Source organism: Arachis ipaensis, chromosome B6, assembly GCF_059453495.1.
Source record: "Arachis ipaensis isolate K30076 ecotype BB chromosome B6, ASM5945349v1, whole genome shotgun sequence".
Classification (NCBI taxonomy): domain Eukaryota; kingdom Viridiplantae; phylum Streptophyta; class Magnoliopsida; order Fabales; family Fabaceae; genus Arachis; species Arachis ipaensis.
Genome location: NC_142441.1, coordinates 41,152,913 through 41,225,001, shown reverse-complemented (window position 1 = coordinate 41,225,001; position 72,089 = coordinate 41,152,913). Strand labels below are relative to the sequence as shown.

General features: G+C 37.5%; 1 protein-coding gene and 4 non-coding genes across 5 annotated transcripts; 1 reads left to right on the top strand and 4 right to left on the bottom strand.

The window, feature by feature from the left end:
* Positions 1–14,389: 14,389 nt before the first annotated feature.
* On the bottom strand, positions 14,390–14,497 carry LOC148555275 (small nucleolar RNA R71). The gene has a single exon (XR_015887291.1). It is a non-coding gene; the product is annotated as a small nucleolar RNA R71 (small nucleolar RNA).
* Positions 14,498–20,283: 5,786 nt separating this feature from the next.
* Positions 20,284–20,387, bottom strand: LOC148555274 (small nucleolar RNA R71). Its single transcript, XR_015886483.1, has one exon. It is a non-coding gene; the product is annotated as a small nucleolar RNA R71 (small nucleolar RNA).
* Positions 20,388–38,087: 17,700 nt separating this feature from the next.
* On the top strand, positions 38,088–38,195 carry LOC148555273 (small nucleolar RNA R71). Its single transcript, XR_015887509.1, has one exon. It is a non-coding gene; the product is annotated as a small nucleolar RNA R71 (small nucleolar RNA).
* A 10,273-nt stretch (positions 38,196–48,468) lies between these two features.
* On the bottom strand, positions 48,469–48,575 carry LOC148555272 (small nucleolar RNA R71). The gene has a single exon (XR_015886452.1). It is a non-coding gene; the product is annotated as a small nucleolar RNA R71 (small nucleolar RNA).
* A 6,582-nt stretch (positions 48,576–55,157) lies between these two features.
* LOC148555271 (uncharacterized) lies at positions 55,158–64,719 on the bottom strand. The gene is made up of 8 exons (XM_088490623.1): positions 64,588–64,719; positions 64,337–64,463; positions 64,195–64,284; positions 63,997–64,096; positions 63,809–63,911; positions 56,093–56,256; positions 55,869–55,983; positions 55,158–55,301 (listed from the first exon to the last, which is right to left on the bottom strand). Exons 1-8 carry the CDS (start codon positions 64,717–64,719, stop codon positions 55,158–55,160), a joined length of 975 nt encoding a protein of 324 aa, XP_088346749.1.
* Between the last annotated feature and the right edge of the window lie 7,370 nt (positions 64,720–72,089).

Here is a 72,089-nt window from a genome sequence, read left to right as displayed (position 1 = left end):
GCAGTATGTTACTTGAAGCTTGAAGGAGACTTTCTAGGCCTAGGAGTCAGTAAGAAGTGAGTATTTACATATCCACACAAAACCCCATGAACTATCAATAATACTCTGCTAGCATGAACATCCTCTTCCATTTCATTCTTTCTTCTCAATAAATCTTTTCTTGCTTGGGGACAAGCAAGCTTTAAGTTTGGTGTTGTGATGACAAGTCATCTTAGCCTATTTTAACTAGTCTTTTTCTTTTGTTTTCATTAGAATTATGCACTTTCTTGAGCTACAAGCAAGCTAATTGAGTAGATTTTCATGTTTCCCTTGATTGAACCAACCATATATGAATTCATGCCATTTCATGAGGTTTTATGCTATATTTGTTGCATATTATGAAAGAATGAATATCTCATGGTTTTGAGCATAGCTTTGATGAGTTTGGTTGATTAATGATAGGTGAAGAAAGCTTGGAGAAAGGTTGAAGCAAGAAGGAATGGCTAGGAGTGAAGAGAGGACAATGGAATAAGTGAAATTGAACCAGGAAGCAAGAAGCTGGACCTAAAGTTAGCATCAAACTTTTGCACAAACTTTTGGTTGAAAAGTTAGCTCCAACGTTAGCCCCCTAACTTGGAGGCTAACGTTGGAACTTGAAAATTCTCCCCTGGGCTCCAAAAGTTTGCGCCAACGTTAGCCCCCTAACTTTGAGGCTAACGTTGGCACATGAATTTATCCCCTGGGCACCAAAAGTTTGTGCCAACGTTAGCCCCCTAACTTGGAGGCTAACATTGGCACATGAATTCCTCCCTGGCCATCCAACGTTTGCGCCAACGTTAGCCCCCTAACTTGGAGGCTAACGTTGGCACATGAAAATTCAATGAGGAAGGAGCAAAAGTTTGCGCCAACGTTAGCCCCCTAACTTGGTGGCTAACGTTGGCGCCACTAGCACACAAGGCAAGGCCAACGTTAGGGTCAAAGTTAGACCCCTAACGTTGGCACCAACGTTCATACCAGCAAATTGTGCTGGCTGCTATGAAAAGTTGGAGCCAAAGTTAGCTCAAACTTTTGTTCCAACTTTTGCTAACCTCAAAACCGGTTCAATTGGTTCACTTTGGTTCTTCTCCAAACTTCAAGAGCAATCAACCAAGGCCTCTTTCAACCCAATTCCACCAAGAGCAAAGGCCCAACTCAAGGCTTGAAGATCATTTGAAGAAAGTGTATAAATAGGATAGAATTCAAGTTCTTCGGGGAGCTTTTCCTTTTGGAATTTTCATAATAGTTTTCGGAGAGCTTTTGTTATTGAGTGAACTTTAATTTCTTTGTTTCCATTGCTTTCAATTTCATTTTACATTTGTCTTGGATCTTGGATTGGAGAATTGAAGAAATTCTGTTTCAATCTCAATCTTGGATCTCTCTGTTTCTTTACTGTTAATTAAATTTCATTTCCGGTTAATTGCTCTTCATCTATTCTCTTTGCAATTTACAATTCCCTGGCAATTGTTCTTGTTGGATCTAGGAAGGCATTGAGATCTAGACTTGGTTTTCTAGTCTCTGGGTCCTGAGATCTGAATTTCCCATTTCACTTCTCTGTTTACTGCTTTCTATGTTCATTTACTTTTCTGCTTCATATCCGGTTCAATCTCAATTCCCTATCCCTCTTCTGTTTAATGCAATTCAACTTTTCCTTGTTTAAATTCTGCAAATCCATTCCCCAATTCCCTTTACAATTCTAGCTATTTACATTTCTTGCACTTTAAGATTCCGTAATTTACATTTCTTGCACTTTAAGTTTCTACCATTTAATTTCTTGTCCTTTACGTTTCAGCAATTTATTTCTTGTTCTCTTTACTTCAATGCAATTTAATTCTGCAAGTCACAAAACCATCAACCAAATCTTGATTCGCTTGACTAAATCAACCACTAAGCTAAAATTGCTCAATCCTTCAATCCCTGTGGGATCGACCTCACTCCCGTGAGTTTTTATTACTTGATACGACCCGGTACACTTGCCGGTTAGATTTGTGTGTTTTGGGAGAGATTTATTTTTCCTCCAAAATATCTCATCAGTCCCCAAGCAACTGAAAATCAAATAGGATAAAAAGAAGAGAATATACTATAAATTCCAAAATATCAATGAAATTTAGCTCTAATTAGATGAGCGGGACTAGTAGCTTTTTGCCTTTGAACAGTTTTGGCATCTCACTTTATCCTTTGAAGTTCATAATGATTGGCATCTATAGGAACTCAGAATTTTGATAGTGTTATTGATTCTCCTAGTTTAGTATGTTGATTCTTGAACACAGCTACTTTATGATTCTTGGCGATAGCCCTAAGCACTTTGTTTTCCAGTATTACCACCGGATACATAAATGCCACAGACACATAACTGGGTGAACCTTTTTAGATTGTGACTCAGCTTTGCTAGAGTCCCCAATTAGAGGTGTCCAGGGTTCTTAAGCACATTCTTTTTGCTTTGGATCACGACTTTAACCGCTCAATCTCAAGCTTTTCACTTGACACCTTCACGCCACGAGCACATGGTTAGGGACAGCTTGGTTTAGCCGCTTAGGCTAGGATTTTATTCCTTTGGGCCCTCCTATCCATTAATGCTCAAAGCCTTGGATCCTTTTTACCCTTGCCTTTTAGTTTAAAGGGTTACTGGCTTTTTGCTCTTGCCTTTTGGTTTAAAGAGCTCTTGACTTTTTCTGCTTGCTTTTTCTTTTTCTTTCTCTCTTTTTTTTTTCTTTTATTTTCGCCATTTTTTTGCAAGCCTTGTTTTTCACTGCTTTTTCTTGCTTCAAGAATCAATTTTATAATTTTTCAGATTATCAAATAACATTTCTCTTTTTTCATCATTCTTTCAAGAGCCAACAATTTTAACATTCATAAACAACAAATTCAAAAGACATATGCACTGTTCAAGCATTCATTCAAAAAACAAAAAGTATTGTCACCACATCAAAATAATTAAACTAATTTCAAGGATGAATTCGAAATCATGTACTTCTTGTTCTTTTGTGATTAAAAACATTTTTCATTTAAGAAAGGTGATGAATTCATAGGACATTCATAGCTTTAAGACATAGACACTTAGACACTAGTGATCATATAATAAGACACAAACATAAATAAAATATAAAGCATAGTAAACGAAAAACAGAAAAATAAAGAACAAGGAAATTAAAGAACGGGTCCACCTTAGTGATGGCAGCTAGTTCTTCCTCTTGAAGATCCAATGGAACGCTTGAGCTCCTCTATGTCTCTTCTTTGCCTTTGTTGCTCCTCCCTCATGACTCTTTGATCTTCTCTAATTTCATGGAGCAGGATGGAATGCTCTTGGTGCTCCATCCTTAGTTGTCCCATGTTGGAACTTAATTCTCTCAGGTAGCATTTGGTGGAAAGACAGAGATGGAAAGACTGAGACTGATTGACAGAGACTAAGAGACAGAGATTGAAATAAATCAGTATTCTGTCTGGTGCAAAATGGGAGACAAGAATTAAAACAAGAATGAAACTTTAATTTAATTTGCACAAAGGGTAAAATTGGAATTAATTAATTGAAATAAAAGTATTTTAGGTATAAAATGTTATTAAAGTTTTAGTCTCTATCTCTAAAAATTTCAGTCCCTTGTGTCCCTACTTTTTGGAGGTACTGAAATACTAAAATTTTGAAGACAGAGACAAAAATTTTAGTACCAGTCTCTGAACCAACAAACACAATACTGAGCTTTAGTCTCTCAGTTTCTATCTCAGTACCTCAAAACAGACGCTACCTCAGGGATTTCATGATGAGGAACTTTCTCATGCTCTTGTTGAGGTCCATGAGTGGGCTCTCTTGTTTGCTCCATCTTCTTTTTAGTGATGGGCTTGTTGGACCTTTGAGATGAATCTCTCCATCTCCCATGACTCAGAGGTGGAAGCTTTTGCCTTCCCTTTCCTCTTTCTAGAGGTTTCTCTGGCCTTAGGTGCCATAAATGGTTATGGAAAAAAAAGCAATACTTTTTCCACACCAAACTTAAAAGGTTTGCTCGTCCTCAATCAAAAGAAGAAAGAAGAGAGGAGAAGAAGAATAAAATGGAAGAGATGGAGAAGTGTGAGTGAGTCGGCCAAGGAGGGAAAAATGTGTATTAGGGATTGGGTTTGGGAGGGAAGAGTGGTGAAGAGGTGATGGGGAAGAGAGATGGAGGTGATTGGTGAATGGTATTTGGGGAAGAGTGTTATGAAAAGGTGTGAAGAAGAGAGAGAGTGAGTTGAGGTTGGTGGGGATCCTGTGGGATCCACAGATCCTGAGGGGTCAAGGACTTAGCATCCCTGCTCCATTTAGGCGTGTAAAATGCCCTTAGAGTGCAATTCTGGCGTTAAACGCCAGGTTGCTGCTTGTTTCTGGCGTTTAACGCCAGCTTTTCTCCCTTTATTGGCGTTTAACGCCAAGTTGGTGCTTGTTTCTGGCGTTAAACGCCAGACTGTAGCTTGTTTCTAGCGTTTAACGACAGCTCGATGCTTCTTTCTGGTGTTGAACGCCAGTCAGATGCTTCTTACTGGCGTTTAAATGCCAGTAAGCTCTTCCTCCAGGGTGAGCTATTTTTAATGCTGTTTTTCATTTTGTTTTTGATTTTTTAGTTGTTTTTGTGACTTCACATGATCATCAACCTAAAGAAAACATAAAATAACAACGGAAATAAATAGATAAAATTAAATAACATTGGGTTGCCTCCCAATAAACGCTTCTTTAATGTCAATAGCTTGACAGTGAGCTCTGATGCCAGGGCATTTCGACCAGTTTCACTGACCTTTTCTTTACTGTTTTAGGGTAGTTTCATGCATTTTCTTAGGAAATAAGCAAGTTTTGGGTAGAATTTAACTTACATCTTGATTCAAGCAAACATTGTGAATTTTATATGATTTCATGAGAATTATGCATGAATTTAATGACAAATTGGATGATGCATGACTCATAACTTGGATTAGAGCTTTGATGCACTTTATTTGCTTGATTTCAGGACAAAAGAAGCAAGGAAAAGCCACGTTAGTAGCCACGTTAGTCTAACTAACGTGACCACTAACGTGGAATGGGAGCTAGCTTGCAACATTAATGAGAAAAGTGATCGCCAATAACATCTTCGAAGCCATCATAGCCCACGTTAATTACCACGTTAACTACATTAACGTGGTAGTTAACGTGGAGGAAAAGGAAGCTCCAAGCGTTAGTGGTAAAAGTGAGTGCCACTAACGCTCCAAAAGGGCAATTGGCCACGTTAAGAGTCACGTTAACTCAGTTAACGTGAACTCTAACGTGGAAGAGAAAGATAATGCCAACGTTAGTAACACTCACCTTTGTCACTAACGTTGGACTAATCCCATATTGGCTACGTTAAGAGCCACGTTAACTTAGTTAACGTGAACTCTAACGTGGAAGGAGCAAGGAATCGCCAAAGTTAGTGACACTCACCTTTGTCACTAACGTTGGACTAAGCCACTATGAGCCACGTTAGTTACCACGTTAATTACATCAACGTGGAAGCTAATGTGGAGGAAAGGGATGATGAGCCAACGTTAGTGGTCACGTTAGTGCCACTAACGTTGAAGTTAACGTGGATCATTTTGGGTTAGGAACGTTAGTGAAAAAGGTGATTGTCACTAACGTTCTCGACCCCACATTTTCACTTAACGTTAACACCACTAACGCCCTAAGCTAAAGTCCATGCCTACTGCACACTTTCTCTGCAAGTGAAGTTGAGCCCACTAAAGATGATAACTGCTTCAACTCAAGATCCAAAGGCCCATATCCAAGACTTGAAGAGCCAACTAGAAGATCATAAGAGTAGTATAAATAGGAGTAGTTTTGAACTAGAGAGAAGCTTTTGGGGGATTGAGAGGACTACTCTCTATATAATTTTACTTTCTCTGCAACTTCTAGTTTACTTTCAGAATGCATTCTCCATCTTTGTTTTCCATTCCCAGAGCCATGAACAACTAAACCCTTTTCATTGGGTTAGGGAGCTCTGTTGTAATTTGATGGATCAATAATAGTTTTCATTATTCTTCTTCTTTCTTTTCTCTTGATTTTACTAGAAAGCTTTCAATCTTCATCCAATTGGGTAGTTATCTTGAAAAAGAAGCTATTCATACTTGGATCTCTTCGGAACCTTGGAAGAGGAATGAAGGGATCATGCTAGAAATGCTTTCTCATGTTGGACCAAATTGGGGGTTGGGCGGATATGGTGACATATAATTCTCCCAATACTTTGATTTAGAAATACATGTGGTATAATCAGTGACCATACTTCATCTCTTCTCATGAGCAATTACACCAAGGAATTGGCTATTGATCAAGATTTGAGAGATTGAATTACCAAGGAATTGGAATTCAATCACTTAAGATTGCCAAGGAGATCAATGAATGCATTGATTGAGGAAGAGATGAAAATGAACTTGATCCAGAGAATGCAACATCTCCTAAGCCCAATGAATCCCCCATTTCTGATCTTACCCATTTTCTTTACTTCCTGCTATTTACTTTTATGCTCATTTCCCCAAATCCCCATTTAAGATTCTGCAATTTACTTTCCGTCATTTATATTCCGTTATTTACTTCTCGCAATTACATTTTCTGTTATTTACTTTCCCACCATTTACTTTTCTGCAACTATCAACTCAATTCTGCTTAGCTCAACTAGAACATTCCTCTAATTAAAGTTGCTTGACCAATCAATCCTTGTGGGATTCGACCTCACTCTATTGTGAGTTTTTACTTGACGACAATTCGGTATACTTGCCAAGGGAAAATTGTTGAGAGACAAGTTTCCGTGCATCAAGTTCTCATGGAGCCTCACAGATAATCAGAGCAGGTTTGGGGCCTTTCAACACCAAACTTAGACTTTGGTTGTGGCCTCCCAACACCAAACTTAGAATTTGAATGTGGGGGTTTTGTTTGACTCTGTATTGAGAAAAGCTTTTCATGCTTCCTCTCCATGGTTACAGAAGGAGAACCTTGAGTCTTGAATACAAGGTAGTCCTCATTCAACTTAAGGACCAACTCTCCTCTATTAACATCAATCACAGCTTTTACTGTGGCTAGGAAGGGTCTGCCAAGGATGATGGATTCATCCTCATCCTTCCTAGTGTCTAGGATTATGAAATCAGCAGGGATGTAAAAGTCTTCAACCTTTACTAGCACGTCCTCTACTAGTCCATAAGCCTATTTCATTGATTTTGTCTGCCATCTCTAGTGAGATTTTTGCAGCTTGTACCTCAAAGATTCCCAGTTTCTCCATTACAGAGAGTGGCATGAGGTTTATCCCTAACCCCAAGTCACATAGAGCCTTCTCAAAGGTCATGGTGCCTATGGTACAAGGTATGAAGAATTTTCTGGGATCCGGTTTCTTCTGAGGTAATGTCTGCCTCATTAATGCATTCAGTTCATTAGTGAACAAGGGGGATTCATCCTCCCAAGTCTTAGTACCAAATAACATGGCATTCAGCTTCATGATTGCTCCTAGATATTTAGCAACTTGCTCTTCAGTGATGTCTTCATCCTCTTCAGAGGAAGAATATTCATCAGAGCTCATGAATGGCAGAAGAAAGTTCAATGGAATCTCTATGGTCTCTGTATGAGCCTCAGATTCCTTTGGTTCCTCAAAGGGAAACTCCTTTCTGTCCAGAGGACGTCCCAGGAGGCTTTTCTCATTGGGACTCACGTCCTCCTCACTCTCTCCAGGTTCGGCCATGTTGGTCATAGTTATGGCCTTGCACTCTCTTTTGGGATTTTCTTCTGTATTGCTTGGGAGAGTACTAAGAGGAGTTTCAGTAATCTTCTTAATCAGCTGACCCATCTGTACCTCCAAATTTCTAATGGAGGACCTTGTTTCATTCATGAAACTTAGTGTGGTCTTAGATAGATAAGAGACTATGGTTGCTAGGCCAGAATGGCTCTGTTCAGAATTCTCTGTCTGTTGCTGAGAAAATGATGGAAAAGGCTTGCTATTGCTAAACCTATTTCTTCCACCATTATTGTTGAAGCCTTGTTGAGGCTTCTGTTGGTCCTTCCATGAGAAATTTGGATGATTTCTCCATGAAGGATTATAGGTTTTTCCATAGGGTTCTCCCATGTAATTCACCTCTGCCATTGCAGGGTTCTCAGGATCATAAGCTTCTTCTTCAGAAGATGTTTCTTTAGTACTATTATATGCAGCTTGCAATCCATTCAGACTCTGAGAAATCATATTGACTTGCTGAGTCAATATTTTGTTCTGAGCCAATATGGCATTAAAAAACTAAAGATTGATGGTTTAGAAGTTATAGTAAACTCTCGTTGCAAGTATAGTTACTAAACCAAGCAATCAACCTTTCTTACAAAAGTTTTGGTTGTCACAAGTAACAAACCCCTTTAAAATTGATAACCGAGTATTTAAACCTCGGGTCGTCTTCTCAAGGAATTGCAGGGAAGTATGTTCTTATTATTGGTTATGAGTCTTGTAAATGGAAACCAGTATGTTAAATGATATGAAAAATAAAATAGAAATATTAAAATAAACTTTTTGCAAGGTATAAGAACTGGAAGTCCTATCCTTATCAATTGTGATAAGAATTGGATTTTAATCCCACTTTGTTAACCTCTAACTATGAAGGTAAATCAAGTGGATTAATTAGCTTAATCCTCAGGTCCTAGTCAATTCCTATGGAAAGACTAGAGTTATTGGAGCAACTCCCAATTTCAACCACTGCTTTATTTGACAGTTCAAGCGTTACCAATTACTTAACCAAAGCCAAAAGGAAGAAAATATCTAAATTAAATTAAAAGCATCAATATAACTAAAGCAAAACAAAATTTAAATCTGAAAATACCTCAAATTGCATTAATAAAGGAAATCAAATCTAACATGGATGTTCAAAAATTAAATTGGGAAAATAAATAAAAGAAAAATTGAACCTGATAAAAAGAAACAATCCTGAAAGCAAAGAAATCCTAAATCCTAATCCTAAGAGAGAGGAGAGAACCTCGCTCTCTAAGAACTACATCTAAAACTAAAAATTATGAATTGTGAGCTGATTCTCATAAATGAATGGGTTCTCCCACTTTATAGCCTCTAATCTGTGTTTTCTGGGCCGCAAACTGGGTCGAAAACAGCCCAGAAATCGCTGGAGAAGAAATCTACCACGCTGATTTTTGTCATTGCGACGCGTCCGTGTGGAGCGCACGTTCGCGTCGCCTAGCGTCAGGGCAACTATGGCATATTATATATCAAATCGAAGCCCCGGACATTAGCTTTCCAACGCAACTGGAACCGCATTGTTTGGACCTCTGTAGCTAAAGTTATAGCCGTTTGAATGCGAAGAGGTCGGGTTGGATAGCTTAGCAATTTCTCCAACTTCTTGTATTCCTTCCACTTTTGCATGCTTCCTTTCCATCCTCCAAGCCATTCCTTCCCTATAAATTCTGAAATCACTTAACACACATATCAAGGCATCTAATGGTAATAAGAGAAGATTAATATTAGCAATTTAAAGGCCCGGGAAACATGTTTTCATTCATAGCCCAAAATTAGGAAGGAGAATGTAAACTCATGCAAATAGTATGAATAAGTGGGTAAAGAGTTAATAAAAATCACTCTATTGAGCACAAGATAAACCGTAAAATAGTGGTTTATCAACCTCCCCACACTTAAACATCAGCATGTTCTCATGCTAAGCTCAAGAGAAGCTATAAAGGAGTGAAGAGGAATGGTAAAATGTATGAAATGCAACCTATCTATATGAATGCAACTATATGCTAAGATGTTTCTACCTACTTGGTTAGAAGTAAATCAAATTCTCCAAGAATATACATAAATCAGATTTCACTAATTCAAATTATACAATAAAAGACAAGTAAACTTGTTAGAAGATAGCTCATGAAAGCAGGGAACATAGAATCAAGTATTGAACCCTTACTGGTAGTGTATATTACTCTAATCTCTCAAGTGTCTAGGGTTAATCACTCTACTCTTCTCTAGTCATTCTTTCTAAAACTTTGTTCTTCATCTAACCAATCAACAAATATTTAGCATATCAATGCAAACATCATGAGGTCTTTTTAGGGTTGTAATGGGGCTGAGGTAAAGGTAAGGATATATGTATGGCCAAGTGAGCTTTATGAAGTGAATCCTTGATTAGTCTAAGATCTCACCTAACATACTTTATATAATAAAAAAAATACTTTACCTAGCTACCCAAAATTTTCCCACTTTTGTATTACATGCTCATGTATCAAGCTTATTTTTTGAATTTTGTCCCATGTGCATTGATCCTTTTTATTTTGCATTTGGGATAATATTATTTTTCTTCTCTTTTCTTTTCTTTCTTTTCTTTTTTTTTTGTATCCCTGATGAGCGGATAATTTATACGCTTTTTGACATTGTTTTTAGTATGTTTTTAGTAGGATCTAGTTACTTTTAGGGATGTTTTCATTAGTTTTTATGTTAAATTCACATTTCTGGACTTTACTATGAGTTTGTGTGTTTTTCTGTGATTTCAGGTATTTTCTGGCTGAAATTGAGGGACTTGAGCAAAAATCAGATTCAGAGGTTGAAGAAGGACTGCTGATGCTGTTGGATTCTGACCTCCCTGCACTCAAAGTGGATTTTCTGGAGCTACAGAACTCGAAATGGCGCGCTTCCAATTGCGTTGGAAAGTAGACATCCAGGGATTTCCAGCAATATATAATGATCCATACTTTTACCAAGAATAAACGACGTAAACTGGCGTTCAACGCTAGCTTTCTGCCCAAATCTGGCGTCCAGCGCCAGAAAAGGAGCCAAAACCAGAGTTGAACGCCCAAACTGGCACAAAAACTGGCGTTCAACTCCAAGAAGGACCTCTACACGTGCAACACTCAAGCTCAGCCCAAGCACACACCAAGTGGGCCCCGGAAGTGGATTTATGCATCAATTACTTACTCATGTAAACCCTAGTAGCTAGTTTATTATAAATAGGACCTTTTACTAGTCTTTTAGACCATCTTTGAACGCATTGTTCTTAGACCATGGGGGCTGGCCATCTCGGCCATGCCTGGACCTTCACTTATGTATTTTTAACGGTAGAGTTTCTAGACTCCATAGATTAAGGTGTGGAGCTCTGCTGTTCCTCAAAGATTAATGCAAAGTACTACTGTTTTCTATTCAATTCATCTTGTTTTGCTTCTAAGATATTCATTCGTACTTCAATCTGAATGTGATGAATGTGACAATCATCATCATTCCCTATGAACGCGTGCCTGACAACCACTTCCGTTCTATATTAGAATTGAATGAGTATCTCTTAGATCTCTTAACCAGAATCTTCGTGGTGTAAGCTAGAATGATGGCGGCATTCAAGAGAATCCGGAAAGTCTAAACCTTGTCTGTGGTATTCCGAGTAGGATTCAATGATTGAATGACTGTGACGAGCTTCAAACTCGCGAGTGCTGGGCGTTAGTGACAGACGCAAAAGGAGGGTGAATCCTATTCCAGCATGATCGAGAACCGACAGATGATTAGCCGTGCTGTGACAGAGCATGTGAGCATATTTTTCACTGAGAGGAGGGGATGTAGCCACTGACAACGGTGATGCCCTTGCATAAAGCCAGCCATGGAAAGGAGTAAGACTGATTGGATGAAGATAGCAGGAAAGCAGAGGTTCAGAGGAACGATTGCATCTCCATACGCTTATCTGAAATTCCTACCAATGATTTACATAAGTACCTCTATTCCTATTCTATTATTTATTTTCGAAAACTCATTACTATTTTATATCTGTCTGACTGAGATTTGCAAGGTGACCATAGCTTGCTTCATACCAACAATCTCCGTGGGATTCGACCCTTACTCACGTAAGGTATTACTTGGACGACCCAGTGCACTTGCTGGTCAGTTACACGGAGTTGTGAACCATGGTCTTGGCATCATGTTTTTGGCGCCATTACCAGGGAAAGAAAGAGCAATGAATTTTACATAATTAAAGTGTAATCACGATTCCGCGTACCAAGTTTTTGGCACCGTTGCCGGGGATTGTTCGAGTTTGGACAACTGACGGTTCATCTTGTTGCTTAGATTAGGTAATTTTCTTTTTATTTTCTTTTCAAAAATTTTTCAAAAATATTTTCAAAATTTTCTCATCTGTTTTCTAAAAAAATAATAATAATAAAAAAATGTTTTCAAAAATTTATTCAAAATTTTTGAGAATGAATTCTAGTGTTTCATGAAGCATGTGAAGCCTGGCTGGCTGTAAAGCCATGTCTAAATTCTTTTGGACTGAGGCTTCCAAACCATCAGAGGCAAGTTACATACTTGATAAATGATGAGCAACAATTTGTTATCAAGAGCAATATACTCTGGTGTTACATGCTGAAGCTTGGCTGGCCATTGGCCATGTCTAGTGTTTTGGATTGGAGCTTTCTTTGAAAGCTTGGCTGGCTAGTGAGCCATGTCTAATTCCTGGACTGAAGCTTTAGACTAAGAATGCAAGATTCCTGGAATTCATATTAAAAATTTTGGAATCCTTATTTTTCTTTTTCAATTAATTTTCGAAAATTCAAAAAAAAAATTTAGAAAATCATAAAAATCAAAAATATTTTTGTGTTCTTGTTTGAGTCTTGAGTCATATCATAAGTTTGGTGTCACTTGCATATGCATCTTGCATTTTTTCAAAAATTTCATGCATTCATAGTGTTCTTCATGATCTTCAAGTTGTTCTTGGTAAGTTTTCTTGTTTGATCTCGATGATTTTTTTGTTTTTTGTCTTTTCATGTTTATCATATGCATTCTTGAATTCTTAGTGCGTAAGCATTAAAGAATTCTAAGTTTGGTGTCTTGCATGTTTTATTTGCATTAAAAATTTTTCAAAATTGTGTCCATGATGTTCATCTTGACATTCATAGTGTTCTTGGTGTTCATCTTGACATTCGTAGCATTCTTGCATGCATTCATTGTTTTGATCTAAAAATTTCATGCATTGCATAATTTTCATGTTTTTCATAAAAATTTCAAAAATCAAAAAAATATCTTTCCCTTTTTCTCTCATCAAATTCGAAAATTTGAGTTGACTTTTTCAAAAATTTTTAAAATCAAGTTGTTTCTTATGAGTCAAATCAGATTTTCAATTTGAAGATCTTATCTTTTTCAAAATCTTTTTCAAAAATCAAATCTTTTTCAAAATTCTTAGTTATTTTCGAAAATTCCAAAAATATTTTTCAAAAATCTTTTTCTTATTTTTATACCAAATTTTCGAAAATAACAAAAACAATTAATGTTTTGATTCAAAAATTTCAAGTTTGTTACTTGCTTGTTAAGAAAGATTCAAACTTTAAGTTCTAGAATCATATCTTGTGATTTCTTATGAATCAAGTCATTAATTGAGATTTTAAAAATCAAATCTTTTTCAAAACTAATTTCAATCATATCTTTTCTAACTTCCTAACTTCTTATCTTTTCAAAATTTGTTTCAACTAACTAACTAACTTTTTGTTTGTTTCTTATCTTTTTCAAAACTACCTAACTAACTCTCTCTCTCTCATTTTCGAAAATCCCTTCCATCTTTTTCAAAATTTCTTTTTAAATTATTAATTATTTTAATTTTTAAATCTTAATTTTCAAAAATTACTAACATTTTTCAAAAAAACTATTTTCAAAAATCACTAACTCCTTTTCAAAAATAATTTTCGAAAATTCCCTCCTTCTCTCTCATCCTATTTTATTTATTTGTTCATTTACTAACATCTCTTCCTCACATCATCACCAAATTCGAACCCCCTCTTCTATCTGTGTTCGAATTTCTTCTTCTTTTCTTCTACTAATAATAAGGAACCTCTTTACTGTGACATAGAGGATTCCTCTTCTTTTCTTGTTCTCTTCTCTTTCTTATGAGCAGGGACAGAGAAAAAGGCATTCTTGTTGAAGCTGATCCAGAACCTAAAAGGACTCTGAAAAGTAAACTAAGAGAAGCTAAATTACAACAATCCAGAGACAACTTGATTGAAAATTTCGAACAAGTAAAGGAAATGGCAGCCGAACCCAACAACAATGCAAGGAGAATGCTTGGTGACTTTACTGCACCTAATTCCAATTTACATGGAAGAAGCATCTCTATTCCTGCCATTGGAGCAAACAACTTTGAGCTGAAACCTCAATTAGTTTCTCTGATGCAGCAAAACTGCAAGTTTCATGGACTTCCATCTGAAGATCCTTTTCAGTTCTTAACTGAATTCTTGCAGATATGTAATACTGTTAAGACTAATGGAGTAGATCCTGAAGTCTACAGGCTCATGCTTTTCCCCTTTGCTGTAAGAGACAGAGCTAGATTATGGTTGGATTCTCAACCCAAAGATAGCCTGAACTCTTGGGATAAGCTGGTCACGGCTTTCTTAGCCAAGTACTTTCCTCCTCAAAAGCTGAGCAAGCTTAGAGCTGATGTTCAAACCTTCAGACAGAAAGAAGGTGAATCCCTCTATGAAGCTTGGGAAAGATACAAACAGTTGACCAAAAAGTGTCCTTCTGACATGCTTTCAGAATGGACCATCCTGGATATATTCTATGATGGTTTATCTGAGCTATCAAAAATGTCACTGGACACTTCTGCAGGTGGATCCATTCACCTAATGAAAATGCCTGCAGAAGCTCAAGAACTCATTGACATGGTTGCTAATAACCAGTTCATGTACACTTCTGAAAGGAATCCTGTGAGTAATGGGACGCCTATGAAGAAGGGAGTTCTTGAAGTTGATACTCTGAATGCCATATTGGCTCAGAACAAAATATTGACTCAGCAAGTCAATATGATTTCTCAGAGTCTGAATAGAATGCAAGCTGCATCCAACAGTACTCAAGAGGCTTCTTATGAAGAAGAAGCTTATGATCTTGAGAACCCTGCAATAGCAGAGGTGAATTACTTAGGTGAACCTTATGGAAACACCTATAACTCATCATGGAGAAATCATCCAAATTTCTCATGGAAGGATCAAAAGCCTCAACAAGGCTTTAATAATGGTGGAAGAAACAGGTTTAACAATAATAAACTTTTCCATCATCCACTCAGCAACAGACAGAGAACTCTGAACAAAATGCTTCTAATTTAGCAAATCTAGTCTCTGATCTATCCAAGGCCACTGTAAGTTTCATGAATGAAACAAGGTCTTCCATTAGAAATTTGGAAGCACAAGTGGGCCAGCTGAGTAAAAGGATCACTGAAATCCCTCCCAGTACTCTCCCAAGCAATACAGAAGAGAACCCAAAAGGAGAGTGCAAGGCCATTAACATAAGCACCATGGCCGAACCTACAAGGGGAGTGGAGGACGTGAAGCCCAAGGAAGAAGACCTCCTGGGACGTCCAGTGATCAATAAGGAGCTTCCCTCTGAGGAACCAAAGGACTCTGAGGCTCATTTAGAGACCATAGAGATTCCATTGAACCTCCTTATGCCCTTCATGAGCTCTGATGAGTATTCCTCTTCTGAAGAGAATGAGGATGTTACTGAAGAGCAAACTGCCAAGTTTCTTGGTGCAATCATGAAGCTGAATGCCAAATTATTTGGCATTGATGCTTGGGAAGTTGAACCTCCCTTGTTCATCAATGAACTAAGTGATCTGGATCAACTGACATTGCCTCAGAAGAGACAGGATCCTGGAAAGTTCATAATACCTTGTACCATAGGCACCATGATCTTTAAGGCTCTGTGTGACCTTGGTTCAGGGATAAACCTCATGCCCCTCTCTGTAATAGAGAAACTGGGAATCTATGGGGTGCAAGCTGCTAAATCTCATTAAAGATGGCAGACAATTCAAGAAAACAGGCATATGGACAAGTAGAGGACGTATTAGTAAAGGTTGAAGGCCTTTACATCCCTGCTGATTTCATAGTCCTGGATACTGGAAAGGAAGAGGATGAATCCATCATCCTAGGAAGACCTTTCCTGGCCACAGCAAGAGCTGTGATTGATGTTGACAGAGGTGAAATAGTCCTTCAATGGAATAAGGACTCCCTTGTGTTTAAAACTCAAGGATCTCCCTCTGCAACCATGGAGAGGAAGCAGAAAAAGCTTCTCTCAAGGCAGAGTCAACCAGAGCCCCCACAGTCAAACTCTAAGTTTGGTGTTGGGAGGCCACAACCAAACTCTAAGTTTGGTGTTGAACTCCCATATCCAAACTCTAAGTTTGGTGTTGGAGAGTCTCAACAAAGCTCTGCACATCTGTGAGGCTCATTGAGAGCCCACTATCAAGCTATTGACATTAAAGAAGCGCTTCTTGGGAGGCAACCCAATTTTTATTTATCTAACTATGTTTTTCTTAGTTATATGTCTTTATAGGTTCATGATCATGTGGAGTCACAAAATAAATAAAAAAATTGAAAACGGAATCAAAAACAGCAGAAGAAAAATCACACCCTGGAGGAGCATCTGTCTGGCGTTCAAACGCCAGAACAGAGCATCGTTCTGGCGCTGAACGCCCAGAATGGACAGCATCCTGGCGCTGAATGCCCAGAACAAGCATGGTTCTGGCGTTCAACGCCAGAAATGGCAGCAAATGGGCGTTGAACGCCCAAAATGGCCACCAACCTGGCGCTGAACGCCCAGAGTTGTGTGCAAGGGCATTTTGCATGCCTAAATTGGTGCAGGGATGTAAATGCCTTGACACCTCAGGATCTGTGGACACCACAGGATCACCTCAAGATCTGTGGACACCACAGGATCATCTCAGGATCTGTGAATCCCACAGGATCCCCACCCACCTCACCATCTCTCTCTCCATTCATGACCATCCCTTCTGTTCTCCATTCACCACTCACATCCATACACAGATCCCTCCATCTCCTCCATATCTTCTTCTTCTTCTATTCTTTCTTCTCTTTGCTCGAGGGCGAACAACATTCTAAATTTGGTGTGGTAAAAGCATAGCTTTTTTGTTTTTTCCATAACCATTGATGGCTGATGCCAAGGCATCATAGGCTAGTTTCACTAGCATTTTTCTGTTAGTTTTAGTTGTTTTATGCATTTTCTTGAGCTTAAAGTAACCAAAAATGGTTAAATGAAGAACAAAGTAATGAACCATCCAAACAATATGATTTTGATGCAAATTCCATGAGTTTTAGTTATATTACTTAAATGCTATGAATGAAAGATTTCTCATGAAATTTTGCAAGACTTTGATGCAATTGTTTGGATGATTTCCGGGAAGAAGAGGCTAAGCAAGGAAGCAACAAAATCAATAAAGGAAGCTTGAATATCACATGTGGAGTTTAAGTTCCAGTTTAAGCCTAAACTGGAGCTTAAACGCCAAAATCATGAAGGATAAAAAATGCTGGGATTGAAGTTTAACCTCCAGTTTGACCTCAAACTGGAGGTTAAACGCCAGAATGAAAAGCCTCACTTAAGGAGCATTCCACGTTTAACCTCCAGTTTGACCTCAAACTGGAGGTTAAACGCCAGAATGAGTATGCCACCCAGGGAGGAGTTCCACGTTTAACCTCCAGTTTGACCTCAAACTGGAGGTTAAACGCCAGAACCAGGAAGAGTACCAGGGAGCCATTCCACGTTTAAGCTCCAGTTTGACTCAAACTGGAGCTTAAACGTGTTCGATAGCTTTTCTACTCCAGGGTTGCTCTCTCCATCTCCACGTTTAACCTCCAGTTTGACCCCAAACTGGAGGTTAAACGTGTTCGACACCTCCAGGGCCACCATTCTAAGCTTCCACGTTTAACCTCCAGTTTGACCTCAAACTGGAGGTTAAACGTGTTCGACCTCCAGTATGCCTCCACCCTTTTCCACGTTTAACCTCCAGTTTGACCTCAAACTGGAGGTTAAACGTGTTCGACCTCCAGGGCTGCCCTTCCTATCTCCACGTTTAAGCTTCAGTTTAACCTTAAACTGAAGCTTAAACGTGTTCGACTAAATGACTCTCCAGGGCTACCTTCTTCCATTTCCACGTTTAAGCTTCAGTTTAACCTAAACTGAAGCTTAAACGTGCTTCTACAAAAGGCCTCACTGGAAGTGTCTGGCGTTTAAGCTGCAGTTTAAGCTTAAACTACAACTTAAACGCCACTCTTGAAAAAGGTTTCTGGGCCAAAAATATTGTGATTTAAGTTAGTCTTTGAGCACAAATATTAACTTAAACTTACTTTGGTATGAAACCCAATTGAATATCATGGTTTATGGGATTGGGCCTGAAGGATTGATGAGTTTGAAATCTCAATTTATTGAGTCATGTGTCATTATTTGATTATCACTAAGTTGGCTAAATAAATGTTACAGGATTTGGATCAACAACCTCATCAAGATTATGGATCATAAACCCAAGGCAAAAGGAAAGCAAGGAAAGGCCTCAAAGCCCAAGAAGCACAACTGAAGCTCAATATAGAAAGTGTATAAATAGGATAGAAGTTAAGTTAGAGAGGACTTTTACTTCACTTTTAGCTAGTTTTCCTTTTCTTTGTAATTGAATTCAGAGCTATGATTCACTAAACCCCCTTTCATTGGGTTAGGGAGCTCTATTGTAATTCAATGAATCAATAATAGTTTATCTTCTTCTTCAATCTTTTCCCTTGAATTTTGTTAGAAAGCTTCTCGATCTAATTCCATTGAGTAGTTGTCTTGGGAAAGAAACTACTCATACTTGGAATCCTTCGGAGCCTTGGGAAAGGAATGGAGGATTCATGCTAGAGAAGCTTTCTCACAGTGGATTGGATTGGGGTTTGGATGGATATTGTGACATGTAATCCTACCAAATTGTGGTTCATGAAATTGTGTGGTATAATCAGTGATCAAGCATCATCTCTTCTTATGAACATTTAAACCAAGGGATTGGGAATTTGTTTGTTTTTAGAGAGCATTGGTGAACCAAGGAATTGGGATCCAATCATATAAGATTGCCAAGCAAAATTCAATGAATGCATTGGTTGAGGAAGAGATATACATGTTTTGATTCGGAGATTTCAATATCTCCTAAACCCAATGAATTCCCCATTTCTGATTTCCACTTTCTCTTTACATTCTGCAATTCAATTCTTGCAATCATCCCCATTCCCTTTTAATTTCAGCAATTTATGTTCTGCTCTTTAATTCATGCAATTTAAGATTCAGCCATTTAATTTTCTTGTCATTTACTTTTCCCGCCAATTTTACATTCCGCAATTCTCATCTCAAATCTTGATTCCGCTCAACTAGAACACACTTCTAATCCGAATTGCTCACTCAACCAATCCTTGTGGGATTCGACCTCACTCTATTGTGAGTTTTTACTTGACGACGATAACCGGTGCACTTGCCGGAAGGAATTTTGCCGATCGTGCAATTTCCTAAATCGTAGCATAACACGTTTATGCGCATCAAGTTTATGGCCATAAACTTGATGCACATAAACGTGTTATGCTACGATTTAGGAAATTGCACGATCGGCAAAATTCCTTCCGGCAAGTGCACCGGTTATGTGCATCAAGTTTATGGCGCCGTTGCCGGGGATTGGTTTTCGATTGACAATTCTCAAATTGGAAGCTAACTAGATTGAGCAATTTTCTCTTGCTTTGTTAATTCTGTTCTAGATACTTGTTGAATTTTAATTTCTGCACTTGGTTACATGCTTTCCTTCTTTATGCCTTTAAATTCATGCAACTAACTCACTGACTCACTAACTGTTTGAATTAATTCCTCAATTGATCTAACCATACTCTTCCATTAACCAAGAGTATTTCACTTGTTTGTGTTTGAGCTGTGTTCTTGTATGACAGGTAGGAGAGGAGAGACATCAACTCCTCCATATACCGAACCAGAGAGGACCCTTCATAGACTTAGAAGGGAAGCAAGAGGGAAGAGAGTAGTGGGAGAAGAGGAATCTGAAGGAGAATCTGAGGACAATTTTGAGGAAGCTCTAGATCTCAACATGGATAGAGAAGTTCACAACCATGAGAGAGCTGATGGAAACAATGCCATTCCTGAGAGGAGGGTTCTTAGTTCATACATAAACCCAACCTCTGCGAATTGTGGTAGTAGCATCCAGAAACCACCCATTCAGGCCAACAATTTTGAGCTCAAGCCACAGCTAATATCACTTGTGGAGAATCATTGTTCTTTTGGAGGAGGTGCTAATGAAGACCCAAACCAACATCTCACAAAATTCCTGAGAATTTGTGACACTGTGAAGTCCAATGGAGTCCAGGAAGATGCCTATAAACTGCTTTTGTTCCCATTTTCACTTAGGGACAAAGCAGCTAAGTGGCTGGAATCATTCCCAAGGGGGAGTCTAACAACATGGGATGAGGTGGAAAGTAAGTTTCTGGCACGTTTCTACCCTCCACAAAAGGTCAATAGGCTTCGATCTGAGGTTCAGACTTTTAGACAACAAGATGGTGAAACTCTCTACGAGGCATGGGAGAGATTCAAGGACTTGACAAGGAAATGCCCACCAAACATGTTCCATGATTGGGTGCAATTGCACATCTTCTATGATGGGCTCTCTTATGAATCAAGGAAGGCTGTAGACCATTCATCAGGAGGTTCATTGAACAAGAAAAAGACTGTGGAAGAAGCCATTGAAGTGATCGAGACAGTGGCTGAGAATGAGTACTACTATGCATCAGAAAGGCACAACACTAAGGGAGTCATGGAGCTGAACCAGGTTGATACAATTCTAGCCCAAAACAAGGTGTTTGCCAAGCAACTAGCAGAGCTTACCAGGCAATTAGAAACAAAGCAAGTGGCTGCAATACACACACAAGATCAAGAGGAAGGAGGCATTGAAGGAGGTGATTGGGATGAGGTTAACTATGTGGGAAACCAACAAAGGCAATCATATGATCCACATTCCAACACTTACAACCCAGGCTGGAGAAACCACCCAAACTTTGGGTGGGGAAACCAACAAAACTCCAACCAAAGATCATACCAAGCCACACAAAACACTTACCCCCAATCATCATATCATGGCCAAAATAATCAACATACCCAACCTAATCCGAACCAACAATTTCAAGATCAATTAAACCGGATAGAAGGAATTATGGCAACCATGAGTCAAGACATCATTGAACTGAAGAGCTTCAGGGATGATGTGAGAACTACCTTAAGAAACCATGGTGAAAAACTCAAAAGGATGGAATCTCAAGTAGGAGAGCTATCTCAACAGGCACCCAAATCAACTGCAGTGTTCCCTAGTGACACAGAAAAGAATCCTAAAGGGGAACAAAAGAGAGTAAGATGGGAAGAATGCAAAGTCATCACCATAATGAAGGAAGTCTCAGGAGAAGAAGGAATCAGACCCTCAGAGCAGGAACCAGAAATCTTGAAGGAAGGTGTGGAAGAAGTTAAGCAAGAAGGTGGAACTGAGCAAGCCAAGGATCTGCAAACAGGCATGATGGAAGTATACCAACCAAAAGCACCATTTCCTGAGAGGTTAGGAGGAGGTGAAAAAAGGAAAACCTATTCAAGGTTTCTAGAGACATTTAACTCTCTGCATGTCAATATTCCCTTTCTTGAAATTCTTCATCAAATGCCCACACACATCAAGTATTTAAAGGAATTGTTAAGCAAGAAAAGAGTTTTGAAGGGAGGACAAACGGTAACAATGAACAAAGAATGCAGTGCTCTCATCAAGAAGGACACACTCTCTAAGAAAACGGACCCAGGAAGTTTTCATATCCCTTGCATCATAGGGAAAACAAAAATCGACAGAGGATTCTATGATCTAGGAGCTAGCATAAATGTGATGCCTCTAACTCTTATGAAGAGGCTACAACTGAATGAGGTGAGATCCACTGATGTAATCATACAACTGGCTGACAAAACTCAGAAGCAAGCTGAAGGGGTGGTTGAAAATGTGCTGGTGAAAGTGGGGGATTATTATTTCCCCACAGACTTTGTCATTGTGGACATGGAGGAAAGCTACTTACACCCTATCATTCTGGGCAGACCATTTCTCGCAACTACTAGAGCGCTCATAGATGTAGAACAAGGAGAGCTAATTCTGAGAATACATGAGGAACAGCTCATTTTCAAAGTCTTCAAACCTGCATCTGAGCCTGAACCAGAACCTGAAAAGCCTAAAGATGAGAGTAGCCATCCGTGTTTGGAGGAAAGTAATCCAGCAGCTGAGACTCTAAAATAGTCATTGGAAGGCAAACAAGAGTTGCAAGAGTTAGAGCCACAAGAATCAGTGGAAACAGATCAGAAGGATCCTCCTGACATAAAGGTCAATGAAGAAATCCTCAAGAGAAAGGGAAGAGTGATAGGGAGATTGCCAAGAGGATGGAGTAACAAGAAAATTCCCACTGAAGGTTTTTCTTCGGGAGATAACGTGATATCAAGTTATTATCTGCCAATCCCACCTGGCCTCAAAACCATTCCTTCCCAGCTCCCTCAAGTGTTCACAATCAGGAAAGTTCTTTCTATGGAACATTTAGAGGTCATGAATGAATCAAGTGGGGACGTTTTCATAGTGAGAGGAGATGACGTCAAGCACTACAATCCACCCTAACAAGGGACAACCGTCAAGCTAGTGACGTTAAAGAAGCGCTTCATGGGAGGCAACCCATGTTTTTAGTATCCTTAATCTTTAGTGCTTTGCCTTACATCTAATAAAGCATGGTTTCTTATGCATGAACTTGAATCCTCAGGACAACTATTGATTAAGTGCACTAAACCGTGCATGTAAATTACAATTGGTCTCTAAGTTTGGTGTGCCTGATGGCACTCCCAAATCTTACTCAAATTGAATTCCATCTTTCATTCAAGGTGCACAACCAAACATTAAGTTTGGTGTTCTTTTTGAACACAGTTTATGAAAAGCAAGAAGTTCCTCTGGATTTCAAAATTCATGACAAGTATACCATTCACATGTTTTAATACTTTGGTTTCAATTACTTAGGGTAGTAATTTTGTTTAGAATCAAAAAGCCAAGGTGACTAGGATTTATTAGAATTATGCACACTCATTAAGGACAACCAATATGGATTTCATGTCATCAGGAGACTTAACCAAACACTAAGTTTGGTGTCCAAATAATAAGTGTGCATACATGTAGAAGTCACGGCTATAAGCTCATAAAGACAAGCATTGATTTACATGTGCAAATACTATTCATAATTCACATGGACCGAAAAAATGATAGCAAATTTGTTTGTTTGTGCAGGTACAAAAGAAAAGACAAAAATGGAGGAAAAAGACAAGGGGAGGTACGTGCTTAGTCAAAAAGAAAATTCACAAATCTTTGAAACTAACACATGGGAAAAGGAAGTTCTGCAAGAAAAGAAAGCTACATGTACAACCTAATGCACCCAGAATACTTCCAAGAAAATGAAAAGCAAATCGTCCTTATCCATAATTCATATATTTACCATCAAGCCACCCTTCACAAACCACCCTAGCCGTCCATTTTTCACTCATGGGCACTATAAAGAACCACTTGGGGAACGAGTCCCACACCACCAATTCTCCTTCATACACATTTTCCTTCATCATAGCATAACTATTTCTTGCCGAAAACAACCTCACCACACCTCCAACAACACTTCTTGCTTCACCTTGTCAACTTTAGCTTGTCACTTACCAAAACTAAAAAAAAAACCAATGGCAGCTTCATCTAGCCACAAAAGAAGAAAAGACAAGCAGCCAATGGAGGAAAACAGGGAATTCGATGCATGGAGATACAGATCAGTATTCCATGAGATTCAAGCCGAATGGATGAGACCTAAAACGGTACTAGCTGAGGTTCCCTTTGACCTTGAAAAGGATGAGTTCCCAGGTGTTTGGGAAAAGATCAAAAAGAGGAAGTGGGAGCTCCTAACTAAGCCAATCACTAGAATCAACATCAACTTGGTGAAAGAGTTTTATGCAAATGCAGTAAGGGAGGATCAAACCAAGAACCCCACATACAAAAGCTATGTGAGAGGGGTGGAAGTTGACTTCAGTCCCAAAGCAATCATGAAAACTCTTGGCCTGAAAAACATACATTTCAGCCAAGCAAGTTATGAAGAAAGGATGATAGGAGAACCTGACTATACAACTATTGCTGAAGACCTTTGTGCCATCAGAGCTGAATGGGTGAGAAAAACAAGAGGGGCTCCAAGAGTCTTGAGAAGGGGAGACCTAACACCTGAAGCTAAAGGGTGGTATGCAATAGTTAGGAGATCCATCCTACCCACTGCAAACTCTTCAGAAATAGTCCCTAAAAGAGCCATCTTGCTACATTGCATTATGGTTGGAGGGGAGATCAAAGTTCATAAACTCATTGCTGAACAGATACAAGAGTTTAGTGAGAAAAGTGACCCTGAATCCTGGCTTCACTTCCCTAGCACTATCATTAGACTATGCATCGATGCCCAAGTACCACTTGAGGATGAAAGACCTAATTGGCTATATCCTGGACTGGCCATAACTGCACACAGAATGACTCTTGGCCCAACTCCTCCAAGACATACAAGAAGAAGAAATGAAGAAGGGCAACAAGTGGAAGCCGAGCAAGAAGCAGAACAAGAAAGACAGGAAGGAGAAGATAGAGAAGAAGAGCAAGAAGAGCAAGCAACTCCTGAAAGAAGACAACGAATTCCCAGAGACCCCATGGATATGAGCAGAATGCAGGAAATCATGGAAGGAATGTCTCAACAATACATGAGGTCTCAGGAGAGACAAGAAGACTTTCATCTAAAAATGATGGATATGCAAAGGAACTTTGAATCAAGATTCTTTGATCTGCAAAGGGAACAAAATTTACACTTACAGGAATCCTTCAGCCACATATGCCAACACCAAGATGCCAATGTCTTGGCAATCAAGGAAGCCACCACTTTACAAAATGCAAGATACTCAGTCCAAGCTGATTACAACATCAGTTCGCAAATCAAGCTTAACTACATAGGGGAACATCTACACAAGATGGACCCAGCATTCCCAGCTTATGATGAGTATTTCAAAGGGAGGAAAGAAGGAGAAATAAACAAGGCAATGATCCTTGAAAAAGGAGTGGAAGAAACGATGAAAAAGGCTGGATTTTGGAAAAAGCTCATAAGAAAAGACAAAGGAAGCACAAGTAGTCAAAAAGAGGCAGGAAGCAAGAAGAAGCAGGATCCCAAGAATTAAGAAGAACCAAGCAATAAATAAGAGGTGGTCTCGTTCCTTAATAATCAAATGATAATTGGTGAATTGTCTTTATGAACATGTTTTCATCATAAGTCATTTAAGTGTTATGTAGAGTTTTTTTTATGAGTCGTTTTTTTAGTATGTGTGTTTGTTAATTGCTTTGAATAAAGTGAATGCCTAGATGTTTGGATATAACTTCACCTTCTTAATCAAGTGTGTGCCATGCTTGTTTTGTTTCCAAAAATAAAAGAAAAGTTTGAACAAAAGTAACTTGGCTAAATTAGTGACAAATCAAGTAGAATTAAGTGGTGGTATGCATGCTTGATTGTTAGTCAGATCACTAAAATTAGAGTGTAGAATTATCAATTTTTATGTAGAAAGTAAAAATTGTCTATGGATCTTGATGAATAAATGTCTTTGGCCATGAAAAAGAAAGAAAAAGAAAAAGAAAAAGCCACGGAAAAAGGCAACCAAAAAGCAAAAAAATTGAGAAAATAAGCTAGGTACCAATGGTTTGAACTTCTGAGACAAATGCCTGTGGTGTTTATGTATTAAGGATATGCTTGGATGAATAGGTTCTGAGGAGTGTTTCAACACTTGGTAACTTGGGTTAACTAACCCGGGATTATCAACCAAAAGTCCATTATCAAGAGCAACCTAAATACAAAACATTTAGTCACACAAAGAGGTGCTGGGCACCAATGTCTCAAGAAGAAATGTGAACTAAAATGCCTAAAGTGGATATGTGTAGTGCACTGATAAGAAAAAGAAAATGCCAAAGGCTTGTGCAACACATGACACTAAGCAAACAAGGAGCAAAAGAAGCTCTAAGAAAAAGAAAAGAAAAACAAAGAAGAGAAAAGTGCCAAAGACATAAGAATAACAAGAGGACATAGCAATTTTTGATGGATGCAATGAAAAAGTGATAATCCTACCTGATAAGTATGAAAAAGTGATGCTGCAACTTTCTGCATAAAACCCTTCTGATGAACTTCAAATGCTTGCTAATATAGCCAATATAATTGCTTTCTGTTTCATACTTTCTTCTCAAATAACTCAGGACTTGCTTAGGGACAAGCAAGTATTAAGTTTGGTGTTGTGATGCCAAGGCATCATAGGCTAGTTTCACTAGCATTTTTCTGTTAGTTTTAGTTGTTTTATGCATTTTCTTGAGCTTAAAGTAACCAAAAATGGTTAAATGAAGAACAAAGTAATGAACCATCCAAACAATATGATTTTGATGCAAATTCCATGAGTTTTAGTTATATTACTTAAATGCTATGAATGAAAGATTTCTCATGAAATTTTGCAAGACTTTGATGCAATTGTTTGGATGATTTCAGGGAAGAAGAGGCTAAGCAAGGAAGCAACAAAATCAATAAAGGAAGCTTGAATATCACATGTGGAGTTTAAGTTCCAGTTTAAGCCTAAACTGGAGCTTAAACGCCAAAATCATGAAGGATAAGAAATGCTGGGATTGAAGTTTAACCTCCAGTTTGACCTCAAACTGGAGGTTAAACGCCAAAATGAAAAGCCTCACTTAAGGAGCATTCCACGTTTAACCTCCAGTTTGACCTCAAACTGGAGGTTAAACGCCAGAATGAGTATGCCACCCAGGGAGGAGTTCCACGTTTAACCTCCAGTTTGACCTCAAACTGGAGGTTAAACGCCAGAACCAGGAAGAGTACCAGGGAGCCATTCCACGTTTAAGCTCCAGTTTGACTCAAACTGGAGCTTAAACGTGTTCGATAGCTTTTCTACTCCAGGGTTGCTCTCTCCATCTCCACGTTTAACCTCCAGTTTGACCCCAAACTGGAGGTTAAACGTGTTCGACACCTCCAGGGCCACCATTCTAAGCTTCCACGTTTAACCTCCAGTTTGACCTCAAACTGGAGGTTAAACGTGTTCGACCTCCAGTATGCCTCCACCCTTTTCCACGTTTAACCTCCAGTTTGACCTCAAACTGGAGGTTAAACGTGTTCGACCTCCAGGGCTGCCCTTCCTATCTCCACGTTTAAGCTTCAGTTTAACCTTAAACTGAAGCTTAAACGTGTTCGACTAAATGACTCTCCAGGGCTACCTTCTTCCATTTCCACGTTTAAGCTTCAGTTTAACCTAAACTGAAGCTTAAACGTGCTTCTACAAAAGGCCTCACTGGAAGTGTCTGGCGTTTAAGCTGCAGTTTAAGCTTAAACTACAACTTAAACGCCACTCTTGAAAAAGGTTTCTGGGCCAAAAATATTGTGATTTAAGTTAGTCTTTGAGCACAAATATTAACTTAAACTTACTTTGGTATGAAACCCAATTGAATATCATGGTTTATGGGATTGGGCCTGAAGGATTGATGAGTTTGAAATCTCAATTTATTGAGTCATGTGTCATTATTTGATTATCACTAAGTTGGCTAAATAAATGTTACAGGATTTGGATCAACAACCTCATCAAGATTATGGATCATAAACCCAAGGCAAAAGGAAAGCAAGGAAAGGCCTCAAAGCCCAAGAAGCACAACTGAAGCTCAATATAGAAAGTGTATAAATAGGATAGAAGTTAAGTTAGAGAGGACTTTTACTTCACTTTTAGCTAGTTTTCCTTTTCTTTGTAATTGAATTCAGAGCTATGATTCACTAAACCCCCTTTCATTGGGTTAGGGAGCTCTATTGTAATTCAATGAATCAATAATAGTTTATCTTCTTCTTCAATCTTTTCTCTTGAATTTTGTTAGAAAGCTTCTCGATCTAATTCCATTGAGTAGTTGTCTTGGGAAAGAAACTACTCATACTTGGAATCCTTCGGAGCCTTGGGAAAGGAATGGAGGATTCATGCTAGAGAAGCTTTCTCACAGTGGATTGGATTGGGGTTTGGATGGATATTGTGACATGTAATCCTACCAAATTGTGGTTCATGAAATTGTGTGGTATAATCAGTGATCAAGCATCATCTCTTCTTATGAACATTTAAACCAAGGGATTGGGAATTTGTTTGTTTTTAGAGAGCATTGGTGAACCAAGGAATTGGGATCCAATCATATAAGATTGCCAAGCAAAATTCAATGAATGCATTGGTTGAGGAAGAGATATACATGTTTTGATTCGGAGATTTCAATATCTCCTAAACCCAATGAATTCCCCATTTCTGATTTCCACTTTCTCTTTACATTCTGCAATTCAATTCTTGCAATCATCCCCATTCCCTTTTAATTTCAGCAATTTATATTCTGCTCTTTAATTCATGCAATTTAAGATTCAGCCATTTAATTTTCTTGTCATTTACTTTTCCCGCCAATTTTACATTCCGCAATTCTCATCTCAAATCTTGATTCCGCTCAACTAGAACACACTTCTAATCCGAATTGCTCACTCAACCAATCCTTGTGGGATTCGACCTCACTCTATTGTGAGTTTTTACTTGACGACGATAACCGGTGCACTTGCCGGAAGGAATTTTGCCGATCGTGCAATTTCCTAAATCGTAGCATAACACGTTTATGCGCATCAATGGCACCTAAGGCCAGAGAAATCTCTAGAAAGAGGAAAGGGAAAACAAAAGCTTCCATCAAGGGTCTATAGCTCAGTGGTAGAACATTTGACTGCAAATCAAGAGATCCCTAAGATACCTCAGGGGATACATTTTCTTCCACACAATTATTGGAAGCAACTAAGGGTGGAACATCAAGAGCACTCCATCATCCTTCATGAAATAAGAGAAGATCAAAAAGCAATGAGGGAGGAGCAACAAAGGCAAGGAAGAGACATAGAAGAGCTCAAGGACATCATTGATTCCTCAAGAAGGAAACGCCACCATCACTAAGGTGGATTCATTCCTTGCTCTTGCTTTCTCTGTTTTGCGTTTTCTATGTTATGTGCTTATCTATGTTTGTATCTTCATTACATGATCATTAGTAGTAGTAACTATGTCTTAAAGTTATGAATGTCCTATGAATCCATCACCTCTCTTAAATGAAAAAATGTTTTAATTCAAAAGAACAAGAAGTACATGAGTTTCGAATTTATCCTTGAACTTAGTTTAGTTATATTGATGTGGTGACAATGCTTCTTGTTTTCTGAATGTATGCTTGAACAGTGCATATGTCTTTTGAAGTTGTTGTTTAAGAATGTTAAATATGTTGGCTCTTGAAAGAATGATGACTAGGAGACATGTTATTTGATAATCTGAAAAATCATAAAAATGATTCTTGAAGCAAGAAAAAGCAGCAAAGAACAAAGCTTGCAGAAAAAAAAATAGGCGAAAAAAAATAGAAAGAAAAAGAAAAAGCAAGCAGAAAAAGCCAAAAGCTCTTAAAACCAAGAGGCAAGAGCAAAAAGCCAATAACCCTTAAAACCAAAAGGCAAGGGCAAATAAAAAGGATCCCAAGGCTTTGAGCATCAGTGGATAGGAGGGCCTAAAGGAATAAAATCCTGGTCTAAGCGGCTAAACCAAGCTGTCCCTAACCATGTGCTTGTGGCGTGTAGGTGTCAAGTGAAAACTTGAGACTGAGCGGTTAAAGTCAAGGTCCAAAGCAAAAAAAGAGTGTGCTTAAGAACCCTGGACACCTCTAATTGGGGACTTTAGCAAAGCTGAGTCACAATCTGAAAAGGTTCACCCAATTAGGTGTCTGTGGCATTTATGTATCCGGTGGTAATACTGGAAAACAAAGTGCTTAGGGCCACGGCCAAGACTCATAAAATAGCTGTGTTCAAGAATCATCATACTGAACTAGGAGAATCAATAACACTATCTGAACTCTGAGTTCCTATAGATGCCAATCATTCTGGACCTCAATGAATAAAGTGAGATGCCAAAACTATTCAATAGGCAAAAAGCTATAAGTCCCGCTCATTTGATTGAAGCTATGTTCATTGATAGTTTGGAATTTATAGTATATTCTCTTCTTTTTATCCTATTTTATTTTCAGTTGCTTGGGGACAAGCAACAATTTAAGTTTGGTGTTGTGATGAGCGGATAATTTATACGCTTTTTGACATTGTTTTTAGTATGTTTTTAGTAGGATCTAGTTACTTTTAGGGATGTTTTCATTAGTTTTTATGTTAAATTCACATTTTTGGACTTTACTATGAGTTTGTGTGTTTTTCTGTGATTTCAGGTATTTTCTAGCTGAAATTGAGGGACGTGAGCAAAAATCAGATTCAGAGGTTGAAGAAGGACTGCTGATGCTGTTGGATTCTGACCTCCCTGCACTCAAAGTGGATTTTCTGGAGCTACAGAACTCGAAATGGCGCGCTTCCAATTGCGTTGGAAAGTATACATCTAGGGCTTTCCAGCAATATATAATAGTCCATACTTTGACCAAGAATAGATGACATAAACTGGCGTTCAACGCCAGCTTTCTGCCCAAATCTGGCGTCCAGCGCCAGAAAAGGAGCCAAAACCAGAGTTGAACGCCCAAACTGGCACAAAAACTGGCGTTCAACTCCAAGAAGGACCTCTACACGTGCAACACTCAAGCTCAGCCCAAGCACACACCAAGTGGGCCCCGGAAGTGGATTTATGCATCAATTACTTACTCATGTAAACCCTAGTAGCTAGTTTATTATAAATAGGACCTTTTACTAGTCTTTTAGATCATCTTTGAACGCATTGTTCTTAGACCATGGGGGCTGGCCATCTCGGCCATGCCTGGACCTTCACTTATTTATTTTTAACGGTAGAGTTTCTACACTCCATAGATTAAGGTGTGGAGCTCTGCTGTTCCTCAAAGATTAATGCAAAGTACTACTGTTTTCTATTCAATTCATCTTGTTTCGCTTCTAAGATATTCATTCGTACTTCAATCTGAATGTGATGAATGTGACAATCATCATCATTCCCTATGAACGCGTGCCTGACAACCACTTCCGTTCTATATTAGAATTGAATGAGTATCTCTTAGATCTCTTAACCAGAATCTTCGTGGTGTAAGCTAGAATGATGGCGGCATTCAAGAGAATCCGGAAAGTCTAAACCTTGTCTGTGGTATTCCGAGTAGGATTTAATGATTGAATGACTGTGACGAGCTTCAAACCCGCGAGTGCTGGGCGTTAGTGACAGACGCAAAAGGAGGGTGAATCCTATTCCAGCATGATCGAGAACCGACAGATGATTAGCCGTGCTGTGACAGAGCATGTGAGCATATTTTTCACTGAGAGGAGGGGATGTAGCCACTGACAACGGTGATGCCCTTGCATAAAGCCAGCCATGGAAAGGAGTAAGACTGATTGGATGAAGATAGCAGGAAAGCAGAGGTTCAGAGGAACGATTGCATCTCAATACGCTTATCTGAAATTCCTACCAATGATTTACATAAGTACCTCTATTCCTATTCTATTATTTATTTTCGAAAACTCATTACTATTTTATATCTGCCTGACTGAGATTTGCAAGGTGACCATAGCTTGCTTCATACCAACAATCTCCGTGGGATTCGACCCTTACTCACGTAAGGTATTACTTGGACGACCCAGTGCACTTGCTGGTCAGTTACACGGAGTTGTGAACCATGGTCTTAGCATCATGTTTTTGGCGCCATTACCAGGGAAAGAAAGAGCAATGAATTTTACATAATTAAAGTGTAATCACGATTCCGCGTACCAATCCCCTTATTTACTTACTTAATATTTTTTTTCAATGCACATGGTAATTTAATTATTTTGATTTCACATGAGCATGCTTCTCAAATTTTCAAATAAATTATTCAATTTAATTTCCTCTTTTTCATATCATCCCATGTTCCCATAAAGTTTCCCACACTTAAATTATACACAATATCTATCTTAAGCTAACCAAGGATTCAACTTGGGATTTTTATTTTGTTTTTCTACTTAAGGCTAGTAATGTGGTTATGAAATAGAATGGGGTTAAAAAGTTCAAAGTGGCTAACAAGGGTGACATAAAAGGGTAGGCTTATTTGGGAGAAGTGAGCTAAAACAAGTAATGGCCTCAATCATATGCAAGCATATAAATACACTAAATAGTGGACATATAGAATGGAACAAAGCAAAGATTGCAATTATAGAGAAGAAAACACACAAGAATAAAAATTTATGGTTAAATAATGTAACCATGTAAATAAGCTCAAAATCTCACAGGTTGTGTGTTCTTTGACTCAAAAACCATGTTCCAAATACAACTTCAAACAAGTTTTAACATAAAAATTTTTTTTTTCAATTTAAATTAGTGAAATTTTTCAAAAAGAGAGTCCTAAAAAGAAATTTATTACTTTAACTAAGTAGTAACTAAATGCATAAAACCAAACAAATATGCAATTAAACATGCAAATGCAACAACTAGTTTAACAAAGAAAATTTAAACATTGCTGTTGAGACAGGAAGGTACTAACCCACGGAGATCGGTATCGACCTCCCCACACTTAAATATTGCACCGTCCTCGGTGCATGCTAAGATGTGCCGGTGGACGGGCTGTTCCAACTGGTGCTTTTCTCTAGAGATTGTGCAGATGGACTTGTCTTGGCTCCCTATGTAGAAGTTTCTCCCTTTTTCCGTCTTCGGTGGCCAGCCTGAAAAGAAGAGAAAAAGAAGAACAGTAACCCAGAAATAAAGATAAGAGAATAAATGAAGTATGGGTGGATTAATGCCAAATGATAAGGGTCTCAATTACATGGTAGCTACAACATGCAAGTGAGAAAACAGTAGAAGTACATGGCAAATCAAGAGGGCAAAAATTTGCAATAATGGGGAGGAGAGTGCAAGACAATATAAATTAATGTCAATGCAGAATTAATACAAATATCATAAAAGATTAGCATTGACTTAAATATTATTACCCAACAGTGTAAAACAAGTCACTGAGCATCAAAATAATACCAGAAAAGACACAACAGTTGAATATGAACAAGTGACACCAATGGAAAAAACAATAAATTTAGAAAAGAAAAGAAAAATATGCACAAAACTAAAATGCAATGAATAAAATATGCAAATAAATTAAAATAAAATAAAAAGAAAAATAAGAATAATGAGAAGGGAAAGAAATAAAGTAAGAAAGAAAGAAGAAAAAAGAAAAGATAGAAGAGATTAGAATTAGAAAAGAAAAGATAAGATAATTGGCGCTGATCTTGATAAGTTGTGCGGTGCAGGCGACGCGGACGCGTGAGTGACGTGGTCGCATGGTGCGCGATAAGGTCAGGTGACGTAGACGCGTGGGTCACGCGATCGCATGGCCTGATTTGTGCGATTGGCGCGAGTGCAGCCTCACGTTCGCGCAACTCTCTGTTTGAAACTCTTTTTGCCAATTTTCAGGGTGACGCGTTCGCGTGGTGGACGCGATCGCGTGGATGGCCTTATTTCCAATATGACACGGACGCGTGGGTGACGCGTTCGCGTGGGAGGACTTGGGCTTCTAGCACGAGTCCAGCCCTACTCCAGCACAACTTTCGGCCATGCACCCCTTTTACGTCGATCTGTTGGAGCACGCGTTCGCGTGGGCGACGCGGACGCGTGGGAAGCTATTTTCCAAATGACGCGGCCGCGTGGGTCACGCGGACGTGTGGGTCACGCGGACACGTAGGCACGTTTGAGCCTAAAGCACGCCTCCAGCCATGCTTTCGCGTGACTTTCTGTTTACTTTCTTTTCTTCACAATGCACTGGTGACGCGGACGCGTCAACGACACTGCCGCGTTGTGTGCGTGATTTTTTTTTTATAATGCAGTATGCAGAATGCAATGCTAATATGAATGTTATGCAAAACTCTAGGTTCAATACAATAAAATAAAATAAAACTCGAAAACAAATAAAACTAAATAAAAAATGAAAAAGGAACGATCATACCATGGTGGGTTGTCTCCCACCTAGCACTTTTAGTTATTGTCCTTAAGTTGGACATTTGGTGAGCTCCCTGTTATGGTGGCTTGTGCTTGAACTCGTCTTGAAACTTCCACCAATGCTTGCATTTCCAATAAGCTCTATCAATACCAGGTAAATTCCTCAAGCTTTGATGGAGTTCTTCACAAGCTTTGAGCTCCCAAAATTGATCCTCATATATTCCTAGATCCCAAATCTTGTTTCTACACCCGTCTTCAAGTTGATCATCATGATTCCATCCGGGTGGTTCAGCCTTAGAATTCTCTCTGAAGCATCCAAACAACTTCCCAGACCCATTCAATTGAGCTCTACACCAACCTCTGCGTTTAAACTTAAAGCTTCCAACCATAATGAACCTTGCAGGACAATTCTTACCACTGACCATCTTCCTCTTACTCTTAATGCCACAAAGAGCTCTAAGTTGACTATCCGTCTCCAGTAGCCCATATTCAAGTGGAATCAGAAAGCTAAGGGATATGAATTTTACCCACTTGAATGTTGTGAAGGATGATGGCAACTTAGGGGGAGGTATTTTTAACGAATTTGCAAGCTCCACTCCCTTGTACTCTTCTCTGACAACTTCCACCTCTTTGCAAGTTTCTTCAATATCAACCTCTTCCTCTTGGTAGCTTTCTTCCAATTCAATCTCTTCTTCATTGCTCACTAAGGGCATGGGAGGCTGTGCTTCTTCTTCTTTAATCTCCATCTCTTGATCAACCTCTTCCAAGTCTTCAACTATGATATGCCTTGGGGGTTGTACACCCTCCTCAACATCAAATGCAACCGTCTTGGAAGGAGGTTCTATGTCTTGACTTTCCCATGGAGGTTCAGCATCTCCTAAGTCTTCAACCACTTCTTTCTCTTCAATAATTACAGCTTCCTCCGCTTGTTCCAGTACAAAGTCATACTCCGTACTGTCCACTGGAGTTTTTAGTATCTCCTTCATGCTACGCTCTTTTATTGATTCTCCACATGTAGCCATGGGAGCACTTTGAGTGTCCGAGCGTTGGGAAGCTAATCGACTTATCGCTTGATTTAGTTGATATAGAGTTGCATGAAATCAATCTGCTACTTCCTTGAGATGATCCCTTGATTCTTCCTTCACTAATTCTTCAACCACTCCTTCGACTTCAAGGGTTTTTACTACCTTCACCTTTAGGACCTCCTCTAGCTCCTTATGAAGTATGGATTCACGAAGATGATCCCCTCTCTCTTGTTCCATGTCAATAGCATCATTGAGATCATGTTGTTCTTGGATTGATGGATGTGGGTACTCTTCCATGGATGGTGGTGATGGGATGGAGAGATCATTCTGTGGTTGACAAGGAAGTGCACTAGAGCTTGAGGGTTGATTGTTGAAGGTATTTGGTGGTCTGATTTGGGCGACAAGAGCTTGTATAGTAGAGTTTAGATCGGTAAGTGCTTTCTCCATGGAGGTTTGGGGTGGATAGGAGGGTTCATTAGCTGGGAGAAAGGGTTCATGATAGGAAGGTGGTTCATCTTGATAATGATAAGGAGATGGTGTGTATATTGAGGTGGTGGTTCATAAGAGTAGTTGTGTTGGAATGGTGGATACGGGTTAGGGTCATATGGAGGTAAATGGTGGAAAGGAACTTGTGAGTATGGTGGTCCAAAGCTATTTTGAGGAGGTGATTCATTGTCTTGGCATGCATTGTAGGATGGTCTTTGTCTGTGGTATTGTGGAAGGTGTTGCTGCCGGAAGGGTTGATCAGATCCTCGTGGCTCCTTCCATCTCTAATTGTTTTGACCTTGATGCATGCTCCTGTTATAATTTCCATTCCTTGCAATAGCATTAGGACCAAACTCAAATCCAAAGGGGTGAGAGTTCATAGTAACAAATAAAAATTAAAAACAAAAATAAAAACAATTTTAAATTAAAAGGTTATTGAAATTTAAATTTTGAATTTGAAAATTAAATTTTGAAATTTGAATTTTTAAAGTTTGAAATTTGAAATTTTGAATTTTGAAATTTGAATTTTAAATTTTGAAATTTGAATTTTGTAAAAGTCAACAATATAAGATAAAGTTTTAAATTTTGAAAAGGTTTGATTTTTAAAATTTTAAATTTGAATTTTTAAAATTTAATTTTGGAATTTAAATATTGAAATTTGAAATTTGATTTTGAAATAAGATAAGATAAGATTTTGAAAAAGATATGATTTTTGAAAAAGATTTGAATTTTGAAATTTAAAACTAAGATAAGATAGGATAAAAATTTTAAAATAAAAATCTGAAATTTTTTTTTACAATTTTCGTAAAAAATAATTAAAATAAAGAGAAAAGAAATTTTTGAATTTAATGAGGAAAGAGAAAAACAATAAAATGACACTAAACTTAAAATTTTTAGATCAAAACGAAGAAAGCAACTAAGAACAACTTGAAGGTCAAGATGAACACGAAGAACAAATTTTTGAAAAAAAAATTTTTTTTAACTAAATAAAAATCAATAACCTCTTAATTTATGAAAAAGCAAAAATAAAAACAAAAATAAAAACGAATAAACAAGCAAAAAGCAAATATTTACAATAACCAATAATAAGGCACACGTTTGCAATTCCCCGGCAACGGCGCCATTTTGAAGAACTGAAGATTGATGGTTTAGAAGTTATAGTAAACTCTCGTTGCAAGTATAGTTAATAAACCAAGCAATCAACCTTTCTTACAAAATTTTTGGTTGTCACAAGTAACAAACCCCTTTAAAATTGATAACCGAGTATTTAAACCTCGGGTCGTCTTCTCAAGGAATTGCAGGGAAGTATGTTCTTATTATTGGTTATGAGTCTTGTAAATTGGGGGTTTTGAAAGTAAGAAACCAGTATGTTAAATGATAAGAAAAATAAAATAGAAATAATAAAATAAACTCTTGGCAAGGTATAAGAATTGGAAGTCCTATCCTTATCAATTGTGATGAGAATTGGATTTTAATCCCACTTTGTTAACCTCTAACTTGAAGGTAAATCAAGTGGATTAATTAGCTTAATCCTCAGGTCCTAGTCAATTCCTATGGAAAGAATAGAGTTATTGGAGCAACTCCCAATTTCAACCACTGCTTTATTTGACAGCTCAAGCGTTACCAATTACTTAACCAAAGCCAAAAGGAAGAAAATATCTAAATTAAATTAAAAGCATCAATATAACTAAAGAAAAATAAAATTAAATCTGAAAATACCTTAAATTGCATTAATAAAGGAAAAAAAATCTAACATGGATGTTCATAAATTAAATTGGGAAAATAAATAAAAGGAAAATTGAACCTGAGAAAAAGAAACAATCCTGAAAGCAAAGAAATCCTAAATCCTAATCCTAAGAGAGAGGAGAGAACCTCTCTCTCTAAGAACTACATCTAAAACTAAAAATTATGAATTGTGATCTGATTCTCATGAATGAATGGGTTCCCCCCCTTTATAGCCTCTAATCTGTATTTTCTGGGCCGCAAACTAGGTCAAAAACAGCACAAAAATCGCTAGAGAAGAAATCTACCACGCTAATTTTGGTCACTGCGACGCGTCCGCGTGGAGCACGCGTTCGTGTCGCTTAGTGTCAGGGCAACTATGGTATATTATATATCAAATCGAAACTCCAGACGTTAGCTTTCCAACGCAACTAAAACGGCATCGTTTGGACCTCTGTAGCTAAAGTTATAGCTGTTTGAATGCAAAGAGGTCAGGCTGGACAGCTTAGCAATTTTTCCAACTTCTTGTATTCCTTCCACTTTTGCATGCTTCCTTTCCATCCTCCAAGCCATTCCTGCCCTATAAATTCTGAAATCACTTAACATACATATCAAGGCATCTAATGGTAATAAGAGAGGATTAATATTAGCAATTTAAAGGCCCAGGAAACATGTTTTTATTCATAGCACAAAATTAGGAAAGAGAATGTAAACTCATGCAAATAGTATGAATAAGTGGGTAAAGAGTTGATAAAAACCACTCTATTGAGCACAAGATAAACCATAAAATAGTGGTTTATCAGGCATTCAGAGTATTAATTTCAAGAACTCCCTTCTTTTGAGGCGTCCCATTGTTCACAGGATTCCTCTCAGAGGTGTAGATGAACTGGTTATTTGCAACCATTTCAATGAGTTCCTGAGCTTCTGCAGGGGTTTTCAGATGAAGAGATCCTCTTGCAGAATGATCCAATGACATTTTTGACAACTCAGACAGACCATCATAGAATATACATATGATGCTCCATTCTGGAAGCATGTCAGTAGGACACCTTTTGATCAATTGCTTATATCTTTCCCAAGCTTCATAGAGGGACTCACCTTCCTTCTGTCTGAAGGTTTGGATTTCCACTCTAAGCTTGCTCATCTTTTGAGGTGGAAAGAATTTGGCCAGGAAAGCACTGACCAGCTTTTCCCAAGAGTTCAGGCTTTCCTTAGTTTGTGAATCCAACCATGTTCTAGCTCTGTCTCTTACAGAAAAAGGAAAAAGCATAAGTCTATAGACCTCGGGATCAACTCCATTAGTCTTGACAGTGTCACAGATTTGCAAGAATTCAGCCAAAAACTGATGAGGATCTTCCAACGGAAGTCCATGAAACTTGCAATTCTGTTGCATTAGAGAAACTAATTGAGGCTTAAGCTCAAAGTTGTTTGCTCCAATGGCAGGAATTGAGATGCTTCTTCCACAGAAGTCAGAAGAGGGTGCAATAAAGTCACCAAGCATCCTCCTTGCATTGTTGGCATTGTTATTGGGTTCGGCTGCCATGTCTCCTTCTTTTTCGAAAATTTCTGTCTGGTCCTCTCCAGAGGGTTGTGCTTTAGCTTCTCTTAGTTTCCTCTTAAGAGTTCTTTCAGGTTCAGGATCAGCTTCAATAAGAATGTTTTATCCCTGTTTCTTCTCATATAAAAAAAGAAGAAAACAGAAAAGAAGAAGAATCCTCTATGTCACAGTATAGAGATTCCTTTATGTGAGTAGAAGAAGAAAAAAAATAGAAGAAGGAGAAGAGAAAAATTGGAATTAAAATTAAAATAAAAGGAAAAATATTTTTGTTTTTATTTTAATTATTGGTTAGTATTCGAAAATTAAGAGAAGAAATAAAATTAAATTAAAATTTAAAATAATTAGTTAATTAAAAGGAATTTTGAAAAAGTGGGGAGGAGTTTTCGAAAATTTGAGAGAGAAAATTAGTTAGGTGGTTTTGAAAAAGATATGATTGAAATAGAAAACTTTTAAAATCAAACAAAAAGTCAAGTAGTTAATTGAAAAAGATTTGAAAATCAATTTTGAAAAGATAAGAAGTTAGAAAAGATTTTGAAATTGATTTTGAAAGGATATGATTTGAAATTTATTTTGAAAAAGATTTGAAAAAGAGATTTAAAAAGATTTGATTTTTGAAATTAAAGTTGATTACTTGCCTAACAAGAAACTAAAAGATATGATTTTAAAATTTTAAAGATTGAACCTTTATTAATAGGCAAGTAACAACTTGAAATTTTTGAATCAAAATATTAATAGTTAGTATTAATTTCGAAAATATGAGATAAAAATAAGAAAAAGATTTTTGAAAATCAATTTGAAATTTTCGAAAATATGAAAGAAAAAATGAAAAAGACTTGATAAAGATAGAATTTTTAAATTGAAAATTTGACTTGACTCATAAGAAACAACTAGATTCTTAAAACTTTTTTACTAAATCAAATCAAATTTTTGAAATTTATGAGAATAATAAGGGAAAGATATTTTTTTATTTTTAAATTTTCAATGAGGAGAGAGAAAAACATAAAAATGATGCAAAACATGAAAATTCAAGATCAAAACACATGATGCATGCAAGAACACTTTGAATGTCAAGATGAACACCAAGAACACTTTGAATGTCAAGATCAACACCAAGAACTTATTTTTGAAAATTTTTAAGAAAAGACACAAATGCAAGACACCAAACTTAGAAAATTTCAAACTTTAGACACTAACAAATTGAAAATGCATATGAAAAATAAGAAAAGACACAAAACATGAAAATGCAAAGATCAAACAAAGAAGATCATCAAGAACAACTTGAAGACCATGAAGAACAAAACTCAATGCATGGATTTTCAAAAACTTTAAGAAAAGTTAAAAAGATGCAATTGACACCAAACTTACAATTTGACACTAGACTAAAAAAAAACACAAAATTATTTTTGGTTTTATGATTTTATTAATTTTTTGGATTTTTCGAAAATTATTTGGAAAAAGAAAAATAAGGATTTCAAAATTTTTAACAAGAATTCCAGGAATCATACAATGTTAGTCTAAAGCTTCGGTCCAAAAATTTAGACATGGCCAATGGCCAGCCAAGCTTTAGCAGATCATTAAATTCAACAGCAAGATTGATAGAAATTAACAAGCTCTTGTGATGATAAGTTGAAACCTCGGTCCAAAAGATTAGACATGGCTTCAGAGCCAGCCAGACTTCAACAAATCATCATGAAACTCTAAAATTCATTCTTAAAAATTCTGAAAAACATAGAATAATTTATTTATATTTTTCGAAAATAAAAATAATAAAAATAAAAAGCTTAAAATTAAAATAAAATTACCTAATCTGAGCAACAAGATGAACCGTCAGTTGTCCAAACTCGAACAATCCCTGGCAACGGCGCCAAAAACTTGCTGCACGAAATCGTGATTGTTCATTCCCCGGCAACGGCGCCAAAAACATGGTACGCACGTTCATAATCTCACTTCTTCTTCACAACTTTGCACAACTAACCAGCAAGTGCACTGGGTCGTCCAAGTAATAAACCTTACGTGAGTAAGGGTCGATCCCACGGAGATTGTCGGCTTGAAGCAAGCTATGGTCATCTTGTAAATCTCAGTCAGGCGGATTCAAATGGTTATGGAGATTTGATAATTAAAATATAAATAAAATATAAAATAAGATAGAGATACTTATGTAATTCATTGGTGAGAATTTCAGATAAGCGTATGGAGATGATTTGCTCCTTCTGAATCTCTGCTTTCCTACTGCCTTCATTCAATCATTCATACTCCTTTCCATGGCAAGCTGTATATTGGGCATCACCGTTGTCAATGGCTACTTCCCGTCCTCTCAGTGAAAATGGTCCAAATGCGCTGTCACCGCACGGCTAATCATCTGTCAGTTCTCGATCATGTTGGGATAGGATCCATTGATCCTTTTGCGTCTGTCACTACGCCCAACACTCGCGAGTTTAAAGTTCGTCACAGTCATCCCTTCCCAGATCCTACTCGGAATACCACAGACAAGGTTTAGACTTTCTGGATCTCAGGAATGGCTGCCAATAATTCTAGCTTATACCACGAAGACTCCGATCTTTCGGAATGGAGGCTAAGAGATACACGCTCGATCTGAGGTAGAACGAAAGTGGTTGTCAGGCACGCGTTTATAGGTTAAGAATAGTGATGAGTGTCACAGATCATCATATTCATAATTTTGAAGTGCAAGCGAATATCTTAGAATAGGAATAAGCTTGATTTGAATAGAAAAACAATAGTACTTTGCATTATTCATGAGGAGCAGCAGAGCTCCACACCTTAATCTATGAGGTGTAGAAACTCCACTGTTGAAAATTACATAAGTGAAAAGTGGTCCAGGCATGGCCGAATGGCCAGCCCCCCCAAACGTGATCAATGATCAAAAGTGATACAAAGATAGTCTCAAAAATGATCCAAAGATGTGAAATAAATCACTAAAATTAGTTTTTATACTAAACTAGTAACTAGGGTTACAGAAAATAGGTAAATGATACAGAAATCCACTTCCGGGCCCACTTGGTGTGTGTTTGGGCTGAGCATTGAGCTTTACACCTGTAGAGACTTCTCTTGGAGTTAAACGCCATGTTGTTGCCTATTTGTGGCGTTTAACTCTGGTTTGTAACCTGTTTCTGGCGTTTAACTTCAGAATAGGGCAGGAAGTTGGCGTTTGAACGCCAGTTTGCATCGTCAAAACTCGGGAAAAGTATGGACTATTATATATTGATGGAAAGCCCTGGATGTCTACTTTTCAACACAATTGAGAGCGCGCCAATTGGATTTCTGTAGCTCCAGAAAATCTACTTCGAGTGCAGGGAGGTCAGAATCCAACAGCATCTGCAGTCCTTTTTTCAGCCTCTGAGTCAGATTTTTGTTCAAGTCCCTCAATTTCAGCCAGAAAATACCTGAAATCACAGAAAAACACACAAACTCATAGTAAAGTCTAGAAATGTGAATTTTGAATAAAATCTAATAAAAATATACTAAAAAGTAATTAAAACATACTAAAAATTACCTAAAAACAATGTCAAAAAGCGTATAAATTATCCGCTCATCACACATACACTGTTACATAGCATATTCCATACACTTCAAAATATCATGAACCTTATTAAGAATACTATCAAATCTTCATCTTTAGGATATTATCTGAGTGGACATTATATAGTGATGAACATTGCATAGATTTCACTATTTTTTTCTTCAAAATTTATGCACCTGATTCTTGTGAAGATGAGCTAAGGAAGATTTGCTGTAGAGGTACTCGAGTATACAATGTCCTTTGAGAGTCCGATTGTGATGTCTTCAACTTCTTTCTCTTGTCATCCATGATAATCTTCCTTTTACACCTAGATATGATTGAGAAGTTTCGGTCCATTTTAAGAGTAGTCCTACATATAACTTCTAGTTTAAAGTTTCTTTAACCACACACGGTTAACCACAGTATTCTGTTAGCTACACATGTATTGCTGAAACCTCTACTGGTTTGGATATTTTGGTAGACATCTTCACTCACTAAAGAAACCTAAACTACTATCTCAATGCTGGTGTTTTCTTTGTTCCTTATATGTCCCACTGTATCTATTTTTTTTTACTTTCCTTTTGATCTAGTTTTTACGATGATTAATTTTTTGATTGACCACTATATCGTGCTAATGTCTGTATCTATGGTTTAATGCAATTGGCATTAATATTCTGGTTTTAATCATATTGTTCTTTATGAATTGTTGATATATAGATTCCTTCTTTGGGGACTACAAAACACAATATATTAATAACTAAAAAGATCCTGTTTCTTTTAAGGGCTTTGTTTATCTTTTAATTACTTATTATTTTTTACTTCTATTTTGACCCTTTTGATACTATAAACTTAACTATTAAAAAAGTTCAAAAAATTCCTAATATTATCCAAACTTACTCATTTTTTTATTATGTTTTGATAGTCTTTTTATAACCTGATGATACCTTTAATATCTAAGTAATCAATTTTCTTAGTAACATAGCCTCCATTATAGTGTTTTTATCCTACCATATTTATTGTGGCCAAGCTTATTGTGACTATCTGCAAAACCGTTTCCAAATGGTTTATATTCCTTTGTGTTTAACTTAGTTATTATCAATTGTAGGAGCTCAAATTAAAAATTCGTATGAGTGTTCATAGATATGACTGATTGTGTGGACATAAACACTCGCAATACTGGTGTTACAACCAAATCTTATAACTATTTATATTAATGAGTAGATACTAAGCCAAGACACTCTAGGAAATCACACTAAGCACTAACCTAATACATTATAATATAATACCCTACACATTATATTCTGCTTTCCTATAAAATCTTGGAAACTCAGTGAGTTACTTTGACAATACCATACACTCAGAACCAAGACAAATAAGAAACTAAATATCATTATGCATCCATTATAGGAACTGAGGATGCTCTGACCTAAAACAAAATATAGTAACATAGACAGACACAAAACAATTTTTTTGGAAACATAAGCTTAAGACCTAGTACCTAAAGTTGTGAAACATTGGATGAGTTTTCACATAGGTGTGGGGTAACTGGTTACACAATATAGAGACTTTCAGAGTGCAGAGTCATGGACTTGACGTGTACATTTTGTTGCCAAGTACAGTGCATCAGGTGCTCCCTCCTAGCTCCGTTTCACTTAAGTCTTGAAAGCAAAAGATCTGTCCTATCAGCATCATTGGATCCTCCAAAACAACTCCTACACTCCATGATGGAATTGATATCCTTTCCGATGAACATAGATGGGTTGTAAGGGTTGTCAAGTCCTGTAACTCGGATCCTCTTATCCCAACAAAGCTTGTCCTGTCCATCATGCTTAATGTCCCAAACTATAACATCCCTTGAGAAGCCTATATTATGGTAGGACATAAAACCAACCCCATCATGCAGATTTGTAAGAGAGTGATAGGTTGATCTTGCATCAATTGGAATAATGCTTTCAAAAAACTACCTTTGTATCATGGAGAAAGATATTATCAGTGATGGTTCAGTGAAGTTGGTTCCTTCCCAGCCAATCTAGTAAACAGTTCCATCAACAACGATAGACTTTGGTCCCAACTTTTGCACGTCGCTGGTGAATGATCCAGAATCAAAACCAGTCATTCTCAAATGAACAGTATAGACTCCAACCCAAGGTCCTATGTATGTAATGCCGCTTAAAGACATGCACAATTCGATACTCCATGGAATCATACAAATACCCAAATGCATAAACTGAAACAGCATGACGATAAGGTTTTTTGGACTCATCAAATACATATTTCATCTTTCCAGTGAGTGGATTCCATATGAGTAGCCTTGAGTTAAGTCCTCCTTGAGATAATTTTATATAAAGAACTCTATGGTCTGAGCCAATAAGTGAGTAAAAACCAAGTTGGTTGATCACAATTGGGAGATTGAGCTACAAGTGCACTCCATCATTTATATCAGCACGAATGAACCATTGAGAATTTTCGTTTGCTAATAATGACTTTGGTGTTTTGACCCCTTTGTTCATCCCTGTTCCGCTTCACAAAGTATGGTATGTTAAGCCTAAAATTCTAAGACTTGTTGAGTGTTCTACATCTGCCAACAGTCTTAGGATCAGCCTTAGCTAAGATCTTCCACACTAAGTCATCACCAAGATATGGTAACGAATATTTTTTTGGAGAAATGTCACTCATTTGTGAAATACAACTTGTAAATTTCGTAGAGAAGTTTCTAAGTAGAGAGGAGTGTTTATGTTTTGTGCTTGTGTCCATTGGATTGGATGTCGTTTATATACAGAATGATAGGAGGTGTATTTCATGCAATCCTAAATCTATTTTGAAGGGTTTAGACTACTTCATAATACATATATTCCTTTTTTTTTATTTACGTTGTAGTTGATTGGTTTATAAAAATTATCTACTACATGCATCGATACTTGCATCATATCTATACGGTGATTTTCAAATACCCATGGGCTTTGCTTTTGTTATAATTTGTCGATGCTTTGTTTATATGTTTGTTAACCTAAAATATGAAACATGTTAAGTGATGTGATATAACATCTGGTTTGGACATTTAACCAAGACGATATACACATTGCCATTTGCTAATTCTCCCTATATAGCTGTGACTTTTTTTTTAATTATTAATTGTCACTTTTAACCTATAAAGCTATAAAAATAATTGTTTAATAGACTGAATGTGTAGTCTCCAAAAAACTACATATAGTGGTTGGTAACTATGCTCATCCTTGCACACTTTTGTGCAATGTGCTTTGAGTTGACTAAAGACACCAAAGACTAATTATATGTATAAACAAAACCAGCAAAATCAGCTTTCATTTTCTTATATTTGAATGCTTAAAAAAGTAAAAAAACTTTTTGGCTAATGTATACATACTTTTATATATATGATTACTTAATATGTATATGTTGTGCTATGAGCTTTGAGTTGACTAAAGAAAAAAGACTAATTATATGTATAAAGAATACCAGCAAAATCAGCTTTCATTTTCTTATATTTGAATGCTTTGAGAAGTAAAAGAACTTTTTGGCTAATGTATACATACTTTTATATATATATGATTACTTAATATATATATATATATATATATATATATATATATATATATATATGTCATAATGATTTTACTCCTATCTCTGTATATCCCCTTCGAAAAAACAAAATTTGATGAGAATGGACTACAAACTCTTGGTAAAAATAAATGAGTTTGAATATATATTAAAATATTTATGTGGATTCGTGCTTGGATCACTGATGAATCCATATTTGATGATGATTTTGGTTAGAATTGAATGGATTTTCATCACATAAATTCACACTTATTCCCTTAAATAGCATGCTTTTGATCTCTCCTCCCAATTTGTGCTTGATCATGAAAATATGCTCTTTTATACTTAATTTAATCTATTTTATTCTATTTGCCTTCTATTCGATACCTTGATATTGTTGCTGAGTACTTTTAGGTATGTAAGGTAGGAATGGATTGGAGAAAATGGAAGAAGAGTATGTACAGAGAAGGAAGCAAGAGAAATCAAAGGAGTGAGCTCAGAGGCGTGTGCGTGCGCACAGCTACCTGTGCGTACGCACATCCATCCAAGAAGAGCGCGTCGAGTACAGCGAGCGCGTCGCGCATCCAGCCATGTGTCGCCTAGTGTGCGTGTGCACAACTGCTTATGCGTATGCACAGGCCTGGATTTCTCACGAAGTGTACGGACGCACGCGTCTGTGCGTCCGCACAGGTGTCCGCACATGACTTCATTAAAATAGCACGTGCCTCGCAATTTGAGGGCTTTGGAGGCCTATTTCTGAAGTCTTCTAGCTCATATTGGAGGGGAGAATGAAGCCATAACATACCATATCATTTAGTATAGTTTTAGGAGTAGTAGTAGGAAGTTTTTAGTTTAGTTTTTCTCTAAGTTTTTCATCATCTCTATTAGGGTTTATATTAGAGTTTTACATTCAAGTCCCATTTCAGTTTTTGATCTTGGATTTTGCAAGCTCTCATTGTAAGTAATTTCTTGTTATTACTCTTTATAGTTACATTGTCATTACTCTTTCTTCTAATTCAAGTTATAGTTCAATTTTGCTTTTCTCTTGGAGTTTCAATTTCTTGTTGATGAATTTGATGTTCGATGTTGATTATATGCCCTCTTGTGTTATCTTTGTTGATTGAGATCAATTGTTGCTTTTAGTTTTTAGTCTTTACTCATTTTTCTCATGTTTAAGCTTTTTACCCACCAAGTGTTTGACAAAATGTCAAACATAGTTTTAGGCTAAATTGTTAGTTCTTGGCTTGGGTAAAGTGAGCAAGTGGGTTCCTAGAGTTAGAATGTCCAACATTTAGTTTCAATTCTTGGGTTGTTAATTGTTCTTGTTCCCACTAACGCTAATTTGTTGCTAAGGTAATTAGCAAGCAAATTAGGATTTGTGGGTTAAGGACACTTATGCTCATTTAACTTACTTTCCGATGTGAGAATTGATCAAGTGATACTAATCCATTATAATTGTCATAGTTGTAGTTCCAACAAGGAAAGGACCCTTAGCTCACTCCAAGCCAAGACTCCTTTTTTATGCTTTCAATCTTTTATACCTTTATATGTTGATTTCTTTTATACTTTACTTGTTTATATTACATAGTCAGTTCTTTAATCTCTTAATTGGTTCAATCACTACAATTTTGCATGTTCTTTTATTGCTTTATATGTTAATTTCTTCATTCACAACCCGTTGATCACTACAACCGGAATTACACACTCGTTGTTCTAAAGTGCTCCTAGGGAGACGACTCGGGAGTCTAATACTCTCGGTTAATTTGGTTTTGCTTGTGACATATCTTGTGAATTTCCAATTTGATCCGAGGGGCCAATTCGTTGGGTTGAGACTATACTTGCAACGTTAAATCCGTTTTCTTTGGATAACCGAGTTCCTAACCCACATGCGAATTGATCCTAGCCTCTTTCATTATCAAATTTTGGCGCCGTTTCCAAGGAGTTCACTTTATGCGCAATGAGTGCTACTATTTTGGTTGTTGTAAATATGTGAATATTGTGAATATTTGATTTTGGTTTGCTACTTGGCTCCAATTGTAGATACCATATTCCTTTTTAGTTAACTTTAGTAATCTTTGATTGTTAAGTTGGTTCTTGTTTACTTGTCTATTTTTGTTTTGCCCTTCATAATTGCATGGTTTTATTGCCTCCTCAGTTGAATGACACGGTCGCTTCCAGACCCGAGCTTGGCCACTTTTGATCCAGAAATTGAAAGAACTTTAACTTGTTTAAGGCAAGCTCGGCGCTGGCTAGCTTTTGTGGATAGTGAATCGGGTTCCCTTGAGGAGCACTCTCATTCACTATCACCAACCATCCGTGACCATCATTCTCCAATCAATGAGGAGACTATATATTCATCTGTGGGCAGTACTGAATTCTCTTTGAGTGACTCAGGTGACACCGACATGGCGGACCCACCTAGAAGAATCACCTTGAAGGAGGCCGGAGCTCCTGATCTTAACTTACGACCACTTCAAATCTTGTATCCGGCCTTAGATCCAAATTTTGAGTTCAAGTCTGGCACGATAAACTTGCTCTCCAAGTACAATAGGCTTCCTGGAGAGGATCCCTTGAAGCATCTCAAGGATTTCTAAGTTGCTTGTGCAACCGCAAGAAGACATGGGGCCGATGAAGCTGCAGTATTGGTCTTTGCCTTTCCTTTCTCTTTGGAAGGAAAAGCGAAGGTGTGGTTTTATGCTCAGACGGGTGAGGTTAGATCCAACTGGGACTTGTTACGTAAAGAGTTTTTGGAAAAGTTCTACCTTCCCCCAGAAAACAGACAAGTTGCGAAGAGAGATTTCTTGCATTGTGCAACAAGATGGGAAAACTTTGTATGAGTATTGGGAGAGATTCAAGAAGTTGCTAGAGGCTTGCCCTCATCATAGGATTGATGAGCTGGTTCTTATCAGTTATTTCTGTCAAGGAATGCATCACCAAGACAAGCTTCTCCTAGACGCCGCGAGTGGAGGTTCATTGACTAAGAACAAGACAGCTGCAGAGGCATGGGAAGTTATATCAGACTTGGCGGACTCAACTCAGCACTCAAGGGCGAGGAGCCCACAACCGAAAGCTGTGAATGAAATTTCTCCCGCCGGAGATGCTATTTTGACCAAGACCCTTGGTGAAATGACAATTATGTTGCGATAACTCATCCAAGGGCAACAAATTCCTCAAGCTTTGATAAGTGCTCAACCTCAACCTCAAAAGATCGAAGGACCACCAAGGGTATGTGGTGTGTGTGCGTGTAACATTCATTACACCGATGAGTATCCTCAGCTCCAAGAGGACACTACATTGGCGGTAGCTAACTCTTACCCACAAAAACCAAATTACACCTAAGGATCCAGCCAACATGGAGGAAACCAAAACCAAGGGTGGAGGGATAACTCAAACCAAAGGTGGAACCAAGCTCCTCAAGCTCATCCCAACCAAAACACCCAAGTCTACTACTATCAACAACCCCTAGGTCAACCACAATACTAACAACCATACAAACAACCATACCAACAACCATACCAACAACCCCCACAATCTCAACCTCAGGGGAAGTACCAACACCCACATAGTAGGCCTAGCCCTCCTCAAGTTAACCAAGCCCTTCCCTCCAATCAACCTCACATGAATGACACAATTCACACCTTCATGCAAGAACAACGAGAGTTCCACAAGAAACAAGAAGCATATATGGCTACAATAGCCGATGCCCTCTCCCGTTTGACTCTCCCTTCTCAAACCGCACAAAACACCCAACAAGCTGCAACCTCGAGTAGTTTGCCCTCCCAATCTCAACCCAATCCTAAAGGTAGCATCAACGCCATTACCCTTAGGAGCGGCACTAAATTGGATAAGAATGTTCCTATACCTACAAAGTTGAGCGAGGAGACAAACAATGAAGATGTGGGAGATGAAGTGGAGGTCATAAGGGACAAGGATGAAGGTGTTGATAAAAGCAAGGAAGAGCCACCCAAGGTCAAGGAGCCCAAGAGAAAGACTTTGCTTGAAGAGTCTTTGCCCATTCCATTCCCAACTTTAGCCAAGAAGGCCAAGAAACAAGAAGAGCTTGACCCCACTATGGTGGAAGTTTTCAAGAATGTTGAAGTCACCGTTCCTCTCTTCCAAGCAATTCAACAAGTGTCAAGATATGCCAAGTTCCTTAAGGATGTTTGCACTCACAAGGAAAAGCTTGGCAACCTCAACACAAGTCTAGTAGATGATTCTATCTCTTCCTTACTTACTAAAAAATGCAATGATCCCGGCCCATGTTTGGTCACTTGTTTGATTGGCGGGATAAAATTCATGGACTGTATGTGTGATTTGGGGGCGTGCGTGAGCATTATGCCACTCCCCATTTAAGAAAGGTTGAATTTGTCTCCCCTAAAGAGGTCCGGAGCGAGGTTTGTACTAGCTGACAAGAGTATTGTGTCTGTTGTTAGGATTGCCAAAAATATCCTAGTCAATATTCAAGGATTGCTCTTTTCAGTTGATTTTCACATATTGGAGACACCTCCCATTGACTCAAACAAGCCATCATCCATACTCCTTGGAAGACCATTCTTAAAGACAGCCCGTTTCAAGCTAGATGCACATTTGGGAGTCTACTCCTTTGAGGCGGATGGCAAGTTAGTCAAGTTTACCTTGGAGGAGTCAACAAGTCCGTTCTTGAAGCATATTCTATTTTCGGGTGCGACGTAGTTGAAGAGCAAGTCATTGAGGGTGGCAGGGAGCAAAAAGAAGAGGATGTTGCTGAGGGATCAAGTTCAAAGGATGTCACTCAACCCGAAAATGCCAAGGAATTGGAGATCTTCCTCTTTGGTGAAGTTCCCAAGTGACCAATGAAGCCATGCAAGTCCAACTTAGGACTTAAAACCAAAGTGCTTGGTGGGAGACACCCCACCATGGTGACATTATTCCAACTCTATCTCTTGTTTATAGTCTTTTGCCTTATTTGCCTTTTTTGTGATATAAGGCATAGTTTAGGTTTGATTTTGATGAACTTTGAGTTGCTCAAGTTGTATTGCATGTGGACTGTGAATTTGTGCCTATTTGAATGGTTTGGGGTTGGTATGTTGATGTACTAAGGGTGGGAACCTTGGTTTTGAAAGGAAATGAATTTTCTGAAACAGCGCCCTGTGCGTCCGCACCCACCTATGCGTCCGCACCCACCTGTGCGTCCGCACAACCCTGATTTTTCGCCATCTGTGTAGATGCACCAGCCTGTGCGTCTGCACGAGCTTTGTTATGCCCTCTGGTTGCAGCACCAGCATAGCTTGTGCATGCGCGCTGCCAATTTTTCCCTACCTTGAGCGAGCGCTCACTCGCGTGCGCCCGCATGCACTCCCTTTCATGCTCCATCTGTGCCGCCGCACAGAGGTGTGCGTCCGCATGCAACTTGACAGTCCCTTTGTTGGCAGCGAGGGAACAGCTTGTGCGTGGGCACAACCCACCCCATTCCCAGCCTCTGTGCGTGCGCACGGACCAGTGTGCGCACGCACGCGAGCCTTTGTCCTCATGCTATAAAAGAAACTCTGTGCGATCACACGTCTTCGTGCGTCCGCACGTCTTTTTGCAACCCCACTGGTCGCACCGATCGCACGCTGTGTGTGTTTGCATCTCTCCAAGTTTTCATCTCTGTGCATCCGCACAGGCCCCTGTGCGTCCGCACAGGACGCGTTCTGGGCAATAACAGGGCAACTTGCCTTGTTGAGAGGCAGCCCCCTCTTTCCTTTTTCCTCTTTACAGCTGCCCTCTCTCCCTCTTCTCTGCCTAGCCCGCCGGTCCTGGCCGTCGCCAGCCCACCACCGGCGACCTCTCTGTTTCCCCTTTCTTCCTTTCTCTTCTCTCTTTTCCTTCTTTCTTTCTTTCTCTTTTCTATATACACCACCGGTGAGCTCTCCCTCTTCCGGTGTTGCTTCTTTTTCCGGCGAACCTGACCAGTGGCTATAAGAAGTGCCATTATTTTTTCTTGTGACATATCTTGTGAATTTCTAATGTGATTCGAGGGGCCAATTCATCGGGTTGGGACTATACTTGCAACGTTAAATTCGTTTTCTTTGGATAACCGAGTTCCTAACCCACATTCGAATTGATCCTAGCCTCTCTCATTATCAATCACTAGAAATAGTTGATAGTGATTATGATTTGATTGCCAGTCTTATGTGCTTTATGACTATTTAATATTATTTATCCTACTCCATAAAACTTAGTAAGATCCTTCTTTTTGCAGCTTGTAAATTTCTTAATTGAAGTTTCTAAGTAGAGAAGAGTGTTTATGTTTTGTGCTTGTGTCCATTGGATTGGATGTCGTTTATATACAGAATGATACAAAGTGTATTTCATGCAATCCTGTATCTGTTTTGAAGGATTTAGACTACTTCATAGTACACATTTTTCTTTTTTTTTATTTATGTTGTAGCTGATTAGTCTATAACAATGAGCATTTACATGCATCGATACTTGCATCACATCTATACGGTGATTTTCAAATGCCCATGGCTTTGCTTTTGTTATAATCTATTGATGTTTTGTTTATATGTTTGTTAACCTAAAACATGAAACATGTTAAGCGATGTAATATAATATCTAGTTTGCACATTTAACCAAGACGATATACACATTGCCATATCCTGATTCTCCCTATATAGCTGTGACTTTTTTTACTTAATTATTAATTGTCACTTTTAACCTATAAAGCTATAAAAATAAATGTTTAATAGACGAAAAGTGTAGTCTCCAAAAAACTACATATAGTGGTTGGTAACTATGCTCATCCTTGCATACTTTTGTGCAATGTGCTTTAAGTTGACTAAAGACACGAAAGACTGATTATATGTATAAATAAAACCAGCAAAATCAGCTTTTATTTTCTTATATTTGAATGCTTAGAATAGTAAAAAAAACTTTTTGGCTAATGTACACATACTTTTTAATGCTTAGAAAAGTAAAAAAACTTTTTGGCCAATGTACTCATACTTTTATATATATGATTACTTAATATGTATCTATTGTGCAATGTACTTTGAGTTGACTAAAGACACAAATGACTGATTATATGTATAACCCAAACCATCAAAATCAGCTTTCATTTTCTTATATTTGAATGCTTAGAAAAGTAAAAAAAAAAACTTTTTGGCTAATGCATACATACTTTTATGTATATATGATTACTTAATATGTATATGTCATAATGATTTTACTTCTATCTCTGTATATCCTCTTCAAAAAAAAAAAACAAAATTTGATGAAAATGGACTACAAACTCTTGGTAAAAGTAAATGAGTTTGAATATATATTCCTTAATAATATTTATGTGGATTCGTGCTTGGATCACTGGAAATAGATGATAGTGATTATCTCCTTAGTTTCTAGTCTTATGTGTTTTATGACTATTTAATATTATTTATCCTGCTCCATAAAACTCAGTAAGATCCTTCTTTATGTAGGTATAATCCTTGTATTGTATAGGTGGAGAAATTCCTATTAAGTCATATTATGGAAACTCAATTTGCTTGTCGTCCATATCCTCTTTTAGTGTTTTGGAATATAGCCGTAAAAAAAATATATAACTAAAATCTAATTTGATATTTCTTGAAAAATAACCCTATCTTTCCAGGCACTTTAAGTGTAGACGCATTGACTGTTGAAACCACCCTAATTTTATATTAAGCACTTTATGGTGTCTCGCCCAATAAACTGTCTTCTTTGACCACACTTTCACTTTAGCATTAACAATACTTACTTGCATTAGAAAGACATATCGTATCAGAGTGGAGAAATATTTTAATGAATCATCTTTTCATTGATAATGGCCATAAAGAGTTAGAAACCCGATGAATTTAATTCCAAATGTGTGCAAACAACATAAACATAAAATTGGATTTATTGGTGGTAGTGTATGTAAAAGCCAATGCTGCAGCATCCTTGGCTATGCAATATAATGTATCGTCTTTGCCAGCTAACCCTTTTTATTGTCTCAACTTGATCGGTTATGCCATTTGAAACTTTTAAAGATTATGCCATTAAAATGACTATCTTTGTTGCAAGTACTTTACCCCTGGTTTGATCCTCCTTCTGAAACATTTCTACCTTCATTATAAAGCTTTTAGGGTTTATGCATATAACCTACGAAAGCTGTAGCCATATTCTATCTAACAAAATTTCTTTATATTTCTTGTCACTTAGTCGAGCAATTAGTAGATATATTATTGTATTCAACTTATCCAATTTCTTTATGCTTTTGGATCCCTTGTTTTTTCCTTTTTAGTTATTCGTGAAACCTATTGAACCATCTCTAAAAATTGTATATGGGCTCTTTCATCATTGTAATTATCGAGGAAAAATTTTTTACTTAATCTGTATAAGGATCCATCAACTTTATCTTACTCAATGAGGATCATATTTTGTTAGAAAGGCATCCCTTTATGGACCTTGTCATAGAAATATATTGAAAATTTTTATTAGGACTGCTACCATAATTAGTCAGTAACATAATAGCCTATACTTTTGAACCTTATTTAGATTTCTTTATAATAATACATTTGTCCATTACGTGCAGAGAAATACAAAGTCACCAACAAATTGCTTTATATTCATAAGAAATCTATGCCAATTCAGAAATATCATCACTACATGATTTTTTTTAATCTTGAATTCACTTTCTTTTCTTAAAACTAATATAATCTTCTATTTCATTTACCTAGCATTTTTTATTATTAAAATTTCTTTCAGCACAATAATTAAACATGAATAAAGAATGAAGTTTAATTAGTAGTTTCTATTTCTTTTTCATAATTGAATCCCCACTCAAAAACTAATATGCTTTTCTATTTCATTTACCTTGCAATTTGAGAAACACACTTTTAGATATAGCTTCTCTAAGGTTAAATTTTATTTTGCACCATAATTATACATAGTTAAAGAATGAAGTTTAATTAATATTTTTTGTCCTTTATACACCATTCTATAACCCGCGTTAACTATTTTGAGTAGTCTTCTCACGCATCACACAGATGAGAAATCAACTCTAAAGTAAAGTTATATTTTGAATAATTTGGCTATATCAATAGTCGTTGTCAATATGTAAATAGTCTTTGTGAATCAGAAACTCCCATTTAGGTTATCAGTTGTATTTTATATAATGTCGAATTTGTATTAACATATAATCCATCACGTGAAAAATAAGTTCTAAAATCAATTTCTCTATCTTTTTCATCATGGATTATGTTTAAGGCATATATTCTCATTCACCATAACATAATATAAATCATACTCATATAATATAAGTCTCATTCAAAATATATTCACGATGATACATCGCTTTTTAGATATCATTGCACATAAGCAAGTCTTCTGATCCCCAAATACAGAACATCTTCCAAAACATATAGTCTATGGTTAAACATATACAACCAATATTAAATAACTTTGTCAACTTTAGTTAAAACTAAATTATCCGCATCAGATGTCTGAGACTTTTATTTTTTCCCTATCTTTCGGGTGAATCTATTGGTTGAAAGCTGGTATTCTTCATCAACAACCGAACCACACTTCAAACTGCCGGCAATCCTTTTAGCTGGTGTTTTGTATTTGAGGCTTTCAACACAGTCTTCCACAGAATCCTACACAAAGACATGCATGACAGTTCACTTAGAATATTTTTAGAACCTAAATCACATATTTTTTTATATATTCAAAACACTTGCATATACTGATCATAATTCACTCTTAAGATTAACAACATGTCTGGACATCTCCAACGTGTTGCTACCTTTATTCTCCTATTTAAAGTGAAACCCTAATCATAATTAGATATTAATGTACATTTTGATAAAAAAATTGTATGGTCTGAAAAACATATCTACTTATTAAAGTGGAATAGGTATACACGTACGGTGATGTTCATAGATGTGCTAACGTCCATTTGCTTAGGCTTTTTCTTCACAACTGTTTCTTCATCATCACACACTTTCATGACTGTGTTTTATGTTGCCACTTTTCACGTTAATTTTGAAAAGAACCATTCTATCCATCATGTTGTCCAGACTTTTAAGCTATTCGTCCTCGTTAGCACCTTGAAACCCCAACCAATAATTAGATGTATTTTTGTGTATATAATTTATACTATTTTGAAAAATAGAATTGTAACTTTAATCCCTAATAGTATAAGGATTTGGTGTGCTATATACATCCTCCTCTACAATTTTTTCAGCTGCCTTTCCACACAGTTGGTTGGTTTCTCTGTCCCACAACAACAATGTAATACTTCCGGTACCATCAAAGACCCTACCCTTAACCTTGTATCTGTTGTTTCACGTGATAATAGAGACAATCATTTTAGTACAGGGATCACAAATATCAAGTAAAATGAAGATGCTAATCATTAATAATCACTCAAATTAAGAACACACACCTGAGTGCTGCACATCCACGGGTGTGGCCACACTTCGCACATTCGTACCTATTCCCAATAGGAGTTTCCACCTGTTTTGGACATCGCCTGTATGCTTTATAAAACCAATCATCTTTCCCAGCATTGATTGAGACAATAGTGCCTGCAATCCAGGTTGGCCCCTCCTGGGAAGCATTACACACATTAAGACTGATGACAAGTCATCTTATGCTAGCTTTTCAAGCATTTTTCACTTGTTTTATTAGGTTTTATGCACTTTCTTGCATTATAAGTAAGTGATTTGGAGTGGAATTGCATAGTTTTGTTGAATTAATCAACCATCCTTTATTTGACACTAAATCATGAGGTTTAAGCTAAAATTAATTGGTTTTTAAATGATTTATAAACCTTGTGAATTTGGTGATACTTTGATTGGTTGTTTCAATTACTTATAGGTGAAGAAAAGAAAGAAACAAGAAAGCGTGGCCTATGAAGCGTAGCCAAAGGAAACAAAAGCGTCGCACATCAAAGGAGAAAATCCATAGCGCTCTCTCAAAGAGCACAGCGCTCTCTATTTGAGCGCCACTCAAGGCCAAGAAAGCAAGGCAAGGAAGCTGCGGTCTCTCCCTTAACTGAGCACTTCAAATGACCAAGGAAACAAAGCAAAGAAACATAGCGCTCGGTTAACGTTGTTCACTTTATCGGGGCTTGACACAAGAAAACACAAGGGTAAATGTTTTCTAGTGGAGGCCACAAGGTTCGAACCCATGAGCCAAGGGAAGGAAGAGGCGCTGCTCCAAAGGAAAATGAGCCAAAAGGAGCTCAACAAAGTTCGAACCCAGGACATAGAGGACCCAAGAGGAGCGCTACTCTTCAAAGAGATTTTCCAAAATGCTCCCCTCAAGGTTCGAAGCTGGGGCTCAGAAACAAGGAAATGGTTGCTGCACTCTTTGTGACAACCGAGCGCTACCCTGATGCTTGATCTAAGGGACTTGTCACGAAAAATTGGAAGGCCAAGGCCCATGGATGCTGTGCCTTCCTTCTTGACCGAGCGCTAGTGAGGCTAACACGGGCAGGGCTTGGCACGCAACAATTTGCCAAAGCCAAGGGGGAGTGCTGCGCTCACTCTATCAACCAAGCACTGCCCTAGGAGTGGTTCATGGCTAAATTTTGATCCAAAAATCATTTAAATTTAATCTTTCACAAAATTAAAAGGCCCACTCAAAATTATGAAATTCAAAAATAGGAAATGTATAAATAGAAGTTAGTTTGATTTAGAGAAGACCCTTTTTCTTTTTTTTCCCTTTTTACCTTGGAGACACTTTTACTTTTCATTTGGATATTGAGCTCATTTTTAGATTTTAACTTTGGGTTTGGGAATTGGGATTGAGAAATGAATTCTCTTCCTCTTTGTTCTTACTTCTACACTCTTCACTCTTGTTTTGAATCTTGGATTGAGAATTGAAGGAATTCTGTTTCATTCTTGATCTGAGATCTCTCTTTATTTACTTTCTGCATAATTTCAAGGAATTGTGATTTGGATCTAAATTGTCTTTACTAATTTCTTCTCTATTTTCTTCTGCAATTATTCTCTGTTGGATCAAGGAAGGAATTGAGATCTAGACTTGTTTTCTAGTCTCATTCAACCCCTGAGATCTTCAACTTCTCTTTTAGATTTTACAATTGAGTTGAATTTACTTTCTGTATTGCTTCTCTAAGTAATTTTTCTTCTGTTTGAGATCTACTGCATTTCAATTCATCTTTTACTTCTCTGTTGATTGCTATTTACATTCTTTTGTTTAATTTATGAGATCCCAGCTCCCAAAGCCCTTTACTATTCAAGCAATTTATATTTCTTGCATTCTAAGCTTCAGCTATTTACATTTCTTGCAATCTAAGTTTTTGTCATTTACATCACTTGCACTTTAAGATTCAGCTCCTTTACTTCTTTTGTCCTTTAATTTACTGTCAATTTTTCCTCTCTCTTTAAATTTTATGCAATTTAGCTTCTGTTGAACACAAATCACTCAACTCAAAAATTGTTTTCTTGACTAAATCAACCACCTAACTAAAATTGCTCAATCCTTCAATCCCTGTGGGATCGACCTCACTCATGTGAGTTATTATTACTTGATGCGACCCGGTACACTTGCCGGTGAGTTTTGTGTTGGATCATTTTCCACACATCAAGTTTTTGGCACCGTTGCCGGGGATTGATTTAGATCAACAATGATTAAGTGGGTGAGAAGTCTAGATCAAGCATTTTCTTTGTTTTTGTTTTCTGTTTCAAAGTGACACCAAGGTGTTTGAGTTTTTGCCTCACTAAGAAATTCTTATCTCTGATATGAGTAATTTCAATTTTCCTTGGTGTTGTGTTTTCCAAAATTCAAATGGAGTTCAACTCATATTATGATCAAACAAATTTTATGGAATATTACCCACCATCACCAATCTCTAATAGTGGCTGGGAATATCACCAAGAGATCACAATTTTTAAGCACTCCAATCCATGGAGACTTGCTTCAGAGACACAAGATGAGCAAGAAAATCATATGGGATATTTTCCTCCACCACAAAATGATGCAAGTCATGATTCTAATGGTGGCTGGGAGGGGAATTCTAATGCTCCATATGATATTTATCCAGAGATATCATCACTTGACCATGCTTCAACAGAAAGCCCCTTTCAAAACTTACCACCCACACAAACTTCCACAAGCCAAAGACTCTCAAAGCTTGAGTCCATTGTCAAAAGACATTGGGAGAAGACAAAGAAATTCTGGAAAGAACAAGAGAACTCCCTCAAAAATATGGAAGTGCAGGTAGGCCAATTGTTGAATACAAGGAAGGAGGAAATGGAAAAACAAGAACACAAGGTCCCTGTGTCAAGTGAAATTGCAGAAAAGGAAGAGGTGGTAAAAATATTGGAACCTGAAACTGCACTTGAGATGACAAGAGAACCTGAACACTCACAACCTCCTCAAACTCCCCTTGACCAAAAAGCCTCAACAATTGAATCTGTGATTAAAAGATATGAAGAGGAGATGAAGAAATGTTGGGAACATCAACAAACCTCCTCCACGAAAAAGCTATTAAGTCAAATGTTGAGTGCAAGGGAGGAAGTGGAAGAGCAAGGAAGTGAGGAAAACAACCAAAGAATTCCAAACTCAAGTGAAGCAGACAAGTACATAGAAGAAGAGCTCATTGAACCACCATTGCAAGGAACTCTTGATGAAGACAAAACTCCAATAATCACACAGAAACCAAGTCTTGAATCTAAAGAAGTGAAGGCAACTAGTAAGAGCACCAATTCTGTCCCTAATCCAGCAAGCAAGCTCAATCAAGCTATTTACAAAAGGAAGCTTGCTGAGGAGAGGCCAAGACAAGATACAATAGCTGAATCTTCTCCCCCCTTGAGGTCGTTCCTCTTAACAAACTGGAAGAAGAGGAAGAAAGTGAAGAACATGTCAACCGTAGGTAATATTTCTTTCCTTTGCTTTGTTCATTTTCTCTTCTCTGCTTTGTTTTCTTCCTTTGCTTTGTTTAAATTTCAATAAATTGGCATATGGTTACATTCTAAGTTTGGTGTTGCCATGCAACACTTTGTTTTCAATCCCTCTGGATGATTGCATCAATTCTAAAGTGTCATACTAAGATTCTAAATTTGGTGTGCCACTTAATTTTCTATGCAATTCATTAAGCAACATCACTTGTCTACATAACCATAATGCCTTTGCAGTGTTAATTTTCTTTTGGTTTGACACTTTGTTATTCTATTTACTTTATCTATTTCTTTGTTTCTAATGCTTTCACTTATTTTGCTTCTTAATTGTTTTTGTTAATACATCACTAAGAGATCCTTATTCATGACAGATAATTAGCTTGGTGATTGTACTTAACATATAACAATTTCATTTGCTTAGTTTTAATTCAAATAAATTGACATAGGATTGCATTCTAAGTTTGGTGTTGCTATGCAACAAAATTTGCTTCCAATCTTTACTGGATACTTGCATTAATTCCAAGTGAAAGTGTCACACAAAGTTTGGTGTGCCACTTATCTTTTATGCAATGTATTGTGCTCACCTTCTTAAGTTTGCAATCACAATGTCTCTGTCTCTTGTGCCTTGATTGTATCCTCAATTTTTCTTGCTTAAAACACATGTACTACTAACATTTCATTGTGTAAAACATTCATGATCCATCTTAGCCCCATATCCATTGTTCTAATTGTTGCTTGAGGATGAGCAAGCATTCTGAATTTGGCACGAGAAGAGGAAGAATGGGAGGAAAATGACAACAATAGAGAAGATGAATTACAAGGTTGTAAAGTTCCTTTTCCTCTCCTTTGTTTTCAGCACTTTAAATTGTATGATTGTCTTTGTCTTCTCTGTATACATGTGTGGTATGAATAAGCATAGCCTGAATTTTTGATTGTAACATGTTGCTGTGGCATTATGACTACCAACTTGACTTTTGTGAGTTCAAAAGCAATAAAGCATCATGATCATAAATAAACAAGGAATTAAAGAAGGATTTAGCATGTGCATACAAGTATTGAAAGGCTAGTATGGCTAATTGTTGTTCAATTACATTAGATTTTATTTAATTGAAATTTTCATCTAGGACATTTTGTGAAATCTTTTGAAATCATGAAAACCTTGAAAAAGCAATTGCAAATTAAAGCAAGAAAAGAAAAAGGGAAAGAATGAGAAAGCTGAAGGCTCTGAGTACTAATGACAATTCATTTGTTAAGTACTTGTGGTGTTTATGTATCAAGCAAAAAGCTTGAAAACAAAACAGTTAGAAGTCAAGGCTAGGCTCAAGTGCAAATGCACTCCCTCAAAGCTCAAGGCTCTGAGCATCAATGATTAGAGAGTAAAGAAAAGAAACAAATGAGCTTAATGAAGTCCTCTAATTAAATGCTTGTGGTGCTTATATATCAAGTGGTAATACTTGAAAACAAAGCATTTAGAGTCGTAGTTTTGTTATCAACTCATGGGGCAAAGCACCCCAAAAGGAGAAGTTAATAAGAAATCAACAACTTGCTTCAAGGAAGAAGTATAAGGAAAAGATTTCATAAATTGAGCTAGATAGAAGCATCAATCATTTATATTTCTTTTGTGATTGTAGCATGAATAGAAAACTAGCCTACCATGAACATTGAGTTGCTAGTCTTCTTACCTTGGATTGTCAATCTCTACTACATGATTCTTTTCTTGCTTGGGGACAATCAAAGTTTAAGTTTGGTGTTGTGATGACATGTCATTATGTCATGTTTTTCTATGCTCTTTCATATAAGAAATTGATGATTTGTGCTTAAATATTGAATGCTTTGGTGCTTAAATGGTATATTTCTTTGATCTTTTGTAGGAAATAAGAAGAAAAAGAAGCAAAGAAGCACAAAATAAGCTAAAAAGGAGAAAAAAAGAGTTCTGGGGCACACTTTGAAGTTGGAGAACACTTTGGAGCCTTAGGCCATGCTTTTAAAAGCGTAGCCCATGACCAAATCAAGGAAGCTTGACAATCAGCACTCACAAAGCTCGGTTAACTAAGTTAACTTAGTTTTATCATGAAAAATTCAGCTTGGAAGCAAGATTTTTCGCTAAGTTAAACTTGGGCGTTCACAGCATGACCATGCCTCCTTCAAAGGGCCATAACTTGAGCTATAGACGTCCAATTGATGTGCTTCCAGTTGCGTTGGAAAGTTGACATTCAGAGCTTTCCAACGATATATAGAAATCCATATTTGACATTAAATTGAGGCACAAGTGAAAGGCATCTTTAAGGACTAAAAACAAGCAAAAATAGACCAAAGTGGCTTTACCAAGATTCGAAGGGGGAGACACAAGGAAAGCAAGGCCAGCAGCGCTAGAGTGAACTAAAAAATTGCTCCAAATGGGCCTCAAAAGGATCGAACTTGGAAGCTTACACTCAAGGCAAAGGTGCTACTCTTCATGAAGAATTGGCTAGATGATGGAGCTGGGATTCGAACCTGGAACCTCACTTGCAAGCAAAAGGATGCTGTGCTCTCCCCATTCACTGAGCACTATGGGGTGTGACACGGGCAGGAATTGGCAAGCCAAAGCAAGGTGGAGCGTTGCGCTCTCCTTGTTAACCGAGCATTATCGAGGCTGGGCCAAGGAAACAAAGGGGGAGTGCTGCGCTCTCTCTTTCAACCGAGCGCTCCCCTGGAAGTATGTCCCATGCCTCCAACCAACTTGAACCAAAGCCAACCGGACCCATCCTTCTTCAAAGCCATTTTTATTCAAGGCCAAATAAAAATCACCCCATTTCATTGAAATCCAAAGGAAGCAAAGCCCATTATCATCACTCAAAGGTACAAGGATCAGTTAGATTAGGATTTTCATTTGAATTTTAATTTGTTTTCAATTTTATTTTCATTTTCATTTTGTAAAGCCTATATAAGGCATCATTTTCATTTTTTGTAACGAGGCTGGCTACAATAGGGAGCAAGTAGAGTAGAGAGCTATCTTTTAATTTTTTTTTGTTTGAATTTGAGAATTGAGATTGGATCTGAGTCTTGCTCTCTAGTTTTCATTTTATTTTCTGCTGCAACTTGTTCTTGGAATTTGAATTGAGATTGAAGAGTTTCATTGATTCTAAGTTTGAGAATCATCTTTTACCTCTCTTCTCAATTGTTCTAAGAATTGGATTTGAGTTTAGTTTTTTGTTTTCATTTTCTTGCTTCAAACAACTTCTACTTTCTGTTTTGAGTTTTGGATTGAGATTGAAGAAATTCTGTTTCAATTCTTGATCTGAAATTCATCCTTGTTCTCTTTCTGCATAATTCTGAGAATTAAGGAATTGGATCTAATTTCATTTGCTGTTTTCATTTACATTTCTTCTGCAACTTCACTTCATCTCTACTTCTCTTATTGATTGCACTTTACATTTTCTTGTTGAAGTTTTAATTCCTAGCACCCAATTCCTTTTACTTTTCATGCAATTTAATTTTCTTGCATTCTAAGCTTCAGCTATTTACATTTCTTGCAATCTATGTTTTTGTCATTTACATCACTTGCACTTTAAGATTCAGCTCCTTTACTTCTTTTGTCCTTTAATTTACTGTCAATTTTTCCTCTCCCTTTAAATTTTATGCAATTTAGCTTCTGTTGAACACAAATCACTCAACCCAAAAATTGTTTTCTTGACTAAATCAACCACCTAACTAAAATTGCTCAATCCTTCAATCCCTGTGGGATCGACCTCACTCATGTGAGTTATTATTACTTGATGCGACCCGGTACACTTGCCGGTGAGTTTTGTGTTGGATTGTTTTCCACACATCAAAGACCTTTTACCTAATAGCTCATCTGCTTTTTGAAACAACAAATAGGTTCATAATTATAATAACTTTAACAATAAAAACATTAAATTACCTAGACAGACTTCAAAACTTCTTCGATCATTTTCACAACAGTCGTGCCATTGTTGAGCTCATCAGTCCCAGCCCATGAACTTTGCATCGACTGATGGCTAATCCTTACTGAAGTTAACTTAGAACCGCTGAGTAGGCTGTAACTCACGTGTTAATGGTTAGACAACACTGTTATATAACCACAAAATATTCAACTTCTTTTCAAAATGTACTGACCTTTTTTTGAATGACATAACTTCTTTTAGTTCTGGGTTGACATGGACCTTGGACAGTTCAAAGTGGCTCTGCACTAAAGTTTTGCCATTCCATCTGGTTGCTTTAAAATATTAGAGGACCACAATAAGTGGTTCAAGTCGATCATCATCAAGGTTGGGGAGTATCTGGTCAACAATTTCGCCAAAGAGAGTACAACTTAACCTGTTCTTCCTGTCATCAGCCCTAGGAATTCAATCTTACTATATAAATAAGAAAACTGAATAAACAACATATCTCTCTTAATAAAAACACATAAATAAAAACTTACTCCAAGTCTTCCACAATAATAACCAAGCGCTTAGTCTCTATTCCCATGCTAGTTACTAATTTTCTTGGATCTTCCTTTCTAACAACTTCTCCAATTATATCTACAAAATAATAAGAAACACACTTTTAGATATGGCTTTCCAAGTGGTTATAAATTTTCTGCACATCTATATATCATTACATATAGTCTTAGACTCACCAAACAGTTCAAGATCCTCTACTTTCTCAACTGTATGCACCTCTGCAAGGTTCCTAAATCGAAATGCTTCCAAAGAAAAAGTTGGATTCTCTATATGTTCAACCCTTGTTCTATGTGAAAGCACAAGTACCCACCTACTAACCATTTTTTTTCTTGGTCATGTTGTCAACAACTATGAAGTTACTCATAGTATACATGTGGAACTTAAGAATAACACTAATGTATTTCTTTGCCATTGATCTTGGTATGATTGCATAAATCCTGCCACCCTGTGACAATGAAGTGAATACTTAAAGAGTGAGTATATCCTTAACATGTTTAAGTCATAACAATGACATATAAAGCACATTTATGTTTTGTAAAAAATGCTCCTATCTTTTTATCTTGAGGAACCATTTCGATGGAGCCAATCTCGTTGACATTGAACTTGTTCGGAGTTGTCCACACCCTTACAACAAATACTTTGAAATTCCATGCAAGTTTTTTGGCATTCACATCTGATACTAAATCAAAATGTTCATCCATTGCGTTTCAGGTCTCCCGCCAGGTTGAGAAGTAGTGACTGGAATGTGAATAATGTTGTGGAGCATTTCAGGTCTCCCGCCAGGATTGTTTAATGATAAAATGGATATTTGAATTATATATATATATGACTGGTTTACTTCATGTGCATTACAATGTCAGATTTACCCATTGTATGTTGCTTAATTTTCCTACTTACCCTGCATGCCACTTGTCATTCAAGAAACTGTTACACGTGTCGAGCATAGAACCCATTACTTATCTCCTATTATATATTAATAGATTTATGAAGTTTTGTTTATATGCCTTCCAAGTGTTTAATGAAATAATTCACTTAGTTATAGAGTAGATTTTGCATTCTTGGCCTGGGTTGGAAACTTGAGTAAACTTGAGTTACTAATGTCAAAGTTGAATGATAATTTAGAGACGTTAATTAATCTTATTTTCACTAATGCTAATCTTTTACTAATTCAATTAGTAAATTGGTTAGGACTTGTGGATTAGGATTAATTAAGTCTTATTAGCTTTTCTCAATTTGTAGAGGTTAACAAATTGGGTTATCTCTTTGTAATTCTCATGTTGTGGTTAGTGACAAGAATAGTGATTCTTAAACCTCAACTCTTGCCAAGATCTTTTTAGCATTTGAATTTACTTTTTTTTCTAGTTAATTGCATTAATTACTCGTAGTTTAATTCTTTTTGATATTTAGTTATTGCTTGCTTCTTTAACCTTTAGCTATTTAAATTTCTATCAATTTCAATCGAACCCCCGATTCTCCCATAGCCAATGATTGAGCACTTTATTATGATTTCTAGGGAGAACGATTCGGGACTAAACTCCCAGTTATTGATTTGAATTGTAACATTTTAAACTAAACTTTGAGAGTGTTAATTGTTGGTTTAAAGCTACAACGAATCTTGAGCCTTTTAAACTTGTGAATTTTCTAAACCGGTACTTAGCGCTCATCAAGTTTTTGGCGCGTTGTTGGGGATTTTACAATGCATGTTTATTATTGGTTATTGTTAATATGTTTATAGTGTGAATAGCTTTTTTTCTTGTTTATTTAATTTTTCTAGTGGTTAGGATTTTTGCTTTCAGTAATTTTTAGTTGTTTTTCTTAGTTAGGACTTTTAATTCTAGTTATTTGCTAATTGTTGATTGCTTTTCTTTAGTTAGTTTCTCTTTGCTTCTAATAATTACATGAGCCTTATGTTTTCTAAGTTGAATATCACGGTCACTACTGGATTCGAGATTAATCCGTTTTGATTCAGAAATTGAAAAAACTTTGACATATATTAAGCAAGCTCTGCAGCGGTTAGCTTTTGCGAATAGTGTGTCGGTGCCTCTTAACGAGCAATCCGATTCATCATCGCCTTCTAATCGTGATTCCAATTCCACATTCAATGAAGAAACTTTATACTCTTCTGTTATACTTTTGACACTTTTTTAAGTGATATAGCCGTAGGGGTGTTGGTGCACGAAATTGTGATCTCAACGGTGCCAACAACTTGGTACGCACGTTCATAATCTCAATTCTTCTTCACAACTAACCAGCAAGTGCACTGGGTCGTCCAAGTAATAAACCTTACGTGAGTAAGGGTCGATCCCACAGAGATTGTCGGCTTGAAGCAAGCTATGGTCATCCTTGTAAATCTCAGTCAGGCGGATTCAAATGGTTATGAGGTTTTGATAATTAAAATATAATTAAAATAGAAAATAAGATAGAAATACTTATGTAAATCATTGGTTGGGGTTTCAGATAAGCGTATGAAGATGCTTTGTTCCTTCTGAACCTCTGCTTTCCTATTGTCTTCATCCAATCATTCATACTCCTTTCCATGGCAAGCTGTATGTTGGGGAATCACCGTTATCAATGGCTACCGTCCGTCCTCTCAGTGAAAATGGTCCAAGTGCGCTGTCACCGCACGGCTAATCATTTGTCGGTTCTCGATCATGTTGGAATAGGATCCATTGATCCTTTTGCGTCTGTCACTACGCCCAACACTCGCGAGTTTGAAGCTCGTCACAGTCATCCCATCCCAGATCCTACTCGAAATACCACAGACAAGGTTTAGACTTTCCGGATCTCAGGAATGGCCGCCAATAATTCTAGCTTATACCACGAAGACTCCGATCTTTCGGAATGGAGGCTAAGAGATACATGCTCAAGCTATAGCAGATAGAACGGAAGTGGTTGTCATGCACGCGTTCATAGGTGAGAATGATGATGAGTGTCACGGATCATCACATTCATCAGGTTGAAGTGCGAGTGAATATCTTGGAATAAGAATAAGCTTGAATTGAATAGAAAAATAATAGTACTTCGCATTAATTCATGAGGAACAGCAGAACTCCACACCTTAATCTATGGGGTGTAGAAACTCCACTGTTGAAAATACATAAGAACAAGGTCCAGGCATGGCCGAAAAGCCAGCCCCCTAAGCGTGATCAAGAGATCAAAAGTGATATGATGAGCGGATATTTTATACGCTTTTTGGGGTTAATTTCATATAGTTTTGAGTATGTTTTAGTTAGTTTTTAGTCTATTTTCATTAGTTTTTAGGAAAAATTCATATTTCTGGACTTTACTATGAGTTGTGTGTTTTTCTATAATTTCAGGTACTTTTCTGACTTAAATTCAAGGAGCTGAGCAAAAATATGATTCAGGCTGAAAAAGGACTGCTGATGCTGTTGGATTCTGACCTCCCTGCACTCAAAGTGGATTTTCTGGAGCTACAGAACTCGAAATGGCATGCTTTCAATTGCGTTGGAAAGTAGACATTCAGGGCTTTCCAGCAATATATAATAGTCCATACTTTGCACAAGGATAGACGACGTAAACTGGCGTTCCATTCCAGTTCTCTGCCCAATTCTGGCGTCCAGCGCCAGAAAAGGATCAAAAGCTGGAGTTGAACGCCCAAACTGGCATAAAAACTGGCATTCAACTCCACAAATGGCCTCTGCAAATGAATTACTTAAGTCTCAGCCCAGCACACACAAAGTGGGCCCCAGAAGTGGATCTCTGCATCATCCATCATAGTTTACTCATTTTTTGTAAACCTAGGCTACTAGTTTAGTATAAAAACAACTTTTAGAGACTTATTTTGTATCTCATGACATTTTTAGATCAAAACTTTGTATTCTCTGACGGCATGAGTCTCTAAACCCCATTGTTGGGGGTAAGGAGCTCTGCTGTGTCTCGATGAATTAATGCAAGTATTTTTGTTTTCCATTCAAACACACTTGTTCCTATCTAAGATGTTCATTCGCGCTTAACTGTGATGGAGGTGATGATCTGTGACACTCATCACCTTCCTCAAATCATGAACGTGTGCCTGACAACCACCTCCGTTCTATATGCGATTGAATGAGTATCTCTTAGATTCCTTAATCAGAATCTCCGTGGTATAAGCTAGAACTGATGGCGGCATTCATGAGAATCCAGAAAGTCTAAACCTTGTCTGTGGTATTCCGAGTAGGATTCAAGGATTGAATGACTGTGACAAGCTTCAAACTCCTGAAGGCTTGGCGTTAGTGACAGACGCAAAAGGATAGTAAATCCTATTCCAACCGGATCGAGAACCAACCGGTGATTAGCCGTGCTGTGACAGAGCGCGTGAGCGTAGTTTTCACTGGAAGGATGGAAGGTAGCCATTGACAACGGTGATCCACCAACACACAGCTTGCCATAGGAGGACGTGCGTGCGTGAATTAGAAGACAGAGGAAAGCAGAGATTCAGAAGACAAAGCATCTCCAAAACTCCAATATATTCTCCATTACTGCATAACAAGTAACCTTTAATTTATGCTCTCTTGGTTATTCGCAATTCAATTGATAAACATAATTGACTTCCTGACTAAGATTTACAAGATAACTATAGATTGCTTCAAACCAACAATCTCCGTGGGATTCGACCCTTACTCACGTAAGGTATTACTTGGACGACCCAGTGCACTTGCTGGTAAGTGGTACTAGTTGTGAAAAGTGTGATTCATAATTAGTGCACCAAGTTTTTGGCGCCGTTACCGGGGATTGTTCGTGTTTGAACAACTGACGGATTATTTTGTTGCTTAGATTAGGAAAATTTTTCTTTTTGGTTTAGAGTCTCTTATTATTGTTCTTGGTTAAAAATATCCTTCTTTAAAACAAGTGTTACATTTACTGCCCAATTGGCTAGAGCGTTAGTCTAAGCCCGTGGCAGTTTGGTACACTCTTTTTAAAATCTTTTTCAAAAATAATATTTTTTCTATTAAATCCTGTGCCAAACTCCAAGTTTGGTGTTTTCTTGTTGATTTCCCTTTTTGGTTTTCGAAAATTTTATTTTGGTTTTCAAAAAAATTTTAAGTTTGGTGTTCTTCCTTCATGTTCTTGTATTCTTGTGAGTCTTCAAAGTATTCTTGAGTTTTTCAAGTGTCTTGATCTTAAAATTTTTAAGTTTGGTATTCCTTGGTATTTTCCCTCCAAAATTTTCGAAAATAAGGAACATTAGATCTAAAAATTTTAAATCTTGTGCTATCTTATTGTTTTTCTCTTTCCTTTTAAAAATCAAAAATATCTTTTCTCTCTATTTTAAAAGCAAATTTTCAAAATCTATTTCTAAAATTCAGATTTTTATTTCAAAATTTAAAACCTTTTTCAAAAAAAAATCATCATATCTTTTTCAAAATCTCCTAACCACTTTCTCTCTCCTCACTTTTTCGAAAATCTTTTACTCATTTTTTATTTATTTTATTTTGATTTATTTTATTTTTGAAATAAATTAATAAATAAAAAAAATAATATTTTTTCTATTTTACATCATCTCCCTTTCTCCATCATGGACCTAAGCAGAAATGAACAGTCCAGGAGGACTCTGGGGTCATATTCTAACCCCTCTACTGCTTCATATGGGAGTAGTATCTGCATACCCTCCATTGGAGTCAGTAGCTTTGAGTTGAATCCTCAGCTCGTTATCATGGTGCAGCAAAGCTGCCAGTATTCCGGTCTTCCACAGGAAGAACCTACAGAGTTTCTGGCACAATTTTTATAAATTGCTGACACAGTACATGATAAGGAAATAGATCAGGATGTCTACAGACTATTACTGTTTCTATTTGCTGTAAAAGATCAAGCTAAGAGGTGGTTAAATAACCAACCTAAGGCCAGCATAAAGACATGGAAACAGTTGACAGAAAAATTCCTGAATCAATATTTCCCTCCAAAAAGGATGACACAGCTAAGGCTGGACATCCAAGGCTTTAAACAAGGAGATAATGAATCTCTTTATGATGCCTGGGAGAGATACATAGAGATGCTACGAAAATGCTCCTCTGAAATGTTTTCAGAGTGGGTTCAGTTAGACATCTTCTACTATGGGCTTGCAGAAGGAGCTCAGATGTCTCTAGATTACTCAGCTGGTGGATCTATCCACATGAGAAAGACAATTGAAGAGGCTCAAGAGCTCATTGATACAGTTGCCAGGAATCAGCATCTTTACCTAAGCAGCAACCTTTCCATGAATGAGGAGGTTAAAATAGTAACTGCTGAACTCAGTCCTGTGAAACAAGCTGCTGAATTCAATCAGCAATTGGACTTTCTAACAAAGCAGCTAGTCGAATTTAAAGACAGGTTACAAGAGACAAGGATGGCTAATATACATATGGACGAACAGTTTAAGCAAACAAAGCAGCAGCTGTCAAGGCAAATAGCAGAAGAATGCCAAGCAGTTCAACTAAGAAGTGGGAAAACACTGAATATCCCACCTCAAGGCAGTAGAAAGCTAAGAAATGAGCAAACCACCCAAAATTCACCTGAGGACAGTAAGAGCCCAGGGAAAAACAACTCTGGTGCTAAAACGCCAGAAAATTGGTGGAAGGCTGGCGCTGAACGCCCAGACCATGGCCAAAACTGGCGTTCAACGCCAGAAACAAGGCAGGACTGGCGTTCAACGCCAGAAATGGGCAAGGATCTGGCGTTGAACGCCCAAAATGGGCAAGATCTGGCGCTGAACGCCCAAAAAGGGCACAATTCTGGTGTTCAGACGCCAGGAGCAGACAAAGAGCTGGCGTCCAGTTTCACTCCAGTTTCTAACTCTGGCACTCAATTGCCAGTGAGGGATCAGACCCACACAAATGCTGATGACAACCCCTCTAAAAAGGCTTCTTCAACCACTTCTGTAGGCAATAAACCTGCAGCAACTAAGGTTGAAGAATATAAAGCCAATATACCTTATCCTCAAAAACTCCGGAAAGAGGAGCAGGATAAGCAATTTGCTCGCTTTGCAGATTATCTCAGGACTCTTGAAATAAAGATTCCATTTGCAGAAGCACTTGAGCAAATACCTTCTTATGCCAAGTTCATGAAAGAGATCTTGATTCATAAGAAGGATTGGAGAGAAACAGAAAGAGTTCTCCTCACCGAAGAATGCAGTGCAGTCATTCTGAAAAGCTTTCCTGAAAAGCTTAAAGACCCGGGGAGTTTTCTGATACCGTGCATATTAGAAGGTAATTGCACCAAGACATCTTTATGCGATCTTGGGGCAAGCATCAACCTAATACCTGCATCCACTATCAGAAAGCTTGGCTTAACTGAAGAAGTTAAACCAACCCGGATCTGTCTCCAACTTGCTGATGGTTCTACTAAATACCCATCAGGCATGATTGAAGACATGATTGTCAGAGTTGGGCCATTCGCCTTTCCCACTGACTTTGTTGTGCTGGAAATGGAGGAGCACAAGAGTGCTACTCTCATTCTAGGAAGACCCTTCCTAGCAACTGGACAATCCCTAATTGACGTCCAACAGGGGGAAATAACCCTGAGAGTCAATGATGATGAGTTTAAGTTGAATGCTGTCAAAGCCATGCAGCATCCAGACACATCAACAGACTGCATGAAAGTTGATCTTATTGACTCTTTGGTAGCAGAGATCAACATGGCTGAGAGTCTTGAATCAGAGTTGGAAAACATCTTTAAAGATGTTCAGCCTGATTTAGAAGATTCAGAGGACATTACCACCATCCTTGAAGAGGAAAAACCTCCTAAACCCGAGCTCAAGCCATTACCACCATCCTTGAAATATGCATTTCTGGGAGAAGGTGACACTTTTCCAGTGATCATAAGCTCTACTTTAAATTCACAGGAAGAGGAGGCACTTATTCAAGTGCTAAAGACACACAAGACAGCTCTTGGGTGGTCCATAGGTGACCTTAAGGGCATAAGCCCAGCTAGATGCATGCACAAAATTTTATTGGAGGATAATGCCAAACCAGTGGTTCAACTACAGAGGCGGCTAAATCCAGCCATGAAAGAAGTGGTGCAGAAAGAGGTCACCAAATTACTGGAGGCTGGGATTATTTATCCTATTTCTGATAGCCCCTGGGTGAGCCCTGTTCAA

Coding starts and splice junctions, on each gene's coding strand:
- LOC148555271 (XM_088490623.1), bottom strand. CDS start 64,719: ATGGATGAACATTTTGATTTAGTATCAGATGTGAATGCCAAAAAACTT. Junction 64,097..64,194: donor AGAGGATCTTGAACTGTTTG/GTGAGTCTAAGA, acceptor ATTATTTTGTAG/ATATAATTGGAGAAGTTGTT. Junction 55,984..56,092: donor CGTGGATGTGCAGCACTCAG/GTGTGTGTTCTT, acceptor GTGAAACAACAG/ATACAAGGTTAAGGGTAGGG.